General features: G+C 34.6%; 3 protein-coding genes and 1 long non-coding RNA gene across 5 annotated transcripts; 3 read left to right on the top strand and 1 right to left on the bottom strand.

Moving 5' to 3' along the window:
* The first annotated feature begins 5,051 nt into the window (after nucleotides 1-5,051).
* LOC149082666 (uncharacterized) lies at nucleotides 5,052-14,862 on the top strand. 2 transcript variants are annotated; one of them, XM_089235939.1, is made up of 4 exons: nucleotides 5,052-5,439; nucleotides 7,244-7,373; nucleotides 8,722-8,777; nucleotides 12,549-14,862. In XM_089235939.1, the coding sequence occupies exons 1-4, from the start codon at nucleotides 5,400-5,402 to the stop codon at nucleotides 12,689-12,691; spliced, it is 369 nt and encodes a 122-aa protein (XP_089092065.1). In that variant the 5' UTR covers nucleotides 5,052-5,399; the 3' UTR covers nucleotides 12,692-14,862. The 2 variants fall into 2 exon arrangements, with proteins under 2 accessions (XP_089092065.1, XP_089092064.1); XM_089235938.1 differs by having other exon boundaries at nucleotides 5,059-5,439; nucleotides 8,716-8,777.
* A 4,064-nt stretch (nucleotides 14,863-18,926) lies between these two features.
* LOC149082665 (uncharacterized) lies at nucleotides 18,927-28,490 on the top strand. Its single transcript, XR_016193195.1, has 4 exons — nucleotides 18,927-19,064; nucleotides 22,142-22,238; nucleotides 24,855-24,880; nucleotides 28,318-28,490. It is a non-coding gene; the product is annotated as an uncharacterized LOC149082665 (long non-coding RNA).
* Nucleotides 28,491-31,247: 2,757 nt separating this feature from the next.
* Nucleotides 31,248-46,733, bottom strand: CaBP1 (Protein disulfide-isomerase A6 homolog CaBP1). The gene is made up of 10 exons (XM_089235937.1): nucleotides 46,687-46,733; nucleotides 42,135-42,279; nucleotides 40,869-40,926; nucleotides 39,238-39,483; nucleotides 38,923-39,141; nucleotides 38,285-38,431; nucleotides 37,290-37,520; nucleotides 35,003-35,088; nucleotides 34,776-34,872; nucleotides 31,248-31,922 (listed from the first exon to the last, which is right to left on the bottom strand). The coding sequence occupies exons 1-10, from the start codon at nucleotides 46,697-46,699 to the stop codon at nucleotides 31,860-31,862; spliced, it is 1,305 nt and encodes a 434-aa protein (XP_089092063.1). The 5' UTR covers nucleotides 46,700-46,733; the 3' UTR covers nucleotides 31,248-31,859.
* Nucleotides 46,734-47,130: 397 nt separating this feature from the next.
* IntS9 (integrator complex subunit 9) lies at nucleotides 47,131-70,011 on the top strand. The gene is made up of 19 exons (XM_089235936.1): nucleotides 47,131-47,311; nucleotides 50,079-50,206; nucleotides 51,804-51,867; nucleotides 53,603-53,665; nucleotides 53,765-53,904; nucleotides 55,127-55,213; nucleotides 55,429-55,549; nucleotides 56,649-56,738; nucleotides 57,385-57,541; nucleotides 59,716-59,896; nucleotides 60,193-60,296; nucleotides 60,470-60,601; nucleotides 61,870-61,925; nucleotides 62,671-62,820; nucleotides 63,826-63,912; nucleotides 64,658-64,756; nucleotides 67,415-67,543; nucleotides 67,683-67,739; nucleotides 69,791-70,011. Exons 1-19 carry the CDS (start codon nucleotides 47,303-47,305, stop codon nucleotides 69,908-69,910), a joined length of 1,974 nt encoding a protein of 657 aa, XP_089092062.1. The 5' UTR covers nucleotides 47,131-47,302; the 3' UTR covers nucleotides 69,911-70,011.
* The last annotated feature ends 2,078 nt before the right edge of the window (nucleotides 70,012-72,089 follow it).

Raw genomic sequence — 72,089 nt, 5'->3', positions numbered from 1 at the left:
AGATGGAATCGACTCATCTAATGCATATATGTATATATGAATTGACATCATCATGATCTTGCCCCCCCCCCCCCCAGACTTCCAAGTCTATCTCCGCCTATGATTATAATCCACAAAATATACGGGACATCGCTAATTGTCATCGAACAAAAACATTGCCAAAAGTAGGCACGCTCACCGATCGTAAGTGAAATTGCCAAAAACTTACAGAAAAAACGTTAAAACTAACAAATATGGGAGATGAATATTTATAATTTTTGCCATAATTATCATAATACACTGCTCAAAACAAGTAGGGGAGCAAGCAAAAAAGTGAAGAAAACCGTGCGAGACAGCCACGTATTGGCAATGGATAGTACACGCGTATCAATGCGCAATACAGAAAAAAGACGTAAAAAAAATTTGGAATTAAGCTTTAATTCTTTTAAAATATGGAAAAAACATGAAAAGATGATTTAGGGCAACAATTTGGTTACATGTAAACGATAAAAAAAAAGTACTGTTTAGACATGATGCATGAGTTTTAATAGGGTGTGTGGTCTCCTCGAACAGCTAAGACTGCTGCACACCTGTTTGCTATGGATGCGATGAGGTTATCGATCAGACTTTGGGGAATACTGTTCCACTCCTCAAGAAGTGCAATCTGCAAGTCTCGGACAGTAACAGGCGGCCTTGGTCGCGCAGCAATGCGTCGTCCGAGCATGTCCCAAACACGCTCGATTGGATTCAGGTCAGGAGAGCACGCTGGCCATTCCATACGCTGTATTGTTTCAGCTTCAAGCATGTTCTCCACCAGACGAGCTCTATGCGGTCGAGCATTATCATCCTGGAAAACAAAGGAATCTCCAATGGCTCCAGCGTAAGGGATGACATGAGGTCGCAGTATCTCGTCTGCATACCTTCGGGCCGTCAAAGTGCCATTCCGAATGATATGCAGGTCCGTACGTCCGCCTATGCTGATTCCACCCCATACCATCCAACCAGCTCGTCTGTATTGTGACCTTTCACGAACGAATGCGGGGTTATTTCGAGTGCACCTGTCCCTCCATACCAGAACACGTCGGGTGTCACACTCCAGACTGAATCGGGACTCGTCTGTAAACAGCACTTGGCTCCAATCATGTTGCTCCCAATCTCGATGTTCAGCAGCCCATCTTCTTCGGGCCGCACGGTGGCGTGGGGTCAACAGAATGCAGACCATTGGCCTACGTGCATAGAGCCCTCCCTCATGAAGCCGATTACGTACTGTTTGGCTGGACACCCTTCGTCCTGTTGCCAAGAGCAACCGTCTTTGCAGCTGCGTAGCATTCTCAATTCTGTTTCGACGGGCTGTTAACCGTACATACCGGTCATCAGTTGCTGTAGTGGCGCGTGGCCGACCTTGCCCTGATCGACGTCTAATATTTCCTGTTTCTTGGAATCGATTCCACAGCCTTGCAACAACACTTCTGGCGACTCCAACAGCGTCCGCGACACTACGTTGTGTTTGCCCGGATTCCAGTCTGCCTATACAACGCCATGCCATGGATTCCGGTAAATCACGTTGTTGAGACATCCTCAAGTCACCTTGTCTCAAAAAAAATACTGCGCAATCGAATTTCACAGTTAAGGCAGTAAAACAGACGTTTCTGCAACATCCCGATTTCTGCCCTTATCTCCTTTTTCTGGTTTTTGACGTCATGAACTTTGATTTGCATATAAAGTTTTCTTCTTCCGTTTCCTGCTAGGCTTTAAATTATGGGTGATTCATTTTATGTTACTTATCGGCATACATCTTTGCGTAATTTTGTTAAAACCATGTGCTCCCCTAATTGTTTTGAGCAGTGTATAACTTATATAAAAACGCTGTGTATGTATTTATATATATATGTGTATCACTTTAGCAATAATTACAAATTTAAATAAGTGTCGTTGAAAGAAAACGGGACAAATGTAAAAAATAAAAAAAATTACGGGTAATTTTTAAAATTACAGCCCGTAATACGGGACACAAAGAGTCAGTCAAATTGTTTCAGACATTTTACTAGTCCTTGTTTTCAGAAAGGTTGGGAAACACTGAAAGCACAGAGATTTATAATTTATATTTTCAAGACTTTTGAGAATAAAATTACAGTAGGAAATCTTCCAACAAAGTGTAGGAGCAATTTTACATTGTTAATAATATTATTTGTGGGGAGTAAAAAAACACCCTCTGACAAAAAAATTCCAAATTACATTGTTATGAATGCCAACAGTTTGATTTTGAGTGAAACAGAGATACTACAGTATAAAAAGAGAGACACTTCATGGCCAAAAGCAAAAATTTAATTAATCAATCCACGGGCGATACCGTTGCCCGTAAAGCGAAACGATGCTCTTCGGGAATATATCTGTCGGATCGCCACGAGCTCGGTCGATGCGAGTTACGTATTCGTTGGACATGATTCAGAATTGCGTACCTGATCTCTCTGCTGATATTAGGGTGAATCTCTAGTGGTTGTAGGGATCGGCATACTCCAAGCGTCCCAATTCGAGAGGTTTTGGAAGACGGTATTTATCCGACGTAGTCAGAGTCGCGCTATCACGATCGTGGAGAGAGCCCTTTACGAAGATTGTGTCGGCTAGAATTCAAAGGGGATCGGATAGAATATTCCCGTGAGGAAATCAACCATTTTTTGGAGAGATCGCTAATACAGGGCGGGCAAAAAGTCCGTAGAAACTTTAAAAATTCATAAAAATATTCCGGAAAAAATAACCGAAATAAAAAACGGTTTGCAGGGTTAGCATCGCTAGTTGACGGGAATTTTTCTAAGACAAGAAAAAAACCCTTAAAAAACAGCCGATAAGTGGCGCTGACGTACACAAGTCAAAGAAAAGATACGCACATAATGAACAGAATGACTCCAAATCGTTTATTAAAGCGGTATGTGTTCCACATGATCACCACTGCAGGGGATAACGCATTGCAGGCGAGTCACAAATCCAGCAACGGCAGAGTGCAGCAGGTCCACATTCACGGTTTACAACGATTGTGGATTAGGAGCGCAAGTTCTTATAACCGTCTCATTTGCATATTTCCACCGAAGTCGCTCGTACCACGCCACCTAACGGCTTTTTTCTTAGGTATTTTTTTCCCCTGTCTTAAAAAAATTCCCGTGACCTCTAGCGATATTAACTCTGCAAACCGTTTTTTTTTTCGGTTTTTCCGGTTTTTATTCATTTTTAAGGTTTTTACGGACTTTTTGCCCACCCTGTATTAATTGCTGTGTGTATCATTCCGTTGAACACCTCGTAGAAATTATTTCAAATTTATGTATGACATCAAAATAATTGCAAAGCTATAGTCATTTGCTAATACCGTATTATTGTAATACCCAGTGCCGTAGCGTGACTTCTCTTTGCAGACTTTTTCTTGCGGGGGGGTGGGTCCTTGAAAAGGCTATTATTATACAAAATAAGTGTATATTTTTTGTAGGGCTTCTCTCTAGCTTAGTTACGGCCCTGCACGCAGTGCCGTCTTAACGCATGGGCCTACCCGGGCACCTCAAGAAAAGAGGGGCCTCAGAAAAATTAGAAGTAGTTGAATTTTTCGAAAATTTGCCTGGTAGGGCCTCAGAAAAATCATTTGTCCCGGGGACCCACGATACTCTTAAGACGGCGCTGCCTGCACGCACCTCGTCCATATTCTCATGCGGTACTTCTGACGAATTAATTGGTACATGTTGGAATATGCGTACACGTGTTGTGAACTTAACGTTGGGCTTGTTTCTGTGTAATTCTTGTTATAGTCCTACCATCTATTTTTCGAACTATGAATGAAGTGTAATGATTGAATATTTGTACCGTCGCAGGCCTGTTGATTTCTGTGGCAAGATTTTTGTGTGGGATAATTAGCCTGAAATTTGCAGCTTGTTTTGAATATTTTGTGGGCCTCTCTATAAAATGTATATTTGTATGCAGGGCCTGACTTTGGCCTGATGGGGCCCTGGATTATGGTCGAAGATGTTTGGTACGTCAGCAAATACAGTACATGTTGTTTGTAAACACATAAAAAAAAAAGGATATGTGTGCACCATTTTTTAAAAATGAAATACGCAATGTGAAATTCTTCATTTAATATCTTAAACCGGGGTCTACGCAGCACCTCCTAGAGGTAGAAGGCCTCCGCAGGCTGCTTGTGACGTCCGTAAGTAGTCCATTTTCCTTCAGAATATTCAGGGAAAAAAATTCCCTGCTCGTGCCAGCATCATTGTTGTGCGAAAATGAAATGATCGGGCTCAGAATTGGCGATTTCTATGCCCCACATCCAATCACTATGCGGTATTTGTGAGCCAATCTGGAAGATTCTATGCCAAAATAAGGAGAAACGAAATAGGGTGCCATGTTTCAAAATACAAATACAACGCCACAACAGGCAAAATGCCCAACTGCCCCAAGAAACTGGACAAGCAAATGAGTGACCAAGAAAGTGTGTAAGCCTGTCAGTGACCAAGATAGTGCGTAAGCCTGTCAGTGACCAAAAGAGTGCACAAGCATGTGAGTGACCAAAAGAAGGACTTAGAGCATAGTTTCCCAACCTTTTTTGTCCCATCGCCCCCTTCTTCAGAAATTGTTTTCCTCCATCACCTCCCAACGCAATCTAATCCATAGGATCCTATGTCATACCCGTAGCTTCAACCGCCCCCCCCCCCCTGGAACATTCCGTCGCCTCCCAACGGCCAAGTTGGGAATCACCGACTTAGAGACACAGCCATATTTACAGGTGGGCAAGCGGGTTATAGCACAGGGCAGCGAATTCGAGGAATTAGTGGTGTAAAAAATTCGACTAGAATGAGAGACGGGGCGGCAAAACCGTAGATACGCCTCTGAATAAAGCGTAGGACCCGATCTAATTAACCGAAAGTCCGGGCTAAAACCAATTTAAATGGTATTATTCACAGGAATAATTTGCGAAACGACGATGGAGAGAGATTAAGAAATTCTTCTGAATAATGAATGTCTAAGTACCTAAGATAAAACGGTTTTACATTACGATCTCGGCGGAAGAGACCTTTCTCTCGCCCCCTTTTGACATATTCCATTTATCCCACTCATTAGTCTTCTTCAAAAAAAATAAAAGATCCCGAGAAGACATTTTATGCAGTGATTTCGCAAGATTTCTCCTCTTTTCACTTTCACGTACGGGAAATCTCGAGGATATCGAACGCCTACGTCACGAACGAATGTGACGTCAGGATATGGATTTCTGAGGAATACATGCACGAGGGGGCGACACCCCCAACGCGCGTGTGAGGAAAATACCCAAATAAGTAAATGAAAAAAAGAGAACCTTTTCTTTTTATGCCCGGCAGGAAAAGATACATGGGAATTATGTAAATGTTGCCTTTTTAGCTTCGTTCTTCAAAACAACGAACTCCACTATGGGGAACTGCCACAAGGAATTCACTTTTAGCATTTGCGGTGAGTACTTGAATATTAGGAAAAAAAATGCATTTGTAGTTTCAATAACCTGTGCGTGTAATCCTAGAGAGAAATCTGAAACCTGAAGATTCGTGCAACAAGTGCACAGCGTATAAGAGAGGGAGAGGAATATGGCCTCTCTGAGCTGGAAAATTATACTGGTTTTTCGCTTATAATTTTATAATGATCTTTCGATTATGTCAACATATATCATCACGATCATGATAACAACGTAAATAATCATTGATAATATTTGCTTTCACAATAATATCTAGAAAAAATACGATGTTATGCTTTAACCGATAGGAAAAACGTATATAATATCGATATCACTTTTTTTTTTGCTTTCTCTATCAATTATATTTCCGAATTGAAAAATAAAAATGTGTGTAGGAAATGTATTAAATGAAGATTGTAACGTCATACGAGGGGGGGGGGGAATAGATGTGAAATTTCTTGGTGCTATTTTTTTTTGTTTACTATTTATCTCAAAGCGAAGAAAATTAATGAGTTTCTCGCAATTGGAATTGCTGTCAGAGGGCAAAAATACCGATGAATTTCTAAAGTGGAATTTCCAGCAGGTAAAAGAAAAATTGATGGATTCCTTGCGTGGAATTTCTATCAAAAGATGAAAAAAAAGTATGCATTTCTATCACAAGGGAAAAAAAGAATTGATTAATTTCTATTACAAGGGAAAAAATTTATGCATTTCTATCACAAGGGGAAAAAATTGATTAATTTCTATCACAAGGGGAAAAAAATCTGATTTATATCATAACTCAAAAGAAAAATTAATGATTCTCTATTAAGGTAAAAAAATTTTTGATTTTTTTTACGTGAAATTTGTATATTAAGATAAAAAAATAAATTTTCCATTGGCAAAAAATTGAGTTGAACTTCTTTCAGAAGTTAGAAAAAAATTTAGTAATTTCTATTGAAATATTAAATAGTTTAACATAACCTTACATAATTCATATTATGTAGAGACAAAAAAAAAAGTCAAAAAAATTAATGAATTTCTTTTGTAGAATTTCAGCCACGAGGCAATAAAGTGATAGATGTCTTAAGTCGAATTTCTATCAAAAAAAGGCAAAAAAAAAAAAAAAAAAAATTTGGTGAATTTCTATTACAAGGCGAAAACTATAATGAATCTTTCAATAATTTCTATCTTGTGATAGAAAAAGATGTGACAGGAAAGATGAATTTTCTGTTGAAAAGAAGAAAATTCATGAATTTATAAGTAGAATTTACAAAGCTAAAAAAAAGGGGAATTTCTATCACGAGGAAAAAGTTGGTAAATTTTTCTGTGACGATGTAAAAAATTGGCGGAATGAATTTCATAAGTATGATTTCTATCCAAGACAAAAAAGTTTTAAATTTCTTCGGGGAGGGGAGGAATCGAAACTACAAAACAAACAAAATTGACGAATTTGTATTAGAAGGTAAAAAATAAAGGCGAAAAAGAATTCTCAAATTTAACATGATTTTTTTTTCAAAGACTTTAGTATAAAGTAATTTTCAAAACATCGTGTTTTTTTGTAGGAAATTTTCTTCAATTTTCTTTTACGCACAGACCCCGAGATTCCCACGCTTTTCCCGTTCCCAACACCCACATAATATTACTTTCGAAATTATCTCACGACACCCTAGGGTGGCCTGTGGGAGTTATTTCTCTAATTTGTCGATGATATTAATCTGAATACGCACTATAAGTTATTACTACTTTTTCTGTATTTTGATTATTTCGATTTTCAATGATTCAGTTTTATTTTAAAATCCGAATGTTGTTCCTTCTTTTCGAAAGGTATTTTCTTTTTGCTGTGCATTATAATAAGCTTCACCGAAGGTCATCCACTGAAGAGCCGTGCTCCGGAATGGCTCATCGCATCCTCAGAACATTCCAAAACTTACAGTCACTTCGGTGAGGACGACAAGTGAGTTTGAAGTTGGAAAAAAGAAATTATTATTTCTCATCTCCATAGAAGAAACATTTATTCATTAACCACTGCTAAGTTGAAAGTTAGATGGTGTCGTATATCGAAAATATAACACTTCGCTTTACCAACGAAATATTCCAATGCAGTTTTCTTCCGGTCATAGCTCGCCATACAGCAATTCGCTATCGATAGAGATGGGTCAGAGATGAAGGTGCCATCTATCGGTGATCGCCTCAGGTTCGAAGAGAAAGAACACGGGGATTCGATAGAGGCAAAGAAGCTATCGTTACCTAAGTTCTTCCCCGGGATCGAACCCGCGGACCTAATGGTAGCATTCGTGGTGGTAGACGAGCATCTTACCACTGCACCACTCGGGCGCTCCCTTTCTAGGGCTGGGTTCTTCAACCTTTTGTGGATTGCGAGCACCATCTGTTTTAACCACAAGAAAAACGCCTACATTTCAACTTTAATATGTGCTCAAGTGCAAGTTAGCATAATCCTCAAGGCAATATCCGGAGCAAAAAACCTCTGGTTCGTTGGTCGGCTGAAGGTAGCTTTCTGTGGCGCATATACAAGTCAATCTCTCAGTTAAACAGTCTTGTCGAATAAAGAAAAACCCCACAACAGTATGAGTATTCAATCATTTCATTTCACTTGTAATTCGAAATATAAATGCCAGAAATAACATCACACATAACACGCTGTATAAGAGGTTTTTTACACACAGCATACTTCCTCCCCTTAACCCAGGGGCGGTCCGAAGTTACCTGCCACCCAGGTGCGAAACCTCGTGTGCCGCCCGTAAAGGCGATCCTGCCAGGAGGCTGACAGGGCTTCAGTGAAGGGGATTTCGAGATAAACCTGATTTTTTTTTTCAGAAGTTGTTTCCAAGCAATGTTTGATGTAGTGCTGCCATCTGCCATCAATATTTCGAACTATGAGTGAAGTGTAATTATCGAATATTTGCACTGTTGTAGGCCTGTTACTCTCCATGACGTGCCTGTTTTTAACTGGGATTAACAGCTCGCAATCGTGCCTCGAAGTTGGGAACCACAGAAAACCAACTTCAGCCGATCACCACTGCTGCGCCGAGGAGTTCGAACCGGGGTTTGTCGCGGTACGACAATACACTTCCAGCGCAATTCACTCACTCTCTAATGGTGGGAGGGGAAAGTATAGTAAATAGCCCATAGTGGCTTTAGACAGGGATTATGTTCGGTTTATATATCAAGTACTATATACAGCATGATGTAACATTTTTTGTAAGGATATAAATTCAGTGATTTATGTGTAACTCAGATTTTTTCCCTTTCCTTACGCTGCATGGGATTAATAAAAGATACAGCAAAGAGACGCACGTCCCTCAACCACCGAAATGGGTCCCGAACTCAAATCTGATGGGTAAGCCATTCATTGATCCCGAATTCCCCCATATTATACTGCCTAAGCTTTTCCTCTCTTTGTCTTTGTCCTCTTTTTGTCTTTTGCACGTGCTGTCTAAGACATTTCACACGACATTGCAATTCCCAACACGTTTCCTGGAAATCCGATGACTCCTCCGTGAATTGCAATACGTGAAATCACGTAATATGTGTGAGCGGAATGGGGGGGGGGGGGAAGAATCACAATTTTTTGTGAACATTCAACTCCACCTAAATAATGAAATTATTTTATCAAGGATTTTGTGATACTGTAATTCCAATAAACATTAATGAATGTATAAAGAAATAAATACACAAATTAAAGCATATACATGGCGTCCCGATGGGTACACAGCGTCAGATTTCTAAAGATTCTGATAGAGATCATTTCGATAAGTGTAATCATGAGGGCTGCCTTTCATAGTCTAACTATAACTATGATATTTTACAGACTATGATGCTTTATTCAAAGATCCCCTCTCCGTGTTACGTGTCAAAATTCTCGTCTCGATGATTTCCATCGGAATATGCATAGCTAGATCTGATGATGCGTACCCTCGGAATCTGATGATGCGTACCCATTGAGATATGGGTACGAACCATCAGATAGAAGAAAATAGTTTATACAGAAGAAAATCTATATATATAGTCGGAATTCTGACTATATATATAGATCAGAAGTATATAGAAGATATATTCTTCTATATATAAAGAAGAAATACAGTATGTAGACTATATGCATCTCTTAATGTATAGAAAATCTATATAGAAGAAAATCAATCTACATAGAAGAAAATAGTTTTTGAAAAAAAAAAATCATACATATATAAATTTATCAATTTTGTTTTTATTAAAGGATAAATTATGAAATTTTTTTTTTTTATAGCTACGCGTATCTAGTGGTGTAATAGCTATCGAATCATAAAAAACAATGGTTATCAAAATTACTTTAAGTAACCTCCTGGAAGTGCTGATTTGAGAACCTTGTGTACTCTTATCATACCTAATTTTTTTGCCACTTTTGAGCGTTTTTTGGGCCATTACTGAATATTTCTCGCGTATCCCTGAAGGCCCATCATGCAATCCCCCCCCCCCCTTCCGAAGGGTGTACAAGACGGCAAATTTTCGGATTTAAAAAAATAACAATAATCTGCTATAAGATAATTGGAGTTTTAAGGGTTACAAGTCTCTCTCGCGAATTTTGTATGTTTCATCCAATTCAATTCTCGATGGTCATACAACCAGAAAAACTCCAATTGTCTTGCAAATTAGGACGGTGAAAGCTATTCAAGATAAATAAATCTGCCATAATTAGTTGGATTAAAATATTCGTCGGCCCAGGGACGTAGGCGACCCTAGATACCAACTTAGATACGCGTCTGAGAGATTGAGAACTACTATTCTAAGAAAAGGGTGTGGATGTGTGCAGTGCCGTTTTAAAGCATGAGCCCACCCGGGCATGGCCCAAGGGCCTTAAGAGAAGAGGGGGGGGGCCTCACAAAAATTAGATCAGGGTAGAATTTTCAAAAATTTGCCCGGTAGGGCCTCAGAAAAATCACTTGGCCCCGGAGGCTTATGATGCTCTTAAGACGGTCCTAGATGTGTGCAATATTATCTTAATAGTTGCTTTGACCAGTTGGCTATTTTTAACGTGACATCACGTCAGCAGCAAAGTCGGAAGGAATGCATATTAATATTTCCCTGTCTCCAATTATGACATCCAAGATAAGCCTGAGAACACACAGAAGGACAAAAAGTATCTAGTTTAACTCACGAAGAATTAATCTCCTCTTCTCTCTTGTTTTCCACACTCCGCATCAAAGTAACAACGTCGGAAAAGACTAAATCAGTGTTTTCAAAAGTGGGAAATATCGCCCCAAGTGGGCGATGGAATGGTCCGGGGGGGGGGGGGGTGATAGAAGTTACGGATTTAACATAGTATCCTATTGGTTCACTTGAGTTGGGGGGCCGTAGAGAAAAAAATTTCTTATGAAGATGGGGCGAGATGGAACAAAAAGTTTAGAAAACTATGGACTAAATAAAGCATATGGTCCGCGGACCACGACAAAGGTGATCCGCAGGCAGACTTAATAATTTAATTCCAAATCAATTGTAGAATTGTTAAATTTTTTGTGATGTAATTGATACTAGTAATATCATGGGTTCAAATAAGAATAACAGCTTCATACTTGGCGTTACAATATTTCATCTAGAAGAATACGAGAAATTGCGACCCTAAATTTGGGATATCACTAATTATAGCTAAAAAATGCAATTTACGACAAATTTCCTAATTCGTGTAAAAACTGCTGAAATAAAAAGGCTGCTGCAAATCGCAGCAGCAGGAAATGTAGTTCTTGAAAATAATATTTGTCATAACTTGGTGACCATATCATTAAGGTATTCGACTACGTTGAAAACGTCATTTTGGAAGAAAATATGGATTTTCATTTTTTTTATTTTTTATAAAAGCCCTATTTCTTGGGGTTCCAAAACGGGCCTTGTTTTGTTTATATGATGCTTAGAATCAAAGTTACGTTCACTTTAGTGTTGCGTTTTTACATACAAGTAATCCGCGAATAAAGACTTCAAACGTGTTTTACGAAGAATGCTATTTTTTTTACATTTTACTTGACTTTGTGACATGATTTGTAAAAATTAATCCATTGCATCCTTGCGAAATTTTAATGTGATATTTTGCTATACATTTTTGAGGTTACGAACCAAAATCTAAGGTTTATCACATATATTTTTTGAATTACAGTGTTTTATAGACAAAATGTAGGATGAAATTTCAAAAAATTCACACGTACTTAAACATATTTTGGTTTAACTTATGAACATATCATGCAATCCTTTAAACTTTGGTTCATAACCTGCAACATTAGTAGCTAAATGCGCTGTGAAAATCACCAAGCATTTCATTAATAAAATTTTTTGCAATCGTGTTTCGAATATCACATGAATTTTGCCTAAAATTTGACATAAAAACGACTTTTTCATAGAAAATATAAGAGATAGACCAAAATTTGTCGCTGTTTTCACCATTTCGAGGCACTTTCTATCAAAAAATGTATTTGAAGTTCACTCGAGAATCATTTTAAAGAAAAGTGACAAGAAAGGTAGTCGGATACCTTAAGTAAAATACGGGAAGGTGGGGGATCTTGAATACAGCAAAATACGAGACAACGTCAATTGCCATTAAAAAATGTTGCCATAAGTCTAAGTCGGAAAAATCAACAATTGTTGCAAAAATTGCTGAAAAATTACAAATGCTTAGGAAATAAAAGGCTACTGGAAATCGCTGTGAATTGAAATGCAGCCATAATTATCATATGATTTAAACGATATAAAAATTATCATCATTCACGACTTTAGCAAGCATTACAAATTAAAATAAGCTTCGTTGAAAAAAAACTGGATAAAACTGCATAACACAGTCGGAATAACTAGAAATCTGGTCGTTCTGACAGTCCCGTAAAATACAGGACACCATATTGTAAGTTTGTGGTCCGTCGAATTGTTTCAGATACTAGTGGTTCTTAGAATCACAGAAAGGTTCCTATATCATCTAACTGCATTGACATCCCACAAATGTATATATATACCGATTCTTGATTCCTAAAAACACTTACCTGAACTAAACTCACCTCCTTTTCCCCGTTTCCTAAATGTGTGCGCATTGATATTATTATCTTACGTAACAGTTATTCACCAGTAATATTCTTATAACTGGTGTCATTCGTTACAGTTGGCAAGAAATCGAACACGACGTTAGCGGCCATCGTCCTGTTCGCAGTTCTAGCGGTCGGCACAACGGTCTTTTTGGTATTCGTCTGCTCGAAGATGTCCAAGAAAGAAAGCTACAATCCAGTAAACGGTTCTATAAACTAGATTTAATGATGTAGAACCAAATTAGTGCTTTTGTTTCTAAGTATTTAGAGATACATATAATTTCGTCTTTTCTCATCTCTTTATTACATACACATGTCCGAAATTAAAGTCCGAACGCTACTAAAATAACAAAATACTAACAGATAAGTAGCAAAAGCACCAGCAGCAAATTCTGGCACGCATAAAGTAAAAAGACAAGAACTTTATTCATAAAGTAAAAAAATTTAACAACAAGTCTAACTAATGGAATGTTACAAGAAAATAAAAATAAAATAAAATATACACAATATACACATCTGAAAGAAGGTCTTGATATGCCATTAAGGCCGGTATTCACCGTCATGGTTTAAGCTCTAGTCACAATTTTTTGATAACAGATCGACACGGATTGGTTAAATTCAGGTTTTTAACCAATCTATGTAGATCTCTTATTCAAAAATTGTGACTACAGTTTAAACCATGTCGGTGAATACGGCCCTAAATGACTTCATATCGCTATATGACACTGAGATATAGCTTTAATTCTGTGGTCAGATGACAAAATGTTCCAAGTCACTTTTCTCAAAAAAATTAAGTTGTTCGCATTCTGGAGTCTCGTTCATCAAAATTATGGAGGTGACAAAATTTCGTCTATCGTTTTCGGTTTATAAGGAACCAACGGAGGCAAATTGCAATAAGTCAAAAAAGCCACAGTATCACATTTTTGCAAAAACTTTTTTACAAATTTGCCCTCGTGAAATTTTGAAAAAGTGACTTGTTACATTTTGTCATCTGAGCACAGAATTATACAAGGAAATTCCATTCTTCCATGATTCTCTTCTTGACTCCTGCGGAGTTGTGATTGCTTGCTTTCAATCTTTTTAAGGACTTTGAAAGAACTTTATGTGCTGATTATTTTTATCTTCTACTGAACATTAAAAAAAAATCTATTTCGGACTTTATGATTTTGTACATGTGTGTATTTTTTTTCATTATTTACGAGCATATTACTTATGCAAGAATACATGTACTGCTCATGATCTCATCTTATTCGAAGTTTAAAATTCTATTGATTTCTCGTACTTTGAAAGGAAAAGACGATATGCCGACACCTTGAGAAAAGATTCTTATGGTATTGATATCAAAGGTCATGAAATATGCATTACATCACATATATTTACTGAGCTTATGCTTCCGTGAAGATAGCTCTAACATCTCACTGTTTTAAAATGTAAATATATTATACAAGTTATTAATATTACTTATAATAAATCTTATCTATTACATTTTTTTGCGTTACACATAATCACGTTTAATATACCAGTTAAGAAGGGATTTGTGCTCGAAAACATCAGATTTTAGTCGAAATCTGTTAAGGTATCTAAAACCTTAGTGCATGAAGAGTATTATAGAGCTCACATATATATGTGCATGAGGCAACTGATGTACTGTTATTCATAAATTAACTAGAAAAATTTTAATTATAATACATGTAGTGATTAGACATTGTGACATTTTATTCAGTACTTGAGTTATTCTATTATCAAAAAACGTCGAAATGCAGAGGCGTTGACTATGTAATTTACGGATTTTCTTTGATAGTTATATTCGAGAATTTTGGATTTCTTATCTCCGGACGTCCTGTGTTGAGCAGCTATTTTGAATTTTTTTTTCTCATGGGAATGAGTTTTTGAACGCATAACGTGAACAAACCACTTTTTTTTCTCCACTGTTGAAGAAGAATCAACTTGGACGTGTAACTTGATTCTTTTTCTGACGATATGAGTGAAGTTTGGCCCTCGGTTCCATTACAAATACGTTTGTGGGCTTAATGTTTATTACAACACCGATATTTTTTGGGTTGAAAATGCTTATGATCACCCTTCAATCCCCGAAAGGGAAAAAAATCTTTTTGAATATAATATAAGAAATTAAGCTCAATAGGGTTATGAACGGAAATTCAACATTGAAACTGAATTAAGAAATTATATTTATTCTCAATATAGTTTCTGCTTCATTCTTTTCTCAGTTGGAAATATTTTCCACCTCACTTTTCCCACAATTGAGATATTTGTTTTGTTTTCTTATCAATCGAAACTAGTTCGATTTCGTTTTATTCCCAATTCAAACGAATTTTAATTTCAGTTTGCTCTCAATTGAATCTATTTATGGTTTCTTTTTATTCCCAATTGAACCTTGTATCGGTTTCGTTTTAGTTCAATTGCAATTATTTTTTCTATTTTGTTTTACTTACTAGTTTTTTTTTCGTTATGTTCTGAATCGAAATTAATTTTGGTTTTGTTCGCAATTGAAACTAGTTTCTGTTTCGTTGTCTTATTCATTGAAACTATTTTGTGTTTCGTTTAATTGCTAATTGAAACTACTTCCTGTTTCATTTAATTATTAATTGACACTAGTTTCTACTTTATTCTCATTAAAATAAGTTTCTGCTTCGTTTTCTCTGAAACTAGCTTCTATTTTGTTTAGAAATTTTATTATTCATTTTGAAACTAATTTCTGTTTTTTTAAGTTTTAACTTATTTGAAACATGTTTCTGTTTCATTCTCAATTGAAACCATTTTTTTGTTCTTAATTGAACCCAGTTTGGTTTTTGTTATCAATCGAAACCAGTTTGTTTTTGTTCTCAATTGAAGCTAGTTTCTGTTTAATTTCATCAGAAATCGAAACTAGTTTCTGTTTCGTTTTCATAGAAATTTAAATTAGTTTGTTTCGTTTCCTTATTAATTTAAACTAGTTTGTTTCGTTTCCTTATTAATTTAAACTAGTTTGTTTCGTTTCCTTATTAATTTAAACTAGTTTGTTTCGTTAAGTGAAACCAGTTTGTTCTTTTTCCTCAATTGAAATTAGTTTTTTTGTTCTCAGTTGAAATTAGTTTCGTTTATCATATATAAATTGAAACTAGTTTTTTGTATCATTTTATTCTCAATGAAACTATTTTCGATTCCCCTTTTTTTTTATCCAAAAGGGTGTTTGGTAAAGCAACTAAATTTAAAAGTATAATGAAAAATTATCAAAATTTAAAGATTTTTAGATTAAACCCTTAGATAACCCCACTCTTTTCAGTATACTGTATGACTTTGCAACATCTAAACTTCACACTTTAGACTATTTATTCATTTCCAATTTCGTCTTTTTCAGTACCTGAACACATACACGCACCACTATCAGAATTCGCATTAATTAATTCCAAAATAGCCACCTCCTCGGAGGTAAAATGGTATTAAATTGCCTCTGTGGCGATAGGACCGGGGGCTATGTACGGTTAGTGAAATAATGGTAAAGTATACCGTATTAGAATGAGCGTGAAAAAAAAAATTACCAATATAAGTTCTTAAATCTCAGCAATGATATCAGCGAAATCATGCCGCATCCTCTATTGATGTCGGAAAATGCAAGACATTATCCGTACGCATTAAATGATTAAATATCAGAGAAGTTCCCCTATTTTCTACCCTTAAAGTTTATTTAAAAAATTTTATTCGCACATAGGAATAAATTATTCATGAATGCCACATGGGTCAGTTAGTTCACTTACGAACACACACACAATCTCTACGAATTATGCGTTCTTATTGTTATTATTTCACGCGACAATCGCATGTTGATTGATAATTAGTTGTATTTGATTGTATGAGGAGGAAGTTTGACGATTTTTAATCTCTCTACATATTTTCTATATAATTATATATATTACATATATATATATATATTTACATATATTCTTAATATACCTATTCACTCTGAGCTGAGGACTTTTGTCCCACACTTCGTCTTCCCTTTTTAACATTGTTCTGGTTGAAACACTCAAGTACAAGATTTTAATGAGAGGAATGAGATTTTCATTAGATTTCTTTGGAGATTTAATGAATGGTCTCTCTCGTGATGATGAATTTTATGCAATCCAATCAAGTTCTTCCATTTCATCCCCGTGCACTGTCTTGGATATCAATAAATACACGCTCACGCGTGGGCGTGTAAAGCACGATGCACGCATATAATGTGATAATCATTTAAACAAAAAATGTATCTATTTCCAGTTTATTGTTCATCACTTTTACTAATGCATGTTTAGAAGAAATATGTATTAACAACGTACATTATAATCAACTTGTTTTGGCATTTACTCATTTACATATCATTAATTAATCATTTTTTCCCTCTGATACTGACAAACTATGAATGTTACGATGATTGATTTCTTGAGAAAAGAAAAGTGTGTTGTTGATATGTTTTAACTGTTGTGTGTTTATTTACAACTATTTAGATGTGTTTTATGCAATGGGATGTTTTCATAAAGGTTATCAGAAGGTGAATCAATTCATCGATGTGATTATTATATCCTATTTAAATAAATAAATAAATACTTCTCTTGTCCGTTATAATTATTCAAAGAGATGAACGCTATGTTAACTTCTGAAAAACAATAGAATCATTAAAACGAAATTTAAGTTGTAATAATGGTGATAAAATCATCATTGTTTAGTACATTTTAGAATTTTTTTTTGACTGTATGTGTAACGTAATAAATTCTGGAACTCTAGACATTATAAACGCATGTACTATATCTGAATGGTGGAAATAAATATACTACTACAAGTGCACGAAGATAGTGTGTTTTTATGTTTCTATATTTTTGTTCTTACTCTCGTTGTATTTAATTAATTACTAAAGGTAGGCTTTTTTTACATTTCGAGACTTTTTAATCACATTTTTCAACATTCACTGAAAAATTCACCATTGGTTTTTTTTTTTTTTACTTTTTGTCCTCCTGTGACTTCTTTGGACCATTTTTGTGTGTTTACTGGGCTCATCCTGCCTGTCAAAACAATTTTCGAGGTTTTTCCAGTAACATTTTTACATTAAAAACCTTTCAGAAATTTTTGTGATAATCTTCAATAATATAAGGGGGAAAATACACCCCATTTTTTCCCCTTCCTTGATTCAAAGGAAACGTAACAATTGAATCCCACAAAGTAGGCCTACATACAAATATCTTGTAACTATAAATGCTTTCTAAACATTAAAACTTTAATCCTTTCTAAACATTAAAACTTGAATCCTTTCTAAACATTAAAACTTTAATCCTTTCTAAACATTAAAACTTTATTGCTTTCTAAACATTAAAACTTTATTGCTTTCTAAACATTAAAACTTTATTGCTTTCTAAACATTAAAACTTTGATGCTTTCTAAAGTAACTGAACTAAAGTCTTTCTATTAAATTAGTCCTTTGTATTCTATTTTTCATATACAGCGTCTGTTACATTCACAGTTTTCTGGAGGATCTTTAACACTTAAATGTGATTTTATTTTATATTGATTTTATTCTTATCACTTCAAGGCAAGGGTGCACAACCTCCTGTTTGCGAGCGAAAATTATTGTTTGTCATAAAATTATTTCAGTAGAAAATTATCAATACACAAATAACGATAAAAGCGTAGGCTGGCCACATTTCCTTCATAAAAGTATGAGAAATCGGGATCCTTAAAGAGGATTTTCCCAATTTTCGAAGAAAAGTTGTCAAATTCAAGTAAAGTTGCCAATTACAGATAAGTAAAATTGTCAAAGTCAAGTAAACTATCCAATTATAGCCAAAAAAATTATCAAAGCAAGTAAAGTTGCCAATCGTAGCCAAGAAGTTATCGAAGGCAAGTAAAGTTGCCAATCGTAGCCAAGAAGTTATCGAAGGCAAGTAAAGTTGCCAATCGTAGCCAAGAAGTTATCGAAGGCAAGTAAAATTTCCAATTAAAGCCATAAAAAATTGTCAAAAAGCATCAACTTATCAGCCATGAAAATAATTTCAATTCTTGATTTCAAAAATTCAAGTACCCGCGAGCGTCAGAAGACTGAAAAGGTTGTGCGCCCCTGCTTTCAAGGGTTAAAAGAAAAATTACTGTAACAATTTTTTGGTAACATTAAAATTCATAAATGGTGTAAGTTTTATGTGGATATTCCTTGTTCCTACCATTTTTTTGTCGAAAAAATATATGCCCAAGATGAGAACTATTGGGTAAAAACCTTGATAAAACACAATCAAAAATGTGAATATCCTTCACGCTTTCCCAGAAACAATTGCCTTCAGTAATAATGGTGATGATAAAAATAAGCTTTGTATCAGCTCCTCGTGTCGCTATTGGCCGGCCAAGTCAAGCAATTATGTTCTATCAACACGGTACACGTTTTGTTGTTTTGGTAATATTCGCATTAATATCGAAGAAACAAAAGGTGACGTCGAACGAGACGATTTCTGATAAGGAAGGGGAGCGAAAAGAAATCGAAGTCGATATCTGATTATCGAAATAAACTGGTATTCTTTCCCAATTTCTCAAGATGATTTATAGGATGGACCGATGCGTATCTGCATTGACAACAGGTACATTAATTCACTTACATATTCATCTTAATTAAATAATAATAATAATGCATAGTGAAACATCGCTACAACGATACTCGATACAGCGATAAATCCCTCTGCAACGATATGTTTCAAACCTTGTTTGGAGATGCCTGTAGTCTAATATTAACTTCTACTGCCTCTCGGTATAACGATAATCCACCTACAACGATATGTTTTCGTGGTCCACAGAGTACCGTTTTATCGAGATTTCACTTTATAATTAATAATACAGGGTGTCCCATATTTTCTTTATTACTTTAAAAATGCGTAAAAGTTAAAAGAATCGGTATACGGGGAAACCTCGCTACAACGATACTCGATATACCGATAGAACCCTCGACAATGACATTTTTTTTTTCAAATATTGTTTGTGTCATTGCCTATAGTGTAATGTCAAACACAACAGTGGAGAGCGACAGTCCTACAACGATAAATCATTCAACCATAACACTTCACTCATAGTTAGAAAAACTGGGGGCAGATGACAGCACTACACATAACAAGCATTACACCGAAACAAACTTTACGTCAGGTTGCACTACACGTACACTCACATTCCCGCATGTACCGATTCGTTGGGGGGTTCCGCGGGGGGGGGGGGGGATGCATGTGTGGTGTAGCAGTGGTAGGTAGGGACTCCACCTCGTTGGGCAATTTGCCTGTTGTGGCGTTGTATTTGTATTTGTACTTCTCGATATAACGATATCTTCTTTAATATCTTCTCCCTTAATATCTTATTTTTTTTACATTTCGCTCGAAATCGTCTTGAATTTAATTTTAACTTTTCAGCTTGTTTTTATTCATCCAATAAAATTGGTATTTTGCAACACACGATCATCGAAAATGTTGATAAAGCTGTTGGTATTGTCACTTTCTCTTTGAGCCGCAAAAGTGCAATACGGTAAACTTCTTTTACATGGCAATGAATATGGAATGAATTTCCTCAATCAACCAATTAATTAGTTTTCCGCGGTGAATAAATACTTTTAAGCGTGGGTCTGATGGTACAAACAACGAAGATTTCGAAAAGATGCCAACAACATCATAAATTTGGTGGCACTTGATGATAATGCTATCTCTCGATATAGCGATACACCACTAAAAAATTGAAATATATAGTTACTGAGACGATCTCATTCATTGCCTTTAATAGTCTGGGGCCTGATTAATGATCTGAGGTCTTGATTAATGGTCTTTAATGATCTGAGGTCTTGATTAATGGTCTTTAATGATCTGAGGTCTTGATTAATGGTCTTTAATGATCTGAGGTCTTGATTAATGGTCTTTAATGATCTGAGGTCTTGATTAATGGTCTTTAATGATCTGAGGCCTTGATTAATGGCCTGAGGGCTTGATTAATGGTTCGAGGTCTTGATTAGTGGTCTTTAAAGGTCTGGGGTCTTGATTAGTGGTCTTTAATGGTCTGGGGGGGGGGTCTTGATTAATAGTCAGGTCTTGATTAATGGTCTTTAATGGTCTGGGGGGGGGTCTTGATTAATAGTCAGGTCTTGATTAATGGTCTTTAATGGTCTGGGGGGGGTCTTGATTAATAGTCAGGTCTTGATTAATGGTCTTTAATGATCTAAGGTCTTGATTAATGATCTGAGTTCTTGATTAATGATCTGAGTTCTTGATTAATGATCTGAGTTCTTGATTAATGATCTGAGTTCTTGATTAATGATCTTTAATGATCTGAGTTCTTGATTAATGATCTTTAATGTTCTGAGTTCTTGATTAATGATCTTTAATGATCTGAGGTCTTAATTAATGGTTTCAGGTCTTGATTAATAGTCATTAATGGTTTCAGTAACAATTTTTTTCTTTTAAGAGCCATATAATTTTAATTTTTGAGAAAAGAACATGGCACTAACGAAAATTTTAGCTCTTCAAATAGAGAAATGAAAGTTGTTTTTTTTCATTATCATCATTATAGTTTTATTATTCCATATTTTACTAATATATCTCTACAAAAAGGAATGTCTCATTTGTAAGATATTTCGGTTCCCTTTTCTTCGATATTACCTGATGAAATTATTTTTTTCCGGATTTCTTATAAATCTTTTTATACTCGTTTATATTATTTATAACTTGTCCTTTTTCATTGCATGTACCTTGTTATTTGATTTGTGCAAGTTGAACAAATTCACTTATAAACAGAAGAAACACACATGTATCCTTCTTTTATATGCATGTTCTCTTCTTTATACATATGAATTTCTTTTTACTTCTTTACATACGCACAGAACTCCGTACACATCCAATGAAGGCCAAGCAAGGGGGACATTTGTCTCCAATAAATATTCATGTCTCGCACGCAAAATATTGCTCAACTCATGGTAGATTATAACTAGTTTAGCAACTCAAGCCTGAGAATAGCATAAGTGGAAAAAATTCCGGAATAAATTAGAGGAAAATGTATGCTAATTTACAGGCGTGATTCAAATATTGTAGCTATAAGCAAAATTAATTTTTGCTGAATATTTTCCGATACATCATCATAATCAAGGAGTATTTTAAAGAGCGAAACAATTTCTCCGGCACCTTTACAATCTAATAATGTGGCCCGCACTCTCGTAAAGGTTGAGCACTTTTGGCCCACTTAAAACGTTAATTTGTCTATTTTTTTATGTATACAACCCCTTAGGAAATTTAAAACATTTTGAGTAACCGCATCTCATTTAAAAATACTTTTCTAATTGAAATCATCTTTCTGAAGCCAACGGTTGCAGAGATATTACCCGAGCAAACAATAGCGTGTCTGTATAAAAAGTTAACATTTTATTTTAATAACTATATAACTCTTGCAACATGAATGACATGTGAAGATGAGTTCTACCAATACCTTCTATAACTACTAGTTATAGATGGCGTTGATTTTACACGTTATTTGGATACTTTTTCCAACTGGAGTATATCTTACGGTTCACCAGTGAAATGTCATGCGCCGTATTACCTATGCATCCTGTATAAACGTACTCTAGTATTTCATATTCACTTCATTTTTGATCACCACAGCAGAGATCAATAAATTCATTTGACATGCTTTCACACAGCTATACTCGCAGGGCTGCTAGAAAACGTTCAGGCTGACATCAAATATGGTAATGACTTCCGTGAAGACATGCTCATTTTCCGTGACGATACAAAACCGTAAGTATTCATTTTATCAGTAGTTTCTATCCATCTGGCATTCGCGGATGCCATGGTGCAACCTTCACGTTTTATCTTTAAGCCAGGTTTTCCTAGGAGCAGGTTTCTGCAGAGCGTGGTGCAGCGTGAAAAAGCTGATTGGTCAAGAAACCTGAATTTTCGGGGGTTTTTTTTATATCAATCAGCATCTCCATGCTGCACACGGCCAACACCTTCTAAAGCAAGAAGCACCTTCTTCTGCTTTAGAAGGTATTGACACGGCACAGAAATTCTACTCCTAGGAAAACCCGGTTGTGTCCGGAAACGTGAGCGCGCGCGGAAAACTGATAATTGCTGCGCAACGATTAGAAAAACTATGTAACAGCTGACCAATTTTTGACTGCGTTGCGTTTGAAAAATATTTTTGAATAATTTTCGCCCCATTTTTTTCTAAGTAACAATAATTTTTTTGGGAATTAAAAGGGTCTGTCTTATAAGTATCGTAATATTCATTGTAAAAAAAAAAACTAGAATAAAAATCTCGAATATTATTCAAGTCATTAGCAGGGTCGTTTCAAGAGCATCATGGGCCCCCGGGCCAAGTGATTTTTCTGAAGCCCTACTAGGCAAATTCTTGAAAACTTCAACTAGATCTCATTTTTGTGAGGCCCCCTTCTTCGCTTGAGGCCCGGCTGGGCCCATGCCTTAAGACGGCACTGGTCATTAGTAAATTTGAAGAACGGTCAAAAATGAGCTCATTAAATAGTTGTTTTTGACAGTAAATTTGGACATTTCCACCAACACCCACAAGAATTACATACGTGTCCCTAAGCACATAAAAACTTGGAACGACTAATTAACATTGACTTGCTGGTGCTCAATCTCTTGATACGCTGCTGACGGTATAAATTGAATTTAACGGTTTTTTGAACATCCCGTGACACGAATTTCAGAAAAACGATTGCACAATTGATTGGATATGTCTTAATCTAATTTCTGCAGTCACCATTAATTTCATATGGGCTCGCATCGCGATTAACAAGGTTCGAATTCCGCTGACTGCATAGTGGTGGACGGCTTCGAAGGCGCCTAAATGAGTCTCTCCAGAGATAGCTATAGGGCCAGGAACATAAAATTCACGCATAGGACAACAGGCAAAATAACCTAACCAGTTGTTAACTTCCGAATTTGGAAGACAGATGACAGCACTTCTCGAACACATACAGGCATTTCTCACAATCAGGATGCCCTATAAATTCGCAAATAATTTAAAAGTTAATAAAAATTGAAGGAATTGGTATATATTCGAATGTGTTTGTACGAAAAGGGTATTCTCACGAAGGGGAAAGGGATTTTTTTTTTTGTATAGAAAAAAAATTTAGTTTCAATTTTTGCCGATAGAGAGCGCCGCACGAAGGCAAATCACTAGAAATATGTAAATCAAAGTCCCCTTCAAAAAGCAGGGTGTACGATTGGCAGCTCATTTCTGAATTTTTCTGTTACTGTGATGCTTACACAAGATTTACATTGCCATGTTGACATTGGGGGAATAAAGCACTATTGGAGAGGACTTAATTGGTGGATAAAGCACTATAGCCGACTGAAGCTTTCGAACATTTCGGACACAAAATAGATTGAAGAAAAGTTCATGTCCAATTAGTGTTGGCTGGCCAATACACTCTTAGATGCGTGATTCTTGCATCAAAATACAACAACAAAAATACCCTTAAAAATTTTGGAGAGGAATGAAATTACCTTTCAAAATTATATTGTCGGATAACAGCGAATCCAATAACTCCTCCTAGATTTTCGTGCAGCACCCTGTATCGAAAAAACGTTAAAAAAAATTTCTGTACCCCCCTTTATGAGAATAAATTTTTCACGAACCACATTCAAATCAGAGGCACCGACATGAAAAAAAAAACCATTCAGGGGCTGAAAGTTGTCAGTCCTCCCGTTTATACGTGATTCGAACCTAATCGAAGGAAGGGAAAGATTGCGTTGCATGGTATATTCAATAAATATTGGGAAGGGCTAAGCCCTTTGAAAAAATTTATTTGGGGGCCTCAAATAGCCTTCAAGCTCCCCCCCCCCCCAACACACATCCTGGTTCCGGCAACATTATACCAATTCCTTCAAATTTTAAGCGTTTTTAAACTATTTACGAATTTATGGGACACCACTATGTAATTTCATATTCATCTTCGCTTAGTTTTATGTTCCGTTTCCTGCAGTCACTTATTTAGCAGCCTAAACGTGTTTATTCATCCTAAGTAAGAATTTTCATGATCTCCTGCGCAATTTTCCGTCATCTTATCAAAATAAAAAGAGATTACATTTTTCGTTTTTTTTTCACTTCTTCAAGACGCCTAAATATTAAAAAGAAAGGCAACACCAGAGACACGGAAGCACACACGCATCCTCGGTTTTTTCTTTCAAGAAAACGTCTTGTTAGCGGAGTAGTTAATTGCTTTAATTACATCATCTTCCTTGCGTCAATTTTTTTTATATCTAAGTAATATGAACAGATTTTGCGGCAATTAATACAGTATAATTAAGTTTATTTGGATACGTGATTTGTTGTCGCCGTGAAAGAAATCCTTGTACATAGTTGTTTTTTTTATTTCATTACTGCAGGGACTTGGAAGAGCCCTTCTATTCACGTGAGTGTATTATTATTTACGTTCTTATTATCGTGAATTATTCTCGTACACAAGTATGAATATACAGTAAAAGCCTGTTATAACGACAGTTCACAATCAGAGAGAAGATTGGAAGTAGGAACAAACAAATATATGGGAAAGAAAAAAAACAAAAACCAAATAAATTTACCTTTATTTCTACCTTTTGTTTTGAACTACTTTTACTGAAATATGCATCTAGAGTTAATTGGGTGCTCACGCATACACAATGTTGACTGTACACAGTGTTGCAAAAAAAAAAATTGGATATTTTTTTTTATCTTACTCATGCAATTTTGGCGTAAAAGAAAATCCGCAAGATCTGGCAGCGAGAAATAACTTACAACAGAGAAAATGATTTGGACTTGTCCAAATTTTGGAAGATTCCAATAAAAATAAAAAATTGGGGGGGGGGGGGGAAGGAGGAGGAGTTTTCCAGGGAAATAACAACGGTGTTAAAACCACAGGTCCTGCACCACCTGCCAAATTTTGTGTTTTGTCCAACACCCCTATATTGATAACAAAGATAATATACAGCATGTGATCCTCTTTGGGGTACTATTGGAATACATTATATCATCTATTAGGAGAGGTACTCTGACATGTCCCATTTATAAACACTTATAAATAGGGTGAAGGGATTTAAAAGAAAACGTCACTTTTTTTTTCGGGTCCAATTTATGTATAACTTTTAAATCATTTGACCATTTTCTGCACACGAGGGCTAATTAGACCGGTACCTACAATTTATTGCCAATTACGAGCTGCAGCCTTTTTTTTCATATTAACTGAAGGGTTGGTGCGTTAACCCATTGATGAGACTCCCTACGGTAGTATTTTTCTTTGGTCATGTCAACGTTTCTGTTGTATCCTTGCGTTGGGAAAGTTTCTGACTAGAACGAACCGGGTATCGAGCTCGCGACACCTGCAAATATCCTTTGGTACTTTAGGCGAGTATCTTACCGACCTTTCAGGGCTACCACGCCCTATAATTTTCAAAGAAAGAGAAAGAAAAACGTTTCTTTTTCGGGAATTCCCGTTGTCGTTATAGCAAATGTGTTCTGATTTTCATTCTTAAATAACTCGCTATAGGCGAATATTTCTTTTGTATCGTTAACATTAGTTGTTGACAATAACTTGCAAATCACTCGTAATAGCGAGATTCTCGTTATATGCCGTACTCATTATAATGGATTTTTACTGTATTTGGGTTTCGGTACGAAGCAATATTTCCTCTCGAAACTCAAGAATAGCATTAATTGTTTTTGTATACTAGTTTCGGCGGAAAGCGAGCTCACAAGTTTTCTTTATCAGTGATTATAAAGAGATCGTTTAAGGATAACAGTTGCAAATTCAAATTTCCAAACCTCCCAAATAATATTCTTCGAGGTTATTCGCCTCGAGACCGTAGTCCTTGGATCGAAATGAAAATTCAATGATCTCACTACCAGGCTCTGCCACGAAGGGATATAAGCACATTGTCCCCGGAGGGCGTGGTCGCGTCCAAGTATACAAGAAAAGGAGCGAGGCAGTGCCGTAACTAGGCAGATGCACCCGTACAGGGCCCATTTGGAAGGGTGGCCCAATGAGCCATTCTGAGCGCAGGAATGGCTAGTTACGGCATCGGAGCTAGGTACAGGGTGGTCCTAAAATAACTTCGCATTTTGCGGCCGCTAGGGTCATCGGCAAAAAATTCGAATGAAATTTGAGGTATAGCTGGTTATAGTCTATATACAAGAATATGCGCTCGAGAAAGAATATCAGAAATTCAGAGCTTTCTTAGTTAACGATTATAGCAGCAAAATTTCGAAAAATTCAAATAGCACCATCCCATAGGCGGGATTGACTTGGAAGTCTTGGGGGGGGGGCATGATGTCAATTCATATACACATTGGATCAGTCGAATCCACCTTTGACGCTGAGGGGCCCATGCCCCACCCACTTTTATGCATTTTAGTGTGATTGGTGCAGTGAAAAACCACGAATGGCGTTGAAACAATATCCGTAGCACCACAAATGAGGACGCAGACTTAGGAAATCTTCCTTGTCTCCGTCCTCATTTAAGGTGTTACTGGTACCGTTCCAACGCTGTTTTGATACGCTGATCATTTTGCAATGCATAAAAGTGAGCTCTCATTCGAATTTTTCGAAATTTTTTCGTTGTGGCCGTAACCGCAAGTGCTAGGATTTCTTTTTGCCTTCATCTTCGAGCGCATGTGCACCGAAATACCTATATCTCATACTTCATCCAAATTCGTTGATTTTTGCTGACACTAGGGGCACGTATACATCGGACATCGGCAAAGTTATTTTATGACCACCCTGTACATTCAAAGGAGGGTAATTAAAAAAAAAAATTGCATTAAGATTCATGGCACAATGCAAAGGGCAGTTGCTGGAAGGCACGGAGCAAAATAAATGCAATTACAAGTGTCACGATGCCGGGAGATACATACAATATGCTGATATGCATTAATACAGGTTTCTTGACTTAAAAGTCGCGACTCAAACACTAGCTGCTGGGCAATCATTTGGGCACCACGAGAACCCATATTCGATTCTCCGCAGGCGGTACAGTGGTTTCCCAATTTAGAAGCGTAAATGCTATCCAGTCCAGCCGTAGAGAGCAAGCGAGTGAGATATAAATGACAGCACTAACTTCGCTCACACAACACTAGATATACAAGCAATTGGTTAAGCACACTCACTCATCCCTGTAATAGGGTTTAAAATAAGGTCCGAACTCTGGCACGACCACCTAGATAACACAGGTTATATAGGAGGTCGTGACTCTGGTCGCAGGGAGTTCCGAAAACCCTCTTATTACGCTCTACTGGCTCTTCACTAATTAAAAATATGATTTATATATATAGGAACTTTTAATTAAAAAAAAAAAGCTCCATGGGTCACGGAAAATAAAAAATATGTATTAAGAACCTCTGCATTAATAAAATTGTCAGGCTAACAATCAATATCTTCAGACCATCTCAATACATGCTTCCTGTACTAAAATTTGGCTGTCTACTAAATAGCTGAAAGGCTATTTAGTGGAGTTATAATCATAACCCTCCATGGGCGGCACAGTGCTAATTGGCTGAAGTTGGTTTTAAACTTTGTGAGCGCCGGTCTCTTGGGAATGTGTGATTATGATCACATTAAAAAAAAAATGAGGCTAACAGCATTTCATATTTCATCACATTACCTTTATGTTAGGCATTAAATTAGAAATACCTCGGAAGAATGGTAATGTGGTGTGTGTGCTGTTTAATAGTATAGTTATAATTTGAAATTTTCTGCATAACTTGAACAAGTACATGATATATTACTACCTTCAATGGGTAATCACTTTTCCAAAATGCATATTTATCTCTTGATTAGATATTTGGTTTCTTTTGAGATGAATTTTTTTTTCTTTTCAGAATCAATTCCAGGTTGGGGAGCACTGACAATCGTGATTTCTGTGTTCCTCTTTTTAATAGCTTATGTATACATGATCTACAAATGCCACAGCATTCGATAAAATGCTTGAATAAAAGAACTGTATATATTTTTTTGCAACTTGGAGAGATGGTTATAAATATATAAAATTTTATTTCGGCTAATTTTTTTCCACTTCAAACATGCCAGTATTTGGATAAAATGCTGTTCAATCATATTTAAGAAAATTGATACTCTATAAAATTAGACTGGGGAAGGAGTTCATACATGAAATAAGACATGAATAAAAAATGCAGGACGTCCATAATTAAAAGACCCACAATAAAGACAATTGTGAAATTTTGTAGAGGATTTCATGAAATGATGGGGATTTGTTTTGGGGGGATTTGTTGCACATGTCACCACCAGAGGGCGTTTTATTAAAAATGACACATTTAGGCAAATGCTCAAATTTTAACAATTGTTACTGCAACAAAACATGTTCCACATGAGGGCCATCATTTTCAAATACCACGTGAAATTACAAGATGGCATGTTCCACAACTGACCAAAGTGTGTGCGGGAAAATGTTCAGCATGTAGCATGAAATTCTGCCTTTAAGGTCAGGTAAAGTTCTTGGATTGTCACGACTTACTAGACGTTTCAAATGCCCCCAAAGCCAAAAATTACATGAATTAAGGTTCGGGAATCGGGTAGGCCATAGATTAGGGAAGCGCCAGCTGATATGTTCTTCTGTAAAATGTGTTTTAACATTAACACACTGCAATGAGTGGAGGAGCTCCATCTTGCATAAACATTGTGTCTGCAAAGCAGTGACATGCTTGAAGAGTCGGAAAAATTTTGTTCTGTAGCAGCAATGCATACCGCTTCCCAGTGATCAAACATGTCACTGGGCCTGTAGAATGTAACTCTTTATAGAAGTAAGGACCAAGAATAAATGATGTAGCAAATCATACCATCACTTTTGGTGCATGCAACAGAACCTCTAAGATAGCGTGCAGGTTTTCTGGTTCTCAAATTCCACAGTTGTGAGTACTGACTGCACCATCCAAGTGAAAATGTGCTTCAGAGGATATTCCAAGGCCATTTTGAATCGACCTCAATACAAGCTAAAAACTGCAGTGAGAACCGGAGTCGAGCGTTATAATCACGTGGAAGCAATCGCTGCACAAGTGAAAGTATGTGCGAATAATATCGGAAGATATTAGGCATGATCTTATGGATAGTTGAACGTGGCCTATCCAATACCTGTGCTACATGCCTGACACACTACCATGAGAATTTGAAGCTCTGTCCTCTTCTACCTGAAGTGAAACCTTCTGTACAGAGTCTACAAGGGTTTTCTTTCTCTTCCAGGATGAACAGTCAACAATCCTGTGGTTTCAAATTTCATCATCATACTCTGAAGGTTTTTTTAGCATTCATTGGACCTTTTGGAATCCTCTTCCAAGTCCAATATTTCCATAGAGCAGTTACTGCGGAATTGCTATTTTGGAAAAACAATTTTACGAAGAAAGCGCAATCTCAAAAACGTAGTCATTGTGAGCAGCAAACACATTGAGAAAAACTCAGATCTTATGTTTCTAGGTTTTATAACAGCTGCTGCGTGACATCATAAATTGACATGTTTACTACAGGTATTCAAAGTGAAACACCCTCTGGTGGCGACAGGTGTAATTAATTTTTTTCCCCAAAACAAAGTCTGATCACTTCATGAAGTCCTCACAAAATTTCACACTTTTCTGATGATTGGTTTTGCCCGTAGGCTACTTTAAAATAGGGTCCTTTGATTATGAACCCCTGTATATTTAATAGAGGCAGGGCCGTAGCTAAAATCTTTGTGGGAGGGGGAACATTTTACTGAAAAGTAAGACAAGAGGGAGCCCTGCAATTATCTCCTCCAGAGATTTTATTGTCCCTTGAATGCAATTATAATCACAATCATACATTATCTTGATATCCAGTGCTATTTAAAATGTAGCTTTCATACGAGTGCTTGATAAATCAAAAAAAATTAAGCAAAAAACAAAATTTCATGGGATTTTCCAATTTTTCCCTATGCAAAATATTCAAAATTATTCAACTATAAACTATGCAAAATTATTCAGAGTATCAGTGCTTGCCCAATTGAAAATAATCTACCAAAATATATGGAACATGTTGTAGACCAGCATTAATATCAAATTAAGTGCCGAAACAGACGTATTCGATGAGGCATTTTGCTTTCCTCTTAACATGGTTAAATTTAAATTAATTTTTTCACCGTGAATTTTTAACAAACTTCATTGCATTCATTCATCAGCAGGTAAAGTGTCCTTACAAATTTTTTTGGATGTTTTGGTTGGCATTTTTTTTATAGGTCTGTTTTATTTTGTCCTATTTCGTGAGAATAACAAACATATCTTTTATCAGCAGCATATTCTACAACCCAATTCAAGAAAAATTTTGTTCAACACAAGTGTCAAAATTTATTGATCGTGAATTCCAGGTTTTCCTCTCCTGGTCTGAATATTTAATTGCAAAATATAAAAAAGGCAAGGGCTTGACAAGTTGCAATAAAGTCTAGGCACCAGAAAAACATTTTTTGGAGCCAAACATTCTTTTCTTGATAAAACATATCCAACATAACATTTCTTTTATTTTTTTCCAGGAGATATAGCGACCCCCCTAATATTGGCAGATATAATAATATGAACTTAAAAATTTTGTACTGTCCTAAGACGCCAGTTTGGTAATCACACACAGAAAATTTTAGACATCAGGCCACCATGACAACTAAAACTGGCTTTGGTGCCTAAATTGGGATTTGTCAAGCCCAGATATACCCACAATAAAATTATTAGAATAAGACAATGTCGAAAAAAAAATTTCATTCATGGAAAAAAATAAAACTTTCATAACAGCAGAGAAATACAAGATAAAATGATTTTTACTTCCACTGGCAAAAATTGCTTACATCCGCAAGAATGTTAGGAATAGAGGCGAATCATTTGATCAAGAATGTAACTGCATAGGGCACGGAAACAAACTACAGACAGTTAAACAGAAATGACTTATTATTCCACACAAAAATTGCATTTAAAACTTTCATTAGTCAAAATAAGGGGCTAAAACAGCAAATAAGTATACAAATAGAGAAAATCACGAGTACAAAACAGTAACAACTTAGAAAATTCTATTAAATGAAGGACAATACAGATGACTTCTTTTGGCTTTCAAATGAGCTGATAGGAATACAAACCAATATTGCTTAATTGAATCCCAAAGATTTTTTTGCACGAAATGCCAATCACCTTTACAAATCCTCTCTAACCCCCCTTTCCCCCCCAATCCGTAACACTCTTTCTCTTTTCTTACATGGATAGATAGACGGAGATTTCGCTTTTTTTTTAAAAGTTCAGGAAATGGAAGAGAGCAACAAGTTTTTCTGATGATTTTGACTCGATTCTGGGAAGTTTAGGTCCAGCCTGATGGTTACTTTACAAATATGTGGAAAAAGTCTCATAATTTATTCACATCACCCTCATAACTCAACTTTCGGTTCAGTATCTGAATCCACATCATCTATACTTTCTTCAGTGGGTAACTGGAAGGGAAAAAAATTATTCAAGTATGCAGTTTTCAATACAAAATTAAAATCAAATTATGTACATAAATTCCTTTTTCTATTTATGTGTACAGTCCAAATACAAATACGATAAAACCTCGTTAAGCCATCACTCAGGTTAAGTCATTTTTCTTCAGACCCTTCCAGCTCTCATAAACCAATGTTATTAAACCCTCGTTTACTCGTCGCTAATTTCAGTTAAGTCGTCACTATGAAAAAGTATGAGAAAGAGGAACAGACTATTTTTATGGCTCCCATTAACAAAAGAGCTTGTTAACAGCATTGCCATATGCTTAAAAGTCACCATAGAATCCTATATACCCAAACGGAACAGTTTAAGCAACAAAAGTTACGCTGGGGAAGTTCATTGACCGACTAAGGTTTTGCAACGTTGGGGACTGTTCAAGCTAGATCATTTCTGCATGGGCTCTACTGGAGAAACAGCGAGACACCCAGGCTCTGTCACAAGAAGCAACGTAAGCACTTAGCCACCCCCTTCCTGGGGGGAGGGCCTCTCCGGCAAAACCGAAATTTATTGATCTGTCAAAGATTACATATAGTGACAGGAAATCAAAAATTATGTAAATCGAAGATTCAAATTAATCAAGTTAAAGTCAAAGTGCAACGGGCATGGATAATAAATAATCATAGAAAGCATGGACTCTACTAATTTAGGACTTGAAATTTTAACAAAATATTTTTGTTGAAAAAAATTAGACATTTTTTCCCAAGTTGAGGTCTTCAGTTTACTTTTCCATGCCCAGGCCCCCTCCACCAAGTCAAAAGTGTTTGAGATTACTCTGTACTTGCATCCTGAACTACTGAGGGGTCATTCTCGTATTACGTCAGCATGAAGGGGAGGGGTTTCCGATTTGCTGACTTTTGATGACAAGGGGGGGGGAGGTTTAAGGTTGCTTATGTCATCAACCACCCCTTTTTGAAGATATGAAATATTCTAAGCTGCTGATGAAATTTTGCTGACGGGGGGGGGGGGGGGTCAAAAATGGCTGAAAATCTGCTTAAGTAATACTTGAATGGCCCCTGATGAATTCAAACACTAAAATTAAGTTTGATGTATATGTAAAATTAATGTGCAATAGAGAGTTCTGTTATGAAGAAAAGCTACTAGTAAAATTACTAGTATAAATCAAAGTGTACAATACATTTCACCACAATAATTTAAGTAATAAGAGATAAAAAGATAAAAAATTGCTATTATTTTTTCTTAATATTAAGATTAAGAAATTTTTAATATTAATTTATAATATAAATTTTATTAATATTATTTTGATTCATACTTTAATAAATGTCATATTATTTTAAATTTATATGATTTTCGTAACATTGCACATTAAAACTGACGGAACTCTGCTTAAGTCATAATTTTTTGATAACTTGGTGACAACTTATCGAGGTTTTACTGTATGTAATTTATCAACAAACATTGCCTAATATCACAAATAGTTAAATTTGGTTAATTCAAAACTGGAAAAAACTCCATGAATCCTTGAGTGAGAAAAAATTCATCACTACAGGAGAAATAAGTTTGACCGACCACATGCTCTTTGATAATTGGTAGCCTCCCAGATTACAACTATGACATTTTTTAATATATGCTATAGGCATTTAGCAACATATAATAATCATTTGACATAGTAGCACACCGGCAACCTTGACTTAACCTCTACAAATGTTTAGTTTTCTACAATCAGAACAATTTCATAACCAATAACATGTTAAGAATGGCAGTCTGGTACTGGGATCTGACAGTCAAACTGGGCAGTGAGTGTGCATGACCAGGCCTACTTACAAAAAAGAAATTAAACTGGGCCACAGGCTTCTAAAGGTTGAGAAGTAATGCTTTATAGTAGCCTACTCCCCCCAAGCATTAAGATTTCATACTCTGACAAATTTTTGTGTGATTTCTATAATTGTCCTTGCTATTGAACCTGCTAAATCACTTTACATTCATTAGGGATTCACAGGGATATATTAGGCTTGAAACTTTTGCATTAACCTTTTAAGTGGCAACCACAAGATAAAATGTCACCTCCATAAAAGCCTCGTATTTCAGCATTGACGAGACTAAATATTTTGGTAAATTCCAATGGAAAATTTTTCTCAACCCCTTAGTTTACACCTGCTGAAAATTGGAATGAAGCCTACTTCAGTAAAAAAAAAGGGTATTTCAGTAATTTTCTAATTGCCACTTAAAAGAATTATGGTATCATAGCCAAACCAAGAGAGCTTCTAAGCTAATGGTGCTTTCACACTGAGAATTTATATTTTGACCTACTCTAATGAATCTCAAATGGTATTTCACATTTCATCCCATTTACTATATTTTAAAGCTTAACATTTTGAAAAACTAGAAAAGACATCTGCAATACTATCCATGCAAAAGAAACCCCCCCCCCTCTTATTTTTGGGACCTAATTTTTGGTAAAAAGGGGTTCCTTATAGATGTTAAAATATGGTACATGGGAAATGCAAAAACCCACATCTTTTACTTAGCAAACAGAAAAATCAAAAAGGATGAGAAACTGCGAAATCCAAAGAGGGCGAATTATTCTTCCCCCTTTTTTCCCTACGGGGTAAGGGTTTCCAAGCAGATTATATTCACCATAACACCCCCATTCAAACCCCAGTCCACACACATAAATGGGTTTTTTGTTTCAACATTCAACACAATTTCCATAATACCATTAGAGCTACTAGAATGAATAATACTTTTGCTAGGTGTAATAAACATACATAATCATAACACCAATGCATGATCTAGGAAGCATATATATCAAAACTGCTGGAAAAAAAAGAAAAGATTTAACTCACTTCACCATCCTTTCCATCCCATGGATCTGTCTCTGAGATCTCTGGAAGTTTTGCACCTTTCACGGGAACACTGCCACCTCTTCCTACTGACACAGTTCTTAAAAAAAAAATATATTAAATGACAAAACTGAAGAATAATGAATCGAGAAGACAATAGCAAACACAAAACACAACTTACATCATAAAGAACAAAATTTTTTTAAATAATTTTATAAACAGAAACATACCTTACGAAATCTGATATGCCATCATAACTGAAAGGACCACGGAGTATTGAATACTTCATCTTTCTGACATTCATCACAGCCATAGCCTAAACACAATGGAAAAGATCCTTCTCTTTTTATAAGTTTCTTCTTGAATACATGTTTAAAAAGTTAAATTTTATGTAATTTAACACAGTAGTAATTTTTTCCCCACAAGCTATCTTCCAACAGAGAGCACAAACCCCCATTCTTATAAATATTCTTGGTATAACCATTATGTTCAAGAAGTTCCAGAACTTATTTTATTACGGGAGAATGAGTAAAGATAGAATCGGTTTATTTGGTGTTTCCTTCAAAGTTCCACCTTCTGCAATTATGCATTTTCACCATCATCCATACAAAGATATAAATGCCAACTGCATCTTTTTGTTACATTCTCCAGTGCCTTTGTCGCTGCACTTCAAAACGTGAGAATCATTGTCTTTTCAGCAAATTCCTTTTCAAAGGAAAAAGTCACACGGCCAAGATCAGGGGAATAAGCTGGTCATGGAAATACCTGATTAATGTTTTGAGAGGTAATCTGACACCAGGAAGGACCTCATAGTCAGCACATCATAATGGAGCACCCAGGACTTGGCCTGCAAAAGATCTGGCTGCTTTGACAATGGTGATTTGTTCATCCATTGTGGACACTGATGGTCGCCCTGGCCTCTCATCCTCGATATTCTGTAAGCAATTTTTAAACTGCTGATGGCCTCATAAAGTACAGCCAGACTCATTGATGTTTCATTGTATGCCGATTTAATCACTTGCAAAATCTCAGTAAAAGAAACACAAAATTTGACACTTGAATGCTGTTTGAAATTTGACATCTTTGGTCCGTGACGGAAGGTTTGAATGCCTGTAATGACGAGGTACAAGTATGCGCTGTATGTATTTGAACTGGATGAAACTGGTTCTGACTAGCTGATCACACGATATTCTTTGATTATTTAGCAGGAAAAGACAAAACATTTTACATTTGGAAAATATCTAAAAGTTCCAGAATTTCTTGATATAACATCCCTTTCAAAATGTCTACCATTCATGAAATAATTTTAAAATTTTGGGTTCCTAAAAACGGGCATCTATTGTATTTAATTTCACTGTAATGCAAAAAAACCTATATACAATATAAATGAATTTATTATAAATTTTTGAATTGTGATTTCAAATGACTAAGTACAGTACAGTGAAATGCCTATTAGAAAATATTGGGAGCAGGGGGTCAAACCCGATATTTTTTATGAGTTTTATAAAGATAGTGACAACTATTGGGAAGGAGCCTCAGGCTTATGGACCGGATCTGGATACAAGTTTATGCTTGTGATACCTATATAAAGATACACAAATGATCGGAGAACCATCGTACTTTTGAATGGCATTACAAAAGTGCTTGCACAGTAACCTCAATAAATTGAGGTGAATGGGACAGAATATAAAGTTACTGAAATCTCACAATATCCAAAAAACCAATAGAAAAACAACTTTCAGGGTGGGAAGAACTCCCTATATTTATTTTATGATGAATATACTATAAATATAAAGTAATGAAAAAATTAAGCAAATACTGCAAGGTCCATCTCTGGCCACCGGTCTAGTTGGAAATTACTCTCCATCTGATGAAACTGGTTTTAACTTGTTTCCTTTGGATCTATGTATTTTTATACTTACTCTTACCTATTCAGAGAGGTTCTGATTACCAGGCAATTATATTAGGGACGCCAAAATCAATTTCATCTTTGTAATGGAAGGTGACATGCTCCAGTCCCACAGACCAGACATGCAAATATTGCAAGTGAATCTCACTTTTTATAAAAGATATGAAAGGTTTTTTTACACTAAACGGACCTATGAAAAATTCTGGACTGTGGGCCAACTGAAGACTGTAGATTAAGAGAATTAAGACTCTTAGTCCCTGGCAACACATTTTCTAGGCAAAAAAACAGAAAAAGGTTTTCAGATGAAAAGTTAAAAAAATTCCACCATCTCGGATTATCCAGAACTTTTGAAACTCAAATTAGAGGTTCTACTGTATAGGCTATTATCGTCACACAGGATTTTCTCTCATCTTATTTTCTCATTATTTATCAATATTTTTCGAGAACAGTTGCAAACTATAAGATGCAGTTACTTTTAACATTCATTAAAAACTACTTTATTTGATTTGCAAAATTCAAAAGCATGTTAAGACTTTCATTGAATTGAAAACACTAAAAAATTTTAGACAGAATAAATCATTTTCGATAAAATCTTAAACACAACTCACCGGGTAACCAAAACCTCCAATTTCCAATGCATCTTCTAATGTAGGATAAGTCATTGCCTCAGTCCACACCCATCCCCAACCAGTTTTTTTGTATTTGTCTCCGACTTCTTTCAGGATATTCAGATAGTTGTTGCGACAAGATGATTGACAGTCCAGTATATGGGGTAGAACACTTATTACGCACAGTGGATGATTCTCGCATGCTTCTTTCAGGACATCAGCACTTGTTATCTGGAAAGAAAAAAAAATAAAAATTCCCATAGCAAAAATCATTCAAAAATAATCAAAATCTTTTATTTACTATTTACATAATTTTAATAGTTTTTTATCATTCATCAGCAATTAGTCTCGGCCCCTTTCCTGGAACAATTCATTTCAACTGTCAGAATTACATATGCAATATATTGAAAATTTACAAGCTTTCAGTAAAAAATTCCACTTTTTTTTTCTATCATAAAGTTGACTTTCATCTAATTTTCAGCAAGTGTTAAATCGGGAAAACAGAAAAAGAAAAATCTTATCAAGAGAAATTGGTTTTACAAAATATTTGGGACCATCATCACTAAAATATGCAGTTTCAAGTGAGCACAATATCTCGTTGATGCAAAGATACAGAATTGCATCAGGATTAGCGAGGTATTTTGTCTAAATTCCAATGAGAGTGTTAGGTGTGTACCAGACAAGTTAAAATGAAAAATTGGAACCATTCTTAACACAAAAAAGCCATTTCAAGTTGCAATTAAGGTTAACCCCATGAAATAAGATTCTTTTAATCAAAAAAATATCATCTGAACTAATCAGTTGGAATTAACACTGTACTGAAAATTTAGAAGCAGAGTTTAATATACACACCCTAAATTACAGAATATACTTTAGAAGCTAGAAAAATATTTTCTATGATCAATAAAAAGAACAAAACAGCACAAGACGGAAAAACACATTAAGAATATCAGAGTGAATTACAGAGTAAAAAATCATAACCAATGGTACAATACCTGAACAACTTCTGGAGGAGGAGTGTTTTCAGCGACTTTCTCTAAAGCCCAGTTTATAATATCTTGGGCTGTTCGACCACCGTTATAATCTTCAGCATCACCTTTGGGACCCGCAGGGAAAAACTTGATGGTAGGAAATCCTCTGACCTATAAAAACATAATTAACAATGATGAGGTAAAAGCTAGCGACACATTTCGAAATAGCAGTAATTAAATTATCTTTGTTATTGGAGAAGATAAATTGTTGAGAAATATGACTTACAAATCTAAGATTCAAACTACCACCCATGGGTATAGGTTTCAAAAATTAAATTCAACAAAGAAATTTTATCTAGTGTTTTTTTTTTCATAAGTTCAAGGAACAGTGTAAGTCATTGTAAAGAGAAAGTTTAAGAGTTTATCATGGTCATTTAATACTTTTAATACAAGTGTTTCAATTCCCATTTATCCTAAATTTTTTTACGCAGAAAGAAAAAGCTAATAAGGAATGTTGCACGAAATGAGAGTACACTCCAAAAAATCAGAAAAAAACATATATTGCACAGGTGCTTTAGAGAGCAATCATGTGTACACAAGTAATGACACATCAAGAATCAAATATCAGTTTCAAATAAACACAAATACAAAACTGAACTTACATCATACTTCTGACTCATTTCACTGTGAACAGTTGCATCGAGAGCTCCAAGCTTGACTTTACCTTTTAACTCTGTGGCGGCTTGAGCCCATTCAGGTTCCAATCTCTGACAATGCCCACACCAAGGAGCAAAGAACTCAACGAGCCACATATCTGTACTGTCCAGAACAGTTTCCTTGAAGTTATCATCTGTCAGCTCGATCACATCTTTGGAATCACCCTGAAAAACAAATATTCAGATTTTAATACAGAGAGGAAAAGAAAACCTAAATCTTAGAAAACGTGGAAATCCATGCAACAAATAAGAAAATTATACCTGTGCTCTCTTCTGTTTACCACTGCCACCGCTAGATTTCTTACCACCCAATTTTTCATCAACAGATCTTCTCAATTCTTTGAATGCTGCATCTACAATACCATTAGCAGTCCTTGGTCCACTATAATCTATAGGTTTTTTCTTATCGGCACCAAATATCTTGATCGTTGGAAATCCTCGAACTCCAAACTGGCCGCCAAGTGACTTATGCTCATCTGCATTTACGGCTCCCACTTTTGCTATGCCCTGAAATATATATATTCTATCACATTATACAACATATTTTGTTATTCATATTTAATCAAATTCTCTGTCACAAGCAAACATACATACAAATGCGAGCTGATCTCCCTGTTAAAAAGTCTCGCCACAGAGAGCAGCATTCCTACAAACAGTACAAATATTCAGTCACTACACATCACTCACTTCACTTCTGAGATATAGATGGCAGCACTGAAAAATCATACACAACACTAGATACACACTCAGACTGTTAGGTACACACACACTTACACTTCCGGCACAACTCAGTAGTTAGTAAATTGCCTATGGCGATAGACCTGAGTTGTGCTCGTTTGAAAAAAAAAACATACATCAAAATACTCTTTGAAGTATTTGTGTTCAATCAAACCCAAGCAACTTTTTTACACCTAAATACAGTCAAACTCACTAAATACAAGCACATTTGATTCAATATTTCTGATAAGATAAAAATTAAAAAGATTTTTGCTTTGCTATTTAATTGCGTTGCACATTTCAAATTTTTTAAATGGCAGTTTTTATCAGAAAATTCAAAACTAAAAATTTGTTAAAAAAAAAAAAGTTCACCCCTCCCAGATGATTCCTTAAGGGTTTCCAAGCTGAATTTGGAATTCTATAACAGAATTGAACACCAGTGCATGTTTATGTAACAAAAGCTTGTCAAGCATGAAATAATTTCTGATATTAACATTTTTCTTAAGAGCGAGAAGTGACTTTTACCACTGATTTTGCTAGAAGAAACATTTTTTGGCAACACAGTATTATATAATGTAGGGGTTTCTTTGTTCGTAACAAAGGAGGATAAAAAAAAAATTAGGTGCCGACAAAATTTCTTACGAGCTAAGCATTCATTTTCTTCGATCCACCATTGGTGAGCCTCAGAAGTTTGAAGTTTGTCTAGTGCACATTACTCAGCTCTTGGTGAAATATTTCTTGACAACCTTTACCCATTTCATGGGAAATCTCTGCAAACTACTCAAAGACAATACTATCATGTGCATATAGACATGCCTTTAAATAGCCTGTTTTGTAATTTTTACGTGTCAGTATATGTGGTGAAATGGATTTCCGGAACTCGTGTGTTCCCCCTAACTTGATCAGACATGGCATAAGCATCAATATTAATTTTTTTAATTGCCACGGCGTCCTGCATTTATCAAGCCCTACTTAGTAAGTTTTACATTTGGGTGCATATAAGTTCACATATAATCAATACGCAATGTGTTTATTACGATGTTATCAAATTTCTAGGACATTTCTCTTACCAGTTTTACATTTGTAATATTTCACAAAGTTTACAAGTAACAGCTAATGCTAGACTTCCCTGTCTTCTTGCATTAACAAACTTCAATTGCATTAAAAATCCTCACCTTCAAGGCAGTTGCTGCCTTAGAGTATTCAGAAACCAATGCTTGACAATGTCCACACCTGTTAATATATTAGGGTAAAAATTAAAAGGAAAAACATTATGAATGCAAAATTATAAAACATTTTTAAATTCACAAGTGAAAATTTCGGTACTCAAACTTTCAGTGGCGATTTGGAAAATATTCACTGTTAAATGGACTATTGAAGAAGGGTGCAAAATATGAACATTTTTCGAGACATTACTACTATTAAACCACACATCTACCTCGTCTATATTCCTCTGCAGAACTTCTAACGAATTAGCACACGCAAGGTCTGTGTTGTGAACATACCTTGAAGTTTGTTTCTTGTAATGCTTGTTATGTGTAGTGTTACCATCAATTTCTCTAACTATGAGTAAAGCATAATAACTGAACATATTCAGACTGCAGGTATAGAGCAGCTGTCTTGAAATTCACCACCATGACCAAGGTTTTGTCACAAGTTGATAATTTTCTTCATTTTAAAAAGCTGTAGATATTTGAAGACACTAAAAATTTATTAAAATCACTATTGATTTTATTAAAATTTATAAATCACCCTACAACAGCTTTTGAGACAGTGTTAGGAAACAACTTAGGTATATCGAACAAAATTGTAAGTATGGGTGTTTAAGAGAGTAGTTTTCTCATTTTGTAATTCTCCAGCACGGAATCCAATTGAGAACATTCAGACTCAACTTGATCACTGTATCCTTGCAATAGCCTATTTTTTAATGGTACACATTCTTCTGTAGAATCTAATGAATCAGTAGGTGTGAGAATGTGTTCTCCGATCATATGCATGGTCCTTGACATATTTGCAGTGTCAGAGTTGTGCTTCTATTGTGTTCTTGCTGGTGCTGTTACCATCTGTCTTCCATATTCTGAAGTGAAGATGGTAAATACTTGAATTTTCATGTTATGTAAGTATAATGTTGAAGGTATGACTGTTCTTTGTGGATAGACTTTTTCAAAGAGGGGACCAGAGCAATAGACTGCCCCTACACTTTCCAGCAGTGTATTCTAGCTTTCAGAACATCTTACTGGACTTATTAAAAAAACAATTTTTCTGGACACAAGCTGATCACATTAATGCAACTCGACTGTAATTGGATCTGATAGTGGCATTCAAAGAACACTGCTTTCATTTAGATACGATTATGCCCCTATATTTAAAAATATCACTGGCAAGAAAAAATGAGGAGGGGGGGGGGAAGGGCAATTAAAAATATTAATAAATCACTTTACCATGGAGCATAGAATTCCACAATCCACACATCCTTACTATCTTCCACTTTGGTAGGGAAAGTTGACGGAGTCAAGTCTATGACATCATTGTTTCGGTCATACAATGCACAGACACAGCAGAACAATGAGAGAAACGAAAAAATCACTGGAACAAAATAAAATACTCTATTAAATGCCATTAAAATAGAGTTATATCACAAGAATAAATTGACCATGCAAATATACTATATGAAGTCTCAGCTTTTTTCTTACACATTATGTAAAATAAAACACATAAATCAAGATATAAAGAGTTTAAAATGTCATTTTTCAGCTTTCCATTGTTTTGATATAAAGTTTTCTTTTTCCTAGTATCCTTAATGAAGCGAACTTGAATTAATTATCTTCACAGAAATCTAGATATAAATGATTCTGTTACCTTTATATATACATTATAAATAATATATAAATCATAATTATAAACATAAATGTCTGACAAATGTATTGTGATCAACATGTTTTATGAAATACATCCTAAGATACTGCAAATTTGCTGCAGTAGGTTTGACTATTAGAATTAAGTTGGGTTTTTTTAAATTGGCAATGACTACAATTTTTTGTAACCTCAGTAACAATCGATACATTAATGTCCCATAATATATCCCTCACAGACACAAATTCCCAGATGAGAGAAATCTAGTTTGTAATCAAGAAAAACATTTCACTACAAAAGGAAATAAGTCATGCAAATAAAGGAAAAATTAGAGATTTTGAGGTGACCATATGACCAGTTTTTTGGGATATTTCTGTAATTTTAGCTCTCCTGATTTTTTTCTTTCCTTTGCAATTTGCCATTTCTTCTTGTACTTTCAATGAAGCCTACTTGAATCAATTTTTATTCTCCACTGAAATCAGTGACTATCAATATTCATCTCCCGTGTCATGTAAAATGGTTTTTTTTGTGAGGAATTCATTTTAATCCACTGATTTGCAATAGCATTTCCAAACATTGACTTTTTTTAGACTTTAGCAATAATTGAAAACTTTGCACCATTTTCGCATCATATTTGGCAACAGTTGGAAAATAGGTAAATCTGAAGCATTTTCACCAATGCATCAAATTTTTGTCTTAATGAAATATGATCATGCTACCGATGCCTACATAAAACAATCGAAACTCAGAATTGCACTTAAATGAGTGATCGATACATTAATCGAAAATGCACATACAGTAAAAGCTACAAAAAAACCGAAATATAATTTTTGCTTTCAATGGATGCAACATACTTTCAAATCAAATAAAAATCAACCTCATTTCGCATCAAATTACACCAGAGTCTAGTGCTGGCATCTTTAACCCGTTGCTCGTGAGCACCATGGCGCTCCCTGAAGCACCCAGAGTGCTTGATGCTCTTATCCAATTTCATGCTCGTGAGTACTTAATCGAACACCTTGTACTAATTACATTCAAGGACTGAAATCATCCTGATTTCATGCATTCGTATGTCAAATTTGCAGTAAGGGTGGTGATCTTTTGATGATGGATGGGTACAGGCTGTGCTTGCAACTGAAAAAAGGTTGAAGATCTCTGGTCTATTGCCTTGGTACCAAATTAGGGATGGGGATTCTGAATTCACCCCTTCCCGATTTCTTTGACAATGCAGATTCAACACCATATACAGTCGAATCTATATACAATCAAATTCTTAACGAATACTGATATAGCAAAAATCTCGTTTTAATGCACACTTTTCTAATCCCCCAGATAAGTTTACATAGGAACAATGCAAAAACAGGGAATTCCTTTATAACGAAATTTCATTATAACAAAGTGATTATTCCAGTCTCTTGGAGTTTGTTACAATAGGAATCGACTGTAGAAGGGAATACCAAAATTCATGTTTGAGTCAAATGAAAAAATGGTATCTAGTCGAATCCATGTACTGTAGTGCCCCAATTATTCCGGCTAATATAGACCAGAGATAGTTTAGATACTCTGAATCTAACAAGACCCAGATTATTCAACTCTTTCACCAGCATGGTATATTTCACTAATGTGTTAATTTCAAAACACTACAATGGAACGCCTAGTTTTAAAGAAACAAATTGTTCTGATTTTTGAGCAGGTGCAAAAGTGCCTTTCCCTCCTGCCTTCCAATAAAAATACTCATTAGCGACAAACACGCAAAAGTAGTTGCCATTATTTCCTATTATATATAGGCCAACTGTCTGAAAATTCTTTCCACTACCTTCAATTAAACAAAGAGAAGGAAAGATAAATTTCAGTCTTTTTTTTCCGTTATCAAAATGTGAAAAGAAAAATTCCGCCTACTGACATTGAACTAACGAGGTAAAAGGAGAGAAGAAAAAAGAACAGTTAAATTGAAAAGTATATGCTTCACAGAATCTCTAGGCTCATCATCGTCGAAATGAGACTATTGAAGAGAAGAGATAACTTTGCTGCGGAAAGGGATAAAATTGACTAAAATAATGATGTGAATGATGTACACACAAATATTAGAAAAAAAAACCAAATAATCAAAATATTGAATCATGGCATGAAATTACATTACATAAAATAATGTATTATAAGATCATAACTACAGAACTTAAAAATTTTTTGCTGCGGTCAAGTCATCGTTTTTTGTTGTACTCCTGTGTCAGGAAAGTTTTCTGACAAGGACAAACTGGGTACCAAACTCGAGACACCTCTAAACTTCCTTTGGCACTTTAGGAGAGTATCTGATTAACCGGGCTATTGCCCCAATGAGAAAATGACCATGAATTGAACTACATGAATAAGTTTATTGTCATACCACATTGTTTGCCTGAGAGCAACACAAAATGTTTGGAATTTGTAATAGCATATCTGCCAACATGAAAGAGGATCACTCTATGCTCTGAAAAAGTTGAGAAAACTTTTTACTTTTCTCTTCGGGTAAAATTTTTTTCTGGCACCTAGATTTTTATGATTTGTCCAGCCCTGATGTATCTTAAGCATATTTTTCCAACAATTTAAATTAGACTAAAGAAAGGGAAAAAAGATTAAATAATTCAAACAATTCCTTTTTACAGAATCTGACAAGATTTAACTTTCTGCAGTTGAAGTTTTAAATTCTAATCACACAAGGTTGGCACCCGAGTGGCATGGTTGTAAGAATACAGATAAGATATTTTCCCTAATGAGCTTGAGGTGACCGCAAAGAGATGGTACCTTCATTTCCAACCGAAATCTGTAATGGCAATAAATTGCAGTGTAACAATGTGGTTGGAACTGATGTGGTGAAGTAGCGAGACAAAATTGTACAAAGATTTTATCCACCGATTGCAATTTGTTAACATACTTAACCTCAAAAACAATAATACAAGATCTAATATAATCACGAGGCTTCTCTACAGATTTGAGGGAATCAAACCTCCGACACTCTAGGACGGAGTGAGTGCCCTAGCCTATTATTTTCTGTCTTTTTTCTTGTTTTAATAGCGATAGTGTTATATTTTTGGTGAATTTTTTCTTTGGCAAGAAAGACATCTGCAAACACAACTATGTTACACTCTTGACAGCTTCTCGTCGGGCTTTTAAGTGTCTTTCACGCCGAACAAAAAAAAATCCCTACCATATCACCAAAAGGGATTATACTATATTCTGACCTTGACGTACGAAGGGAGGATTCATTTTCCAAGGAGGGAAAACGGGGAGAAAAATGGGAAAAAACTCAGTAAAATAACGCAACAGATGCCAACGGAAAATATTAACCCCTGCTCCTTTTCCCTGCAACCTTTTTACCGTAAGAACATAAATGGAATCGCCCATCATGACATTTCATGATGTAGCCAGAGGACAACTCAGCATGGGTGTACAATAGTGGTTCCCAGCAGAGAGTGACATTGTTTCTCAGATTAAATTTAGACTGCAAAATAATGAATAATTTTTCTTGCTTCGAGCAATGTGCACACACACAATCTTTGTTTTACACGAATTTTATCAGTCTCATTTAAATCTCAGCACTAAAATTCACACACAACAGTAGATTTCCTCATTGGTATATGTGCCCACACACACGCTTCCAGCACAACTAAATTGGTAGCGAATTGCCCATGGCTAGAGTCTTGCCAGTTAAAAACACTGACATTTAAATAAAATAGCATATCTTTGATCATTCTTCATGATTATTTTAAGAAATCTTCTCGAACTGTTAACACATTTGAGATACCTTCCTTAATTTCATATATATATATTTTTTTTATTCGTATTTCAATACTTAATAGCATGGAAGACCATTAAGCATTTGAAAAACTATATAGTCACAACTATAAGCAATTTAGCTTTTATATTAGATGACCACGAATAAAATTGATAGCATACTGCAGTCTACTAAAAAAAAACACAATTTAAATACCTCATACATAATATTCATCATTTTCACAGATCCCTTTAAAAATAACCCCAAATATGTCATCGCAATGCAAAAAATAAACAATTTTAATGCATTTACGAATCATTTGATTGCATTTTTTCAAAATTTGACATTTTTGTGGATTCAAAAAAATTAAAAACACCCCCAAAACTTACCAAATCTCTTCATCTTGTCTATTATCCACTGGAGCCGGCAAAACACTGACCAGCTAGAAAAACACAGAATTAAAAAAAAAAAGAAATTCGTGGCTCATTTCCATTGGTCGAGAAAGGTGCCGCCCATCAGACTGACACACGTCGACAAACCAACCAATGAAATTGAACTTAAGTTTGCAGATTACGATTTGTTACTAAAAAATAGACGGTGATTCGACGGAACCCCAGACATACAAAGGACATTTCTTTTTCACAGAGAATTTCTGAAAAAATCCTCTAGATATAAAAAAGATTTTACTTTTATTTCTTTCACATTTCCGAATATATATTGTATGTATGTATTTTTTTATATAAAGAATATAAGTTTTTAAAAAATAAATTTCTGCATGGTTAGTCACTCATGAGAGTGGCAACAGCTGTTATGTTTATAAAGTTTCTCTATCCACGTTTCATCCATAGATGGCAGCACAACTATCAAAAATATTGAAAGCAGTGTGTATCCATTTACACATTTAAGTTTGAATTCACGTATTTTATGAAGAATTTTTAATTAATTCCCTAGAAAAAAAATTTGTGTAGTGCTGTGGTGTTTTACGGTTTTAACTCTGTTTTGATCATGAAATTGGTAGGTATTAATTGTTTGTATAAATTTAATAGGTATCTTATTCACCAACTCTTCCATTCTTTAATCACTTACAATTTTAATAGGTAATGTAGGTATAAAAGTATCGGAATGCAAATTTTACTAAAAAAACAAAATAGTTTTCAAAAGTCACGTACTTTCTTGAGATGACGGTGACAGTGAAAAATGTCAAAAATGTAAACAATGCCGCATGTATGACATCAATCTTCCAAGATAGTGGCTCCCAACCGGTGGACCGTACATCTCTAAGAGTACGTGACAGGCAATTCAAGAGGCCTACAAAGGTACAATTATTCAACTATTACACTTCACTTCTAGTTAGAAAAATTGATGGCAGCATATACATAACCAGCATTACATAGAAACAAACTTCATGTTAGGTTGGTTCACAACACACACACACAGCTTATATCTCTTCATTGAGACAGAGTGGTGAGCCATGATCACATTGGGGGAGCTATGAGCCCCGCCCTCGTTGGGGCTATGTCGATAGTGGTGAGAAAATTAGAGTAACAAAAATAGTGGAGAATAGTTTGCTGCGGTACAATACCTGAAGAGGTGTCCCAGCCTCTTTGGGTCATAGGACAGACTCATAGTGAGAATACTAACTTTACTGCACATCAACTTTCTAGTGATATATTGCCATATGGCAATTGTCAACCTGTGGAGTTGGGTGGAAAATGAAGGCGTCATCTATCAGGGTCACCCCAGACTCGGTAGGTAAAGAACCTGTTTCTGATGTTCCCTGGATTCGAACCTGTGGACCACGATGGTAACTTTCATGGTGGAAGATGAGCATCCTACCATCGTGCGGCAACCGTGAGGATACAGTGTCAAACCACAGGCTGCACACTAGTGGTACGCTGAAGTTGGTTTTCTGTGGTTTCCAACTTCAAGGAGTAGATGAGAGTAGATCTCCCTCGCTACTTGAAAAGTCTTGCCACAGAGAGCAACAGTTCTACAATGGTAAAAATATTAGATAATTACACTTGCTCACAATTTTAGATGTAGATGGCAGCACTGCACCAAAAAGTAGAAGTAGGGCAACACTAGATACACACACTCACACTTCGGTACCACTCAACTTGGTAGTGAATTGCCTATAGCGATAGGACCAGAGGTGTGCTTATTTTGGAAAAAAGAAATCTTATTCTTAGGAGTATGCAAGTCTGCTGTATGTGTATTGAAGTTTGTGGACACATTCTTTGCATTCCTGGAAGGTTGCAAGCCTTATATGTAAGCCCAGGTGTATGCACCACGTCTTTTAAAATGCATCTTCATGCATGCTATGCATTGTATTTAAGTGGTAGGCTTAAATTTTCCTTTTATGTATATATAGCTGTCACAAAATATTTTTTGTGAATCGTGCAACACAGGAACGACAAACTTGGGATGAACTGTAGGTAGCGCCACATAAAAAGAACTTGCAGGCTGGACTTGCCACTAGGCTGTGCTAGAGGAATGAAAAAAAGGAAAATAAAAAGAAACCAAAACGAAAGAAAACCGAAAACTTTTTTTTTACCCCATGGTCAAAACAAATAAGCAGATGTAGATTTAAATACGAAGGCCACAACAGAAAAAATGCCCAACGAAAAAGAAAGAAAAGATAGAAGAATGGAAAAAGATGCCCACTAACATTGGCCTACAGGGATTATTTTTTTTTTTTCCGTTGGGGGCTGTTCAAGTATTACGTCATCATCGATGGAGGGGGGGGTGTTCCGATTTGCTGACTTTTGATTACAAGGGGGGAGGGGGGGGGGTTTGGATAATACTTACGTAATCAAACACCTTTTATGAAAATATGAGTTGGATTCAGAGGGGCAGAGCTGATGACAAAATTTTGCTGACAAGAGAGGGGAAGGGGTTAAAAATGGCTAAAAATGTGCTTACGTAATACTTGAATGGCCCCTTGGGCATTTTGTCTGTTGTGGCCTTCGTATTTTAATCTACATCTGCTTATTTGTTTTGACCATGGGGGGGGGGATATAACACCCTCTCCCCTGAGCCAAGATTATAGCATTATTTTGTAGGAAAAAACTTGAACCCCAATTAAGAAGAAAAAAATAATCGAACCCCCCCCCCATTGAAGAGACCTTTTTGAGAATGAAACCAAGCATTTTCTATTTGATTTTTTGACCACCACTGAACAGTGTTCAGATGGACCTTTTTTTATTCATTTCTGGAATTATGCACTAAATGTCTCACTCATTTCTAGTGGCATACAAATCTCATACATAATTTTAGAAGTACATAACATGTGCGTCTTATGCATCTCTAGGGGTACGCCCTGTATGCAAGCCTATAGCACATTTTCAAGGAGTCCTTGAATCACAAAAAGTTGGAAAAACCATTACTCCAGGGTTCCAAAACTATCAGGTGCCATTACGAATCGTCAAGCTAATAAAAATTAAAAGCTCTTTTTATTGTATTGCCTGACAAAAGTTGGAGATGTCTTGAGAAGTGACAACGTACACTTTGAGAAACACTGCCATAGACATATTGTCACTTTACCTTCATTTTCACTGTCTTTTGAACTCTTAAACTGTACAAAATAATCAGAGATATATTTCTCCATAAGCATGGGAAATTCCTTCCCTTCAATTGCAAATCATCAATAAGCAATTCAGCATTCTACTCACCTAATCTACTCGTGATGGTTTCAGTTTAAAGATAAAATGTTGTTTTCAAAAGATAATGAAATGTTAAACTAGTCATCTTTCAGTCATTTAAAACTTTTTTCTTCTTTCAGTATTGCTTGAGCGGTAATCCAAACAAACCATGCAACATTTTGAAATTCAAGAAAACCACAATAATGTTGGATTGTGGACTGGACATGACTCAAGCTTTGATGTTCTTGCCACTTCCATTGGTTCATAAGTAAGAAATTGCTAGGATATATCACTACGTTTTAAAAGTTCCAAGACTTATTTTATTATAGAAGAATGAATATAGACGGAACCTGTTTATTTGGTGTTTCCTTCAAAGTAACTACCCTGTGTAGTTATGAATTTTTTCTATTGTTCATACAAAGATGTAAATGCAGATTGTAAGCTATTTTTTTCTTGTCATACCCTTCCAATGCCTTCATCGATGCTTGCTGCACTTCTTCAGAACCTGAGAATCATTGCCTCTTAAGAAAATTCTTTATCCAAGGTAAAAAAAAGGAGAAAGTGACAAGAGGCAAGATCAGGGGAATAAGCTTGTTGTGGAAGTATCGGACTGTGGTATTTTTACAGGACACCGGGAGGGATCTGTGAGTCCTTAAATGTCTGTGTGATTCTGCAAAGTGCAAGCGACCAGATCTTTGGAAGGTCAAGTTGTGGGTGCTCCATCACAATAATGCACCAGCTCACAGGTGTCTCGTGGTGTCAAATTTCCTGTCAAGCATCATGTTCCAATACTTCCACAACCAGCTTATTCTCCTGATTTTGCTCCACGTGACACTTTTTCCTCATATAAATAATTTGCTTAAGGGGACAACAATTCTCAGGTTCTGAAGAAGTGCAGTGAGTATTGATGAAGGCATTGGAGGGTGTGAAAAATAGCTTAATATAAAAATTAGCTTACAATACGCATTTACATTTTTGTTTGAACAATGGCAAAATGTATAACTACTCAGGGTAGTTACTTTGAAGGAAACAACAAATAAACAGGTTCTGTCTATATTCATTATTCTATAATAAAATAAGTCTTGGAACTTTTTGAATGTAGTAATATGTTGTGATAAAATTAATAATGGCTCAGTATGACTTTTCCAGGTCTTTCAGCCATTGTGAAACTTTGATCTAATCATGATTATAAATTCTGTTTAATCTCATTAAGATAAATTTTCTGGATACAGATTTTTTACCTAATGCATATAATATGCTTAATATGAATTAAATGTTTTTCTTGTTGGACATGGAATCGCTGTTTTGTTGGTTAATATGATATTCAGTTAGTACAAACTACTTTTGATTTTTCGACTTTGCTAGGTACTGTTTTTCAAATGGGGTCTGTACAATTCAATACCAAATAAATTTCTTTAGAAAATAACTAACCTGTGTAGGAAAATGTAATGGTACTTTTCTGTTATAACCATGCCACTTGACGTCTTTTTTGTCTTGGCTAATTTTCTTTGAATTTATGCTTTTTTCTATTTAGTAGTGCTAAATATTTTCTTTAGTGTAATGTCCATAAATTTGTTCTTTTTTTTAAAGCAAAGCATGTAGAAAAAAAATAAGCCAAAAAGTGCTAATTTGGTATGAAAAGTGGATGGTATGGTTGTAATGGAAGAGGACCAATGTTTTTTCTAAAAATTATCATTCATTTATGATTCTTAGATTCATAATTTCACTTCTTTTTGTATCAATTATCAAGGAACATAAGATTTTCTTGCATATCTTTTATAATTGTTCCCTCCCTCCTTGCATTTAAAAATTAGAGAAGCTTGTGAACTGCAAATGCTTGATTTTAATTTTTTTTTTATTCACAGTTCTCGGTTGTGTAATCTGCCATCATGGACACCAAGAAATTCTGGTGACCCACAGTTGGAAGGAGTAAGAGAGTTATTTGACATATCCTTTTGCTTTTGATTCTATATTTAAAAAAAAAGGTGCAATTAGCATCAGAGGTTTATAATTTTTCATTGTAAGCAATGTTCCTTATTGTGGGATTCAATTGTGTTTTATTTATAGTCTTTATTCTAATGTGCCCTTGTTAACTGCCACTGATAGCATGTCTTCCTGGAACCCTGATAAATTATCAGACATGCCTCTGATTTTATGAGTGTTGTATAATCAGCCTACTGCACACATTACATCTAAAGAAACTAGAGTGCTTGCTGATTCTAGCAATTGAATGAAAAAAAAAAAAAAAATTTCACATGATTGTTATCATTTTCAATGGTATAGGACAGTGCTTCTCAAACTTTTGCCACCTGTCTTACCATGACAATGTCTATCTACCGCTCTCCCGAAGAGTGTAAGAAAAGAATCACTTTTCAAAGCACTGGATAGGCTAGTGATGGGCAAACTATGGTCCATGGGTCAGATGTGACCTGCTTAAAGGTTCTATCTGGCTCGCCTTAGATTTTAAAATACATTAGACTCATGATAATCTGGCCTGTCCAGTAATATAGCATTTTTTGGCAGGTTTACCTCGAGCATGTAAGAGGAAAACACGTTACTGCATGTCTTTGTGCAAAAGTTCATATATTATTTTAATGTATTTTTTCAATTGACTTCTAGTAATCCAGCGATTTTGGTAATTCGACATACTCCAGTCTGACATGTGCCGGATTAGCATGAGTCTACTGTAATGCAAGTAATTAGACAGGGAAAAAAGCCTTTTTATACATTTTTCTGAAAAATATTCCACTGTTAAGTGGTTAAAACTTTTACATATGCAATATATATTTATTAAGTTATTAACATGAACTTATTTTTTCACAGTTGTAAAAGATAAACCATTGTCTCTCATTTGCAATGAAACAAAACCGTGGCAGTCTTTAAAGTGTACAATACATCCTGCTGCTTCATTTTTAATTATAAAAATTATGAATCATAGAAATTTTCAAAACGGAAACATGTTTAAATGTGTCCGGCCCGTGGTTCAAAGGCCCAAAGTTTTTTGTCTTTTGTCTGCTAATAAAAAAAAGTTTGCCTATCACTGAGATAAGCAATCATCAATGTCAACAGCTCACTCTAACACCCTTGACAAAAGTTGGCAATGCGCCTCGAAGTTGCAAAGCACTCTTTGAGAAACATTGGTATAGGAAGTGGTCAGAGGTGCCATCATGAAGAAAACTGAAAGGGGGGACTGAAAGTTTCTGGTTGTCCTGCTGTATAAATGGGACTCAAGCGCGTACGTAGGAGAGGGAAGCTGCATTGCATTGTTTTTCCAGAAATTATTTGGGGGGGAGGGGGTTGAGCCCTTTTACAAAATTTACTGAGGGGGGCTCAAATGGGTCTCAGCCCTTGGGTTCTGGTGACCATGTCATAAGTTCTTAAGACCTCTCTCGACTATATTCTTAATATAGCAAAAAAACCCCATTATTTAGGACCGACCATTTTTCTGGAGAAAAATCTATGCTTGGCTCAGTAGTAGTTTGGCTAGTGCCTAAATTTATTTTTGATTTGCCAAGCCCTGATCATTGTACCCGTTGGGTCTTTTTTTTACCGGGCCTTGTTTTTAAATTTTCACAGGGTCTTGTCTTTAATATTTTATTCATTCACTGCATTATTGTTTTCTGTTGTAGGTATTTCTTTTTTACGACTTTTTATTTTCATTCAGGAACTGAGAGAATGTTCTGGAAGAGTCTTGATTGACAGTTCCCCTGAATTCTGTCCCCCTGAGGTGATTGATTCTACTCATTCAATTATCAAACTATGATAGAATGTTCCACTTATTTTGAATCTTATTGAAATATCAAATGTTTGATGTATTTTTTTTCAGGATGGAATAATTGATTTTTCAGAAGTTGATGTTATTCTGATATCCAACTACCAGAGTATGCTGGCACTGCCATATATCACTGAGCATACAGGCTTCAAGGGCTTTGTTTATGTTACTGAACCAACCTTACAAATAGGAAGGTAAAAAACATATTCAATTACAATTTGACATACAAATTTCTAGGGATCGTGCATGCATGGAATTGCTGGAAAGACTTGGGAAATAGTGTCGTACAATCCGACATTAGTTTGACAAAAGGTTATGGTTGAATTCCAAGGCAACTGTGTATCATAATTAGTTTATCTGGGTTTTTTTGCATTTTATTATTAGTTATTGTTTGTGGCCAACTTCTATCTGTTCAAGCCAACATAATGGTCAGCTGCATTGCATTATCACTCCAGTGTATAGGCCGCACCAGTAAAATGAGACTCAGAAAACACACACATTTGTATACATCATAAGTAGTATGGTAAAACGCAAGTAATTTAGTCGCTAAACTTTTACCCTGAGCATTGTATCCCCTTTCATCTTTATAAACATACTCGTTGATTCCTAGATGGATGTAATGCATCAAAAATTAGTTTTGAATGATGATTTTTGCTTGGCCAAGATACATGAAATCAATAGGCCTTCTGGATATTATGCAGAGGTGAACTTGGAAAAAAGTGTAATTTTTTCTACCGGGAATCAAACCAAGGACCTCTTGCATACCAAACGCACTTACCATTACACTACAGAGACTATTTTCCCCCCTTAAAATAATGATCAGCGCGCTTGCCTAAGATGCAAAAGGTCCTGGGTTTGATTCCCAGTGGAGAGCACTTGTTTCCAAGTTCCTCTCAGCATAATATCCAGAAAGCCTATTGATTTCATGTATCTTGGCAGAGCAAAAATAATTCTCCAAACTAATTTTCAAAAATTAGATTTTTCTACAAATTATTCCCATCCAATCTATTCATAGTTTGAATTTTGTAAATGACAATCATTTGTTCCAATTTTTCTTCAATTATTATTTTGGCAAAATAGGCAGTTTGCAAAACGAAGTGGCAGAAAAAAAAATTGTCCATGACAAGCTTTATGAGCAATTTGTGTGTTTGAAAAAGCAGTATGGTGATAACATAGTAAATTATTTTCATCACTAATAATAATGAATGTAAGCAATTTTCCACTGTTGGAATGAGAATAGCTAATAATGATAATAAATTTGATTTGATACCTTGTAAATTATTAATTTTAATTTGATAATTTATTTTTACCTTGTTGAGGGCTGCACAAAATCAACTCGCAGGCCAGCTGTTAGCCACCCCTGTTATAGCATATTCTACATAAATAAATGATACAAGTGCTTTTTTGTTTTTATAGGCAATTTATGGAGGAGCTAATAACTTATATTGAGAGGACACCAAAAATACGCTTAGCATCTCGGTGGAAAACAGCAAACATACTGAAGTAAGCGAGAAAATTGATTTGTATTTAATTTTTGTTTTTGATTGATGTGCTTGAGGGTGGGATAAGTATTTTGCAGCCTGGTTACAACAAGTAATTTACGACCCACTACAATATTCATTTCATCAAACAAGGTATGTAATTATTAGAATTATCATATATTTTTCTAATGCCTGATAATGATTAGGAAATTTTCTTCCTTCTGTAACATTATATAGGAATTTACCTATTCCATTATGTGAGTCTGTAAAACCAAGATCATGGAAGCAGATTTACACCATGAAAGAGGTGAATTGCTGTCTTTCAAAAGTTTTGGTGGTTGGATTCGCAGAAAAGCTGGTATGTGTGAAATTTCTTTTAAATTTGAGTATTTTGTTTTTTTTCCCTCACAAATAAACGCTCGTGCATGTAGTGTTGGTGTGCTTTATATTATTAAGATATTTTAGGCTTTGAAAAAATTTGCGTTTCTAAAAATTTTGTAAAATTTATTTATCCTATGTTATTCATTTTTGAATCTACTAATAACTAAATTCCTGTATTTTTTAAATTTCTTTACATCATGTGCTTAAAACTGCAAATTTCTTGCTTATAATCTGTGGCAGTATATCATCTGGACATATGAATTCCACTGTTTTGAGAAAAAAAAAATTCATCCTCAAATCCACAGCTGCAAATGCAAATTTCTGGTTCTTTCATCATGATAATAAAATCTTAAGGTTTGGAAGGAATTGTTGGTGATGTATTCTTATAAAAAAAATGTTTATTCATATACAAAAATGCCAGTTACCTGTGAAAGAAAAATTCATTTTTGTTTTTGAATTATTCATAAAATGTTAATTTTACTCTCACCTCTCCAAAAAAGTTTTATGTAATAAGCAGTAGGTCTATAATCCATGCCAAAAAATTCTGACATTTTTCTAATGCATAATCTGCAAATTATAGAAATAAAATTATTAATTAACAATAACAATAAAATTTGCTAAATTTCATTAATTTATTTTCGTATTCTTTTTGGACAATTTATACAAAACTGAACCTGATTACCAGATGAAGGCAATGAGGTTCCGATTAGGACAAAATTACTTTGGTAAATAATCAGTGTCATACATGTGTATAATAGGTATATTGTTTCATTTTCTAAGCTTTGTTTCCTATTTTTGGTTAATATCACTTTCTTCTACTTTTGTAAGCTAATGGTATGTTATTAGTTCCCTGCATTCTTCTTGATGGATAATGAAGCATTCTATTTACACTGCGAATATCAAGAGGGAATCTGTGTACTAACAAATTCAGCACTTACTTTCACTATCTTTTTGAAAACAATCTCTTTGTATCATTATATTCCAAGTTCTTTATGATTTCAATTGATTTTTAATTAATTTATTTTTTTAATATCAAACCACCCCTTTTGCTGATAATTTTTGCAATTCTCTTACAGGATGTTCATGGTGCTTTGAAGATTTCAGCTGTGAGCTCTGGATATTGCCTTGGTAGCTGCAACTGGATAATTTGGAGTGCTCATGAAAAAGTAAGCCTTTACAATTACAATTGTCACTTGACTTTATGAATCTCCAATTTAAAAACCAAGATTTTTTTAGGAACCAGTCCTCTGATCGACCTTCAATGGTGCAATTATTCAATCATTACACTTCACTCATACATTGTTAGGAAATTTGATGGCAGATGGCAGCACTACACGCAACAAGCATTACGTTAGGTTCAAAATGCATACACACATTCCAACATGTACATGTACCAATTCGTTAGAAGTTTCACAGCGAAATATGAACGAGGTGCATGTGTGGTTTTGTAGTAGTAGTCCCAAATGATATGCCATTGCTTTGCATGACTCTCCAATTTATGAAGTTTTGATTTTACAAACTCATTATTCAAGTTCGCATAAAAACAAGTGTCTACTGTGCCATATTTTTGTTAGCATATTATATACAACTAATTTGATATGTAATGTTTTGTACATTCAGTGTACTGGTTATTTATACTTATCAATTTTTAAGGCAGTTGAAAGTGAACATGAAAAATGTTAACTTTGTGCTAGGGCTAGTTAGTATTTGCAGTATTAATACATGTATAGCCTGTTAATATGTTAGTTATACAGTAAATTTAGGAATCACAAAGCTTGATGAATACTACTACCTTTTTTTTTCCTTTCACAGATTAGTTACATATCTGCATCTTCAACACTTACTACTCACCCAAAGCCCATGGAATTTGAATCATTGAGAAATTCCGATGTAGTCATTTTGAGTAGCCTCACTCAAGCTCCTTTAGCAAATCCAGACAGTATGATGGGGGAAATATGTGTCACAGTGAGTAAGTGAACATCTTAATCCTTCTTATATGTCTGCGCATTGGGACAAAGATAATTGCTTGCTGCAGACACAACTATAGGGCATCAGTCATAAATAAATTTCTAATTTCTGTCAATATCATACTCAGCTATTACGGTGGGTACAGTATAAAAAAATTCAGGGATATATCCGGACTTGTGTCTAATTTGTAAGATGGACAATGTAAGTTGAGGTAAACTTTTTCAATGGCAGTACCCCCTTTCCTCCTCAGGAAGGGAGATAAATTTTGACATTTTCTTCATCCCTTCTTATCTATTCATATTTTTCGTGTGGTCAAATTATCATCTGAAGCTGTTTATATGAATGATGTGTGAATGTACAATAGACTAGATATATCTTTGTCAATAACAATATTAAAATAAGAAAATTTAAAAAAAGTTAAGTCTTTCTAAACCAGGGGTGTCAAACTCGCAGACACTGAAGGAACTATTGGTAGAATGCAACGTAGTGGATCCCAACAAGATTAAAAAAAATTATTTTTATTTAATAAAAATTTCAAATAGTTGAAAAAAAATTATGAAGATTTTGTCCAAAAAATTATAAATTAAAATGAATTGACAGTGAGAGCTGCTACATATGTGAAATCAGCTACATAGGTGCAAAAACTTCCAAGCCATTCCTTGGTAAAGGAATGGATGATAAATGCTGCAGAAAAAAATATGTCTTGAATATGTTTAAACATTTCATGATATTTTTATACAGAGACGTATTGTGGTCAAAAGAATAACAGCAATAAGTGATAATTTGTGTAACCAGTTGGAAGTAATATCCTCAAATGAACAGTGTTTTTCAGTAGTCCTCAATGAAATTTCAGGTGCTCAAGACATGGCTCAAATGACTGTTTCTTTGAGCTTGCAATGACAATATGAACATCACTGAAGAATTTGAAATTTATAGTTTATAATATTAAAATATTTCCAACATCGCGGCAAAATGTATCAAATTGGACACTAAGGAAAAATATCAACTTCCTATGAACAAACTCGTAGCAGTGAGAAAGGGTGGTAGGTCAGCAATGGTTAGCAAAAATATGAATTTCACTTCAAAACTTACAGCAAAACTGAGAAAAATGATTTCGAAAAAATTCTTGAACTGCAATTTTTCCATTTTGCTATTTATCAGCAGTTCCTTTGCTGCAAAGGGTTGGAAATAGGCAACAGTGTTCTCAAGCCTGTGACAAACACTTCTAACTTTACCTGATCCTGAGGCCTGAAACTGTGCTTATTCTCACAATTTCCTAAGGAATTGGGGAGTGAATTTGACTTGCTATCTCATTGAAAAGGAATATGCGGGTCGTCTTGTCATAAAATTCTAAAAAAAATTTGTTTCTATTGTCAAACGAGGTAAAACTGCTCCTAGAAATGGAAAGATTAAGATGTTTTGTTTCATAATGATAAGATATGGGGGGTGTTAAATTTAGCATTCATTTTTAGCATTCTTAATCAATATTTTGAATGACTTAAATGTCTAATTTTAAGAAAAAGATCAGTTAATAACAATTTGGATTATGTACTGACAAGTTTTATGAATAACTTGGATTTGCTCAAAACCATTCAAAAGAGAATATTCTCAATTATTTTGCTTTGTGTTGACAGTTGATCAATAAACATCTTGGTTGGTTGGTAGAATTAATTTTATGGTTTATTTGTAATTTTTCTTCACCTTCTTTTGATTTCAGTTGAACAGTTTTTGAAATGCTTACAATTAATTTGTAATTACAGTTTAAGAAATTTTTAATTTCCAATTAACAAATAAGTAATTACTGTTCAATAGTTTTAATTACTATTTAACAAAATTTTTATTCCTAATTAATAGATTTTTGATTAATTATTTGTAATAATTGGTGAGCCATTGAGATGCAATTTTGAAGCAAATGGCCCTGTGCTCAATTGAGTTTGACATCCCTGCTCTAAACCTTTCAATCAAAATTTTAAATATCTCTCATTTTCTTAAAAAAAATATTTGGTTTGGAAATGATTGAATTTAAATTTTTTCAGTTCCCCCCCCCCCCCAAGTTTTATTTAATTGAGAAATGGATGAAATTAGGTAAGCTTCTAACTACTGCATGCAAAATGCATGTTATGTTTTATACATTTCCAATTGGTCAATTTTTTCCCAATTTCTCTTATCCTGTAGCTATGACTGTTCGGAATGGAGGCAATGTACTGATTCCTTGTTATCCATCTGGAGTGACATTTGATTTGTTCGAATGCTTAGCGAATCAAATGGAAAGCACAGGTCAGATAAATGTGCCAATGTACTTCATCTCTCCAGTAGCTGATCATTCACTTGCATATTCAAATATTTTAGCTGACTGGTGAGGAAGGTTACTTATCCACAATATATACTTATAGTATATTTTTGGATTTTTTTTTTTGTGTTGTATCTTTTCAAAATCATGAATAAGGGGTCATTTAAGTATTACAAGATATGAATATGACGGGGGGGGGGCAGTGTTTTGCTGACAAGGGGGGGGGGGTCAAAAATGGCTGAAAATCTGCTTGCGTAATACTTGAATGGCCCCTAACATCTAAATGCAGCTTTTTGAAATCTCTTGTTTCATTAACAAGTATCAACGCTGCTTTCCATTTTCCTTTTCCATATTTGTTTCAGGTTGTCTCAAAGCAAACAAAGCAAAGTATATATTCCAGAAGAACCATTCCTGCATGCAAATTTGGTCCGCAATGGGAGGTTGAAGGCCTTCTCAAGTATTAAAGGTATGCAATGTGATAATTGATTTTTTAGTGAATGTTTTTGATATTCATATTGTACATGAAAGAATGATAGATGTATACTTCAGAAGTTGTATTGTTTCATTTTCATGTGATTCCGTACTTTTTTTGGTCAGTTAATGATGTTTAGCATCACTCATCTTTTCACCCATATTCAGATGATAACTTCAGCAATGAGTTCCGCACGCCATGTGTAGTGTTTGCTGGACACCCATCCCTCAGGTTTGGTGATTGTGTGCATTTTATGGAACTATGGGGTAATTCACCAAACAATTCAATAATTTTCACTGGTATGTATTTTTTCTTCACATAAATACTATAACAAGCTACTCACTAGCTTGTTACAAAATTGGTAGAACTATTAATTAGTCATTTAATTCACCTTAATTGTTTAATTTTAATAGAAGCCTTTTAAAATATTTTTATTTTTTATATTTATGACACCAGGCAGTCTGGGAATTAGGGCAGGCCTTTAATTCAGAAATGAAAAAATTTGTATATAGAAATAGGTGAGGCACCTATATGCACAGGTGTTACTTCCAACACCTTGTATAGGTTCTCGGAATTGACTCTGCCCTTTGAGTAGTGGTATCTTGAGAAGGTGTGTCAGGCAGATTTGCTCATTGGAATATAGACATCTGGGTGGTAGCAAAATTTCATTAGGGGATTTTAGAATGAGACCTACACAAAGAAGAGGAGTTCTGGAGACGGAACCAATGAGGAAAGACCAAAAAAAAAAGTAAGACGAGGAAAGGTTGTTTTGAAGGAGGCAGAAGTAAGTGTGAGGGAATTGGTTTTGAGTGGTGGTTTGTGGTGGCAGTTGTTGATGACTGGAGGAAATACTTATGGATCGGATGGAGGAGCTTAAGATGACCAAAGCTGGGGTAAGTCTTTGTACTATTGCTTTCTCTCTCTCACTCAAGGAGTAACAGCATAAAGATATATGTATTAATTCTTATGTACGTATTTAAATATATTCTCATACATACATTTATTATACTTGTAAATTAATATTCTTTTAATCTGATTTGAGGAAGTAATGATTAGTTAATTGATAGTAATTGGTATTATGCATATACATTCATGAGCCAGTCTCAGATGCTGAGAGCAGCTCTGGGACAATACTTCGATAGTATTCTAATGCTCATAATTAGTTACGCATAAGACTGATATAGGCCATGTGCTTGTTTTTAATTAGACTAAAATTTTTCTCGGCTGCTAAGTTTAGAATTGGAAACTTATTGCTTCATTAGGAGGCAATGAATGAAAACATAAAAGATGTAATAATATTTGAAATTGAGGGTGAATGTGTTTTGCTCAATCTGAATTTCATTTTGCTGTATACTGTGTTTTTTGTTTAGAGCTAAGTCCACATCATTGCATGATTACACACACATATACAAAGTGTCATGCAATGGTCAAGTTTTCTAATCTGTATTAGTGAATTAGATAAAAAAAATGTGCTATGGTCTGCATTATCAAATTAGTTGTGAAATACAAACTAATTTTTACGTATCTATGAGATTCCAAATAATCAAATTTTACATTTGCATTTCAGAGCCTGATTTTCCATTTGCTGAAGCTATAGCTCCATATCAGCCATTAGCTTTGAAAGTATGTTAATACTTATTTATTTAGCTTCCAATTGAAAATTGTTTGTAACTCTAAAAAAAAAATTAGTTCACCAAATTAGTGAAGTGGCTTCTGCGAGGAAGTTTGTCATTAGTGATTGAATACACATTTTTTATATTTTTACAAATATCTACAACTGTTTGTCAGCTAAATCAGCTAATTATTTTCTATTCCAGATTTTGTAGACCAGCTGTTGTTTTTATTTTTAAAATTATTATTATTGAAAGAGAATTTAACATTTTTAATCATGGATCATATATAAGAATAAATTTAACTGAAAAGGGTAAATTAGAAGCATATACTTCTCTTTTGCTTTTGGGATTTGGTAAGTAAAAATGTATAGTATGGGAATGTTCAAATCAAAATATATAATATAAATCAAATATAAATATATTTGAATATATAAATATATCATAATATAAATATATATATAAATCAAAATATATAATATATAAGTGCAGCTGAGCCTGATTTAAATGTTATAAAAATACATAAAAAAGACAACTAGTGCAGCTATTGGTTATAGAATTTGTTGAAGATTTGTAAAATATCGTCTGAGGTATTTGTTATAAAAATCGTGATAGCTTTTCAAAAGTAGAGTACTGTTGATACATTCATTTGACTATTTCCTGCTTTTTCCCTCTTGAAGCTTGCCAGTAATTAATATATTTGTTCTGTTTTTTGTTAAACATATTTCATCTAGTTTATTTTAAAATTTTTTCTTAAGGTTGTGTATTATCCAATTGATACTAGCTTAAATTACACTCAAGCAAACAAAGTGATTCGTGAAGCCAATCCTCGACATCTGCTTTTGCCAGAACAATACACTGAACCATCTCCACTTCATAGGCATCGCTCAGACCTTACTGTCGAAGCTGTAAGCAATTGAAACCTTAGTAAACTTCTCTTTTTGTTCTTGGTTATCTCACATGGGTGTATATATATTTTTCGTTAAACTTTTTTGTGAATGCAAATTATAATTTTCATTTTCTGAGTTGAATGGGGTCCAAAGGAGAGCCACTAGAACACTAGTAAGTATGCATAGTCTGAATTATAAAGACAGACATCATTCATTGAATATGTTTTCTTTGGAATAACGTAGAGTTTATGGAGATATGATTGAAGTGCAGTCTAACCCTGATTTAACACTACATTTATTTCGCAGAATTCTGTCACTATAACAAGTTTGGCATTATATCAAATCTCAGTTTTTTGAAATCTCACAAGATTTTTCCATTGAAAATTTCTGGTGTTAAGTAGGTTTGGCGCAACATTGGGGCTTTATAACAGGGTTTGACTGCATTTAAGATTTCCAATAAGAGAGAGATGATGAATCATGAAATATTTTTTCACCTTCATTCATCTGCTTCGGCTCAGCGACACCAGTTACTGTAGGTTAGAGATAATTTCAGGTTGTATCTCAGGAAGTTTTCCCTAATAAGGTCATGAATACATGCAATAACTTTATTTTGGTTGTCCTCATGATAGACACCCTCAAGAGAAAATATGACAAATTTTTGGTTGGCATAATCGAGAATCTATCCATATTTAAATTAATGACAACCATATTTTTATAGCAAAAGTTTATGTTAGTTTCTGATTTCCCCCCCCCCCCGATTCATTGCTATTGCGTTGCTGTATTTAGAATATTACAACCATGTTTTTATGGGACTTTTTCTAATATTTAGTTTATATTGATTTTTCTTATTTTTGTAAGTATTTGATTTTTTTTCTTTCAGCCACCTTGTTGGGCAATTTGCCTGTCGTGGTCTCTGATTTTGCATTTATTGTATAGATCTGAAAGTATTACTAGTTCTCTGAAATTGAAATGTGAGGTTTGAAATATGATTGCTTCATAATAATTTTTTCTTTGGATATTTAGGAAGCCAACAAAATCCCTCTGAAACGAGGAAGCGTGGTACAAGTTCCTGTGTATCGAAGGTACGAAAAAATAGATGCAGATTCTGAGGTAAGCTGATATTGATCATTGAATAGGCACAATAGATATACAGGGTGATTGAGAAAACTTGGGAAAAACTTTAAGAGGTGATAGTACACACCAATAAAATCGTCATCAAAGAATGCATGATCTCATATGAAATCTAAACGCGATAGCTCGTTTCGAAAGAGCCTCTCAGCAAATGTTAAAACAGCTTTCCTGTTGAAATTTGTCGTGAGAAAAATGCAAACGCCATGTATGTGAATATAACCTGGAAAAGAAGAAGAAACCATAAGGAAATCTGCGTCACATTGAATAAATGACACGGATGCCAGCTCTGTGAAGTTTTTCCAGTGTGCAACCATTCTAATAGCTGTAACGTACGGGATACGGGCACACTTTAGTAATACTGAGTCAGCATCTTTTATTCACTGTGATGCAGATTTACATATGGTTTCTTCTTCTTTCCCAGGTTATTGCATGCATGGTGTTCTTTTTCTCCCGATAAATTTCAACAGGAATGCTGTTTTAACGTTTGTGGAGTGGCCACTTCGAAATTCACTAGTGCATTTGTGTTTCATAATAGACCATGCATTCTTTGATGACAATTATTTGTACTGGTGTGTACTATCACCTCTCAATGTTTTCCCTATCTTTTCTGAATCACCCTGTTTGTATCAAAAGTATTAACTGCACCATTTGAACTTTTTAATTTTTATCTAACCTATTTTGTTTGTTATTCTGTGTGTGATATTTTTTTAATCCTTTTTATTAGTTGGCAAAGCTTGTGGTGCCTTTGGAAGTCAAACCGGGTATTTGCCTGAAGACAGTGACTGGCCAGTTGAAAGTGAATAACAACAAATACGAAGTCAAGGCAAGTTCTTTATATTCAACTCCATATGTTTCACCAATTAATGCTGCAAAGCTGTCTATTCATTCATATATATAGTAGAACTTGGTTAATTCAAATTTTGCATAATTCAAATTCTTGCGAACTCCCCTTGAGTTTTTGTTAATTTTAATGTTAAAATTTCTTATTTAATTCAAATTTTTCTCAAATGTTTTGGATAATTCAAAGTTAGAGGAAGAAAATCATTATTTTTGTATGTGCAAATTTAGTTTGAAAATTTCTACAAGAAATCAGACTTTATTTCTTCTTTAACAACTTGATCAAGAAAATTGAAGACATAAAAATTTGAAAATTATTTTTTCCCCCTCTTTCTTTGATAAATTAATTTCCATTTTAATTTTGTTCAGCTGGAGTGCATTGAGAATATGTACTACTTGTAACCGATTATGTTCAAACGATGTACCAAGGTTTAATTAAATTCATCTACATTAAAAAAAAATCTGAATTTTTTTATTGTCATTAAGAGTATGAAAAGAATCCAAAAATACAAATTGTAATATGTTGATGAAATTATATTTCTTTGGTAGCATAAGAATGATGAGCAAAATTTTGAAAAAAGTTTCGTAACTGATGATTATGAAGTGTTTCTCCATAAATCAGGCTTTGGTATAATCAAAAAATTCTGCAGTGATGCTGATTCCATAACAGTGAAATTATAGAGAGCAGCTAAGATCAATTATTATAATATAAATTATTAAAATTTAAGAAAGTTTCCTAACTGATAATACAATTTTAATAAATAATAATTATCCTATGTGAATGTTGATGATTAAGTTACAATTTGTAGTAATTTCATATATCCAGGATAGATTAATTGGATAATTTGAACTTTTTTCCAGTGACTTTGGACTTTGAATTACCAACTTTGACTGTATATAGTAGAGTCTTTGTTGCCAAATTTCGCTTCCATTTAGACTACATTGAAAATTATTTCTCTGATAAATTTTTGTTAAAACGAGATAACCTAGTTAAAAGTGGAGATGAGACTGTATCTTCTGTATAATTTGGTTGTTAGCAATATATTGTTTGGCTGTTCATAAACTTTTCTGTATGCATCGTGTATGAATAAATAATAAAACTCAAAAGAACAAAGTAATAAAAGTTTAAAATAATTAAAAACAAAAAGATTTTTCTGTAGATATTCATGTACAGCAAAATTGATTATATGGGCTTGGAATTATTTTATCTTTTACTTCTGGGACTAAAATAAAACAGATTCAGGATTTTGTCTACAGCAGTTATCTTCATTGGGTAAGCAATCACATAAATCTTCTTTTCAAATACTTTTAAGGGTTTTTCTTTTCTTTTCTGATCTCATGCAAAGCCGGGTGCTTTATTCTTTCTGATGCCTTCTCATTTCTTGTTGAAATTACCCAAAGACCTATCGATTTCTGTGTCAAGCAAGTGACTTATATTTAAACTGTCCATAATTACTTGGAAAAGGTTAAAATGAAATTAGAAATCTGTGACACTGGCACAGAAACCTATGCACTTTTTGAAGCTATAGAAATTAAAATTTGCAGATTTATCATGAATGAAACTGTCATATAAAAAGTGTCTTGCATATCATCTGCTGAACCATAAAAATGTATTACTTTGCTTTAAAATAAAGTATATGGGTGAGTGGATTCATTTGATTAAACAAAAATTTTCTTTTTGTAAATGAGTTATAACAAATATTTTCCTTCGTTTTCTAGTGCTACATACTGATTCTTACCTTTGCAACGTCCCTGCATACAACCCATGTTCCGATCTGGTGATTTTGGTGCATGAGGTACATGCAGAGAGAGACAAATTCCCAGGGGTTCCCCAACTATAGTTACACATTCTGCTCATGTCTGTCATTTGTCTTCCTCCCGAATATGTAATACTTGTGCTCCCACGACATCATAGGCGGAGATAGACTTGGAAGTCGGGGGGGGGGCACGATGATGTCAATTCATATATACATATATATATTATATCAGTCGACTCCACCTTTCACACTGGGGGGGGGGGGCATTGCCCCCCTTGACCTCCCGTATCTCCGCCATGCATGAACGACGTTGTAAATGAGCTCCCTCTTCTAGCATTGGAATCGTGGGCTACCAAACCCTTTTCGAGCTCAGGGAAAGTCATTTTATTGTCTTTTTTTTATAACCATTATAAATTTTTCTTTTCACCTGCCCTAGTTCATTTAATTTTTGATGATAGGAGTCGAAGCAGTTCTGGCTGTGTTTGAATGTGTACAAAATAATGAATACATCTTTGGAACTAGCCCTGGGCTGCTCAGGCCAGCAATGCTCTTTTGTTCTCTGGACAATGATGGTGGGTGAACCTAGGTAGCTGTGAGTGAGTTATTCCGAAGCCATCCTACTCCCTTGGGGGTACGAAAGTGGTCATTAGACAGCCTCTTGAGATGGCTAATGATCATTACTGTACTCTAGTGCAACTTCTTTATATCCAGGATTGACTGTGCTGTAAAAAGCACATTTTATTTTTAAAAGAATTACTATTTTAGAATGCAAGGTTAACAGAAATTATCTCAATCCTTATATCTCTGAATTTCTACATTATTGTAAACATATTTTTCGTTCATAATGAAATATACAAAATAATATTCATCTTGTTATAATATTACAGAATGTCACAAAAGAATCTCCAGATCAATCTCCTGCAAAAAAAAAACCAAAACTCACAGAATCAAGTTATCCAGCTTGTTATCCATGGGGAGCATTGGATGTATCTACTTTTATACAAAAGCTGAACAAGGTATGAGAATGAATTCTTCTGTGGATAAACCTTTTCAGTATAGTGTTTTGCTTCACAGTTTATGTCGAAATGCTTATGAAGTATATTTTGCATTTCATAAAAAAAATGTTATGATTTTTTTTCTCTTTATGGAATGCAGATTGGGATTACTGAAGTAAAAGTTGAAAAAAGTCAGTCCGGATGCATAGTCGAACTGGTAAGGTTTTCATGCATTTTATTGACTTCCTGATCATGTTTCAAAAATTTATCTATTTGTTTTTATGAATATTATGACTATATAATTCACATTATTATTAGTACCTAAGAATGGGAACATTATGTAGCCGATTCGATATTTTTTTATATTAAAAATATATATATAGATATTAAACCAATTCAGAAAAAATGGAAGTTATTTTTTCACATTCGGTTTGGCAATTCAGTTTGTGCAAAGAAATAGGTGGAAAGCTTTCAGACGTAAACCTAAGTTTAGATCTAGCTAGCTACTCCCTGACATAAACATTTCATTCTGAGTACTTGGATTCTTTCTTAAGTCAGAACTGCTAACTAATAGGCCACCCAGGTGATTTCGGATGTCGCTCAAAAAGGTCTCAAATATTCAGGCTATATGAATTTGGCAAAGTATAGGGTGGTTCAGATGTCTGGACCTGTTTTGAAAAAAAAGTTGTTGACAAACATCTTAAAGGATTTGAAAGAGAAGGTTCCAAAGTTTTTCACTTCCATTTTTTGTAACACCCATGTTACAAATAAGATGGCAAGAAATGGTGTATAGTGATAGGTCCAAAAAAGTGTTACCAAAGGTGTGCGCGTGTAGAAATATTTTAGTAACTAAGGAAAAAAATGTTAAAACCTTCTCCATCAAAGAAGAAAAAACGATTTATATAGTTTGTCTATCTTTAATAACTTTTTTTTTCAAAACAGGCCCAGACTTCTGGCCCTCCAGTGTAATGTAAGATGATGGGAAGCTGTTTTTTCCCCGCAGCTAACCATTTTGTAGATTTCTATATTTATTTTATCTTAGACATTAACCTGTTTTCGCCCAGCCCTTATTTGATGACAGCAGTTCATTCTGAGGATTTGGCTTTTTATAATATTTCACCCTTGCAGTTAAATGTTGTATATTTTAGCACTTGCAAATGACATTCCTACTGAGATTGGCATTGAAAAAATTTTCAAGAAGCCATTTTTCTTCTTTAGAAATTAACTGCTAAAGTTGTATTTTATTGTCTCGTGGGTACTTTTGTTTTCCACCTTATATTATCAACATTATATTGTTATTTTCATGCAAATGATTCTTTTGTAATTGATTATTTAGATTAGTTTTTTGTGAGCCTGGGTGTCTCGCGGTTTCTCCAGTTTATTGTGAATAACTGACGCCATATTCACAGACAGAGTTTAACTACAATCGCAGTTTAAAGGATTAGAGATTGAAACAGATTGGTTAAATTAGGTATTTTATCCAATCAATGTTGATCTCTAAGCCTTTAATCTGCAATTGCAGTTAAACTCTGTTGGTGAATGTGGCTGTAACACCCATTTAATTCTGTTCAACTTATTTTTTCAAATATGCATCATATTTTGCTGTCCTCAATTGAGGGCACTTGTCATCTAGTGTCATAATTTCCTATTGATGTATTTAAAAAATCTCTTGGTGGAATATTCCTAGTTGGTGCAATTTATACAAAATATTCCAATTTTAAAAAGGAATTTAAAGCACATCAATGTGTGGGCATTAATGTGGATTAGTACTGTACATTTACCTCTGATAATGAATTTTAGTACGACACAGCAGCTGTATGACATCTGATCAGTTAAATTTGAATCTTTTTGACTACCATAAAATATTCAAAGTAATTAAGCCTTGGTAGAGGATTCAGAAATCTCTTCACCACAGCTTAATTACTCAGAGGAATAATGTAGTCGATGGAATGGATCCAGCCGTGAAAGCTCGCATGTGACTTTTTTGTGAAATTTTTTGCTGAACCCCACACCAAAGGGAGTTGACAGTTTCTATTAATGGGTTCTCCCCCCCCCCCCTTCCCCACAAATTGAGAAATACATGCATGATGCATCAATCTTTAATTTTTCTGATGGAAGACTATTTTTCCCCCACTAAATCTCTATTGATTATAGCTATCACTAGTGTATGAAAAATATCAAGCAAAAACTTAACGATTATTAATTCAACCAAGCAACTTTTAATTTTTTAACATTATTGATGCATTTTTCCCTTTTGTTTGTCGATAGCAAAGTGAAGGTATACTTATCCGTGTTGAAGATCATTCAACCCATATCGTATGTGATGGTGATTCTGAAGTCAGACCAAAACTGAACTCTCTACTACTTGAATGCCTGAATAAATTTTGAGAGCAAGAACTTCATCATGTAAAATCCATGTGTAAATACAACCATGTCTTTTTATTTTGAATTAATTTTTTATGTAAATATTAAATTGTTTTTGTTCTTACTTTACTTTTTTAATTTCTGCTTATGAATTGCGAGTGTTATGCTTACCTTTAATGGTGGTACTTCTTTTAATAAAATGCACTGTAAATCAAATTTTGCTCATTAGAATAAGAAATAACTAAACCATGTCTGAATAGCGTGAAATATTATATGAGTATTAGTCATTGAAAGATGTGAACAGAAAATGTCAATCACTTAAAACACTTTTTATTTTCAACATGTAAAAGCGTACTAACACAGGGTTTAAAGTAAAAAAAATACCATCCAAACATTTAAAAACGTTAAAATATGACTAGGTTAGTAATAAAAATAATATAAATGCACCTACATGGAGCATGCATACAACATTTTTCAAAAATCCCAGTCTTGTTCTAGCTACAGAAAATAAATTATTAGTGAAACCCTTTCTTGATTGATACACTCAAAATAGGTATTTGTTCAAGAAAACAATTTATATAACATGGTTATCTTCAGACACAATTACCAATTTTTTTGGTCGTTCATTGCAACTGATGAAGATTGATAACAATATAACTCCATTTTTAAAAATTTATTTACCCAAAGTTATTGATTTAAAATAGATTTTTGTTCTTTTTGAATACACATGAAAACCATGTATGTAATGTAACAGTTATTTGTTAAATTGGAATTGAGGTATCAATCACAGAGAAAGGTTTCACACACACACTCTTATAATGTGATGATGAATATATTTTTACATCCATAGCATTATAACTACAGCTATCACATAACATTTATAATTACAATACACCATTGCTTGTATATTGTTTTATCATACAATGTAATCAGCATTCATTACCCTGTTTCTTAAAATAACTTCTAAAACTGTTTCAGAACCATTTTCACAATTAAATACAATGATATGAATTTGTAAGTATCGTAAGTAAATAGACTTCTTTCTACAGGGATTTCATATATATGACAATGATCATGTTTCAAATTTCTTTATCGAATTCATGTCATTATTAGTTTTTTGTGATTCCTGTATAACATTAGTTTTCTTATTAAAAAGAGTTCAGGCTCAGAAAAAAATCAAATAAAGTTGATAATTTTGTCATTTTTGAAAGAATTAGAAAAATTTCAGATATATTCTTGGATTTTATTCTGAAATGATGAACATAATATACTGCTTGAAACGAAATAAATTTCTCTCATTAAAAATTAACTCCAATTTGCAAGGACAATTTTTCATCTGGATAAGGGATCTTGTTCAATGCCGATCTTACAGGACGTGGGGCCTGATGCAAAAATAACAGCAGGCCCAGAAGCGTCCTTATAATATCAGAGCCCTGATTTTTTAATATATTCTGTGGGGGAGAGGAATTGGAAATTCAGAAAATGATAATTATGAAAATTCAAAATAAACGTAAGAAATAATTCCAGAATTGATAAAAATTCAGAATTTATTAAAGGAATGAATTCAGAATTATTTCTTTCTAGATGAAAATTCGGGATACAAAAATGGTTGAATATTCAGAATTTATGAAAAACTAATTCCAGAACTGATGAAAATTCAGAATTTATGAAAAAAGTTATCACTGCAAGTGCTGGGCCCCCAAAACGCAGGTGACTGCACCTGTCACACACCCCTGAGGGCAGCTCTGATTTCCACCCTTACCAGATGCAAAGCTCCTTCACAGTACAAATAATTTTTTCCAATTTCTTATACAGTTTAATTTCCCATAATGGACATTACCTGTTAGCAGACATTATGCATTGTGAGGAAACAGATGGTTAAGAAAATAAATAGGAAAATTTAATATCCCTTTAAGAAACATTATTTACATTAGGGTATCAATATTTAAAGATTTGTGACTGAGAATAAGCATTCAAATATTCAGCTCGAACTAGATGGTTTTTCCTTACATCAATGCATGGAAACAGAACATGGCTAAAAAAATTTTTATCCAGTATCAACTTACAGAGATCCAAATGTATATGTATTGTATAGGATTTTTCATCAGCCTATCTCAAATTTAAGGGAAAAGGGCATTTTGATAACCTACTTACAAATTTTAAAACTTCACTTATGAGAATTTTTTTTTAAAACACGTAACAA

Source organism: Pholcus phalangioides, unplaced genomic scaffold, assembly GCF_987345545.1.
Source record: "Pholcus phalangioides strain wild (caught in Gottingen) unplaced genomic scaffold, Ppha-v1.0 ptg000009l_1, whole genome shotgun sequence".
In the NCBI taxonomy this organism is placed as follows: Eukaryota; Metazoa; Arthropoda; class Arachnida; order Araneae; family Pholcidae; genus Pholcus; species Pholcus phalangioides.
This window is presented reverse-complemented; position numbering and strand designations above follow the sequence as displayed.

Excerpts from the sequence above, each read along its gene's own strand:
- LOC149082666 (XM_089235938.1), top strand. The coding sequence starts at position 5,400 with ATGGGGAACTGCCACAAGGAATTCACTTTTAGCATTTGCG. Across the intron at positions 7,374-8,715 it reads CACTTCGGTGAGGACGACAA|ATACAGCAAAGAGACGCACG; the intron begins GTGAGTTTGAAG and ends GATTAATAAAAG. Across the intron at positions 8,778-12,548 it reads CCCGAACTCAAATCTGATGG|TTGGCAAGAAATCGAACACG; the intron begins GTAAGCCATTCA and ends CATTCGTTACAG.
- CaBP1 (XM_089235937.1), bottom strand. Across the intron at positions 39,484-40,868 it reads AGGCAGCAACTGCCTTGAAG|GGCATAGCAAAAGTGGGAGC; the intron begins GTGAGGATTTTT and ends TATATATTTCAG. Across the intron at positions 37,521-38,284 it reads CTCCTCCAGAAGTTGTTCAG|ATAACAAGTGCTGATGTCCT; the intron begins GTATTGTACCAT and ends TTTTCTTTCCAG.
- IntS9 (XM_089235936.1), top strand. Across the intron at positions 62,821-63,825 it reads CAGACCTTACTGTCGAAGCT|GAAGCCAACAAAATCCCTCT; the intron begins GTAAGCAATTGA and ends TTGGATATTTAG. Across the intron at positions 64,757-67,414 it reads ACAACAAATACGAAGTCAAG|AATGTCACAAAAGAATCTCC; the intron begins GCAAGTTCTTTA and ends ATAATATTACAG.